At 32.0% G+C, this 72,089-nt stretch overlaps 3 protein-coding genes, 1 long non-coding RNA gene and 1 other non-coding gene across 7 annotated transcripts; 4 read left to right on the top strand and 1 right to left on the bottom strand.

Annotated features, from left to right (window-relative positions):
- Positions 1-7,838: 7,838 nt before the first annotated feature.
- LOC128281780 (uncharacterized) lies at positions 7,839-9,399 on the bottom strand. Its single transcript, XR_008272049.1, has 2 exons — positions 9,345-9,399; positions 7,839-7,998 (listed from the first exon to the last, which is right to left on the bottom strand). It is a non-coding gene; the product is annotated as an uncharacterized LOC128281780 (long non-coding RNA).
- Positions 9,400-41,524: 32,125 nt separating this feature from the next.
- LOC108488627 (E3 ubiquitin-protein ligase RKP) lies at positions 41,525-52,519 on the top strand. The gene is made up of 11 exons (XM_017792916.2): positions 41,525-41,820; positions 42,153-43,771; positions 44,248-45,072; positions 46,302-46,462; positions 47,348-47,486; positions 48,360-48,443; positions 49,069-49,350; positions 49,452-49,583; positions 50,698-50,897; positions 51,491-51,695; positions 51,853-52,519. The coding sequence occupies exons 2-11, from the start codon at positions 42,281-42,283 to the stop codon at positions 52,156-52,158; spliced, it is 3,825 nt and encodes a 1,274-aa protein (XP_017648405.1). The 5' UTR covers positions 41,525-41,820; positions 42,153-42,280; the 3' UTR covers positions 52,159-52,519.
- Positions 52,520-53,093: 574 nt separating this feature from the next.
- LOC108488628 (pentatricopeptide repeat-containing protein At4g39620, chloroplastic) lies at positions 53,094-56,201 on the top strand. 3 transcript variants are annotated; one of them, XM_053020056.1, is made up of 3 exons: positions 53,094-53,686; positions 54,081-55,357; positions 55,881-56,201. In XM_053020056.1, the coding sequence occupies exons 1-2, from the start codon at positions 53,339-53,341 to the stop codon at positions 55,206-55,208; spliced, it is 1,476 nt and encodes a 491-aa protein (XP_052876016.1). In that variant the 5' UTR covers positions 53,094-53,338; the 3' UTR covers positions 55,209-55,357; positions 55,881-56,201. The 3 variants fall into 3 exon arrangements, with proteins under 3 accessions (XP_052876016.1, XP_052876015.1, XP_017648407.1); XM_053020055.1 differs by having other exon boundaries at positions 55,823-56,201; XM_017792918.2 differs by having other exon boundaries at positions 55,781-56,201.
- Positions 53,112-53,183, top strand: TRNAW-CCA (transfer RNA tryptophan (anticodon CCA)). Its single transcript has one exon. It is a non-coding gene; the product is annotated as a tRNA-Trp (tRNA).
- A 1,445-nt stretch (positions 56,202-57,646) lies between the features above and the next one.
- On the top strand, positions 57,647-68,492 carry LOC108488629 (alanine--glyoxylate aminotransferase 2 homolog 1, mitochondrial). Its single transcript, XM_017792920.2, has 9 exons — positions 57,647-58,076; positions 58,188-58,418; positions 58,922-59,092; positions 66,035-66,178; positions 66,282-66,461; positions 66,599-66,824; positions 67,126-67,239; positions 67,492-67,578; positions 68,089-68,492. The coding sequence occupies exons 1-9, from the start codon at positions 57,807-57,809 to the stop codon at positions 68,130-68,132; spliced, it is 1,467 nt and encodes a 488-aa protein (XP_017648409.1). The 5' UTR covers positions 57,647-57,806; the 3' UTR covers positions 68,133-68,492.
- The last annotated feature ends 3,597 nt before the right edge of the window (positions 68,493-72,089 follow it).

The raw sequence follows: 72,089 nt of genomic DNA, 5'->3' as shown, positions 1-72,089 counted from the left end.
AACTTAAAGTTCTCACTAGTTAATTCAGGGATAACTGCTTTATTATCAAACATAATCACAAGTTGTAAAACTATAAAATAAATGAACATACATGCTTAACAGAAATTTGAGGCAAACATAAATCATAATCTACCAATGCAAATTATATAAATAATGAATCTAGTGACATAAAAATTGCTTGTGAGCTAAATTTTTACTTCAATTAGATTCATTTTATGACGTAATTATTTACTATATTTTTATAAAATTATTAAATTCATTTTCATAATTCACGTGGATAATTATGAAAATCATTTAATAACTTTAACTTAATAAATTATGTAATGAGATTTAATACCTATGCTTTCCATATGTGATTTTAACTTTAATAATTTTATTTAACTAAAGATGTTGTGACTAGTCTTTAACTAAATAAAATTATGAAAATCACTTAGCTAGATATTAATCCTTAAACTTTATTGAAGATTGCTGTTAAGCCATTATGTAACATGTAATGTCTATAAACCTTATGAGATCTTTACTATAATAAATAATTTCATTTAATGAAAGTTGTTGTGGCTAATTCTCTAGTTAAATAAAATTATTTGGATTCCTATACATTTATTTTATAGTTTTATTGCTAAATACCTTATGCAATAAGTCTAAAAATTTTATACACCTAAAAATGTATGTAACTAACAACCAGATAATTCACACACAACCATTTACTTCAGGCACATAAAAATATTCAAATAAAATTTTCTAAAAATTTTCTACATTATTTATAACAAAATTACTTTTAGAAATTTCACTTTAATAAAATCCCACGATTTTGCATATAGTTTGCAAGAAAAATTCTCAAAAAAAGTTTGAAAATAACTCAAGAAATGTGAAATCGTTATTTTAAAAATTTGATAAACTTTTAGAACCGAACAAGGCAGAGATTAACCTGGCTCGAATACCAAATGTAAGCAAAAATCACAGTTTAAATGAAATGTAAGCAGTGGAAAAACCGAACATAAATACCTCCGGCCATTGTTCGAATCACATGTCAAAATCCAAATGTTGCAACTACTTGTTGAGTGTGTCAAACAACTGATGAAATCATTGTATTTAGCTATACAAAAACACGAAAAATGAAAAAACAACAACAACAACAACAACAAAATCTTCTAAGCACTAGAAAACTTCGCTAGATGGAATTGTTTTTAAACAATGTTTTTGGTGCTTAGGGACCTTATGCTTGGGAGGCATTTATAGTGGTGGTTCCCCATAAAAAACCACCCATCACATACCCCACAATCACAGAAAGTGAAAATAGTGGGCAAAATGTCAAAATGAAAACGTGGGGTTATTCCCACGAACCAAACCCGTCTAACAATATATACATTCTATTTACTTTAGTCAATTTTCTATTTTTAATTATAAAATAATAAAATTTTAATTATCATTGTTAGCCTAAATGAAAGTGTGGTTACCTATAGAATACAAGTTTAGATTAATGTATAGGTTCTCATCTATATTTATTCTAGTTTATATCTCATTGTATATGGATGTTTATATATTTATTTTGGTATAGGTATACATTATTTTGATTATCAATCTAATCGTGCTTTATAATTATTAATTTTGATTATAATTATTTGAATATATTTTTGGAATTGCAATTAAGATTTATACATTTAACTTCCAAAAAATTTTATTAATTGAAAAATACATTATGTTTAGTGTGAATATAATAAAATTTATAATTTAATTTATTACTCTATACATAAAAAGAATGTCCAAAGGCCAAGTGATGTAGGTTTTGTGAAAAAGAATCAATTAAGTTTTATAGTTTCACGTTCCATTTCCGATAACATCATTATTGCTCAAGAGGTTCTTCACACGATGAAAATGACAAAAAACAATGAGGAATGGATGGCTATTAAGGTTGATCTGGAGAAAGCCTATGGCAGGGTTCGATAGGATTTCCTACAAGATATATTATATGATACAGGTCTGCTGAAAATTATAGTTCGTGCACTAATGTACTGTGTAACGTCGTCATTATGCAACTTTATTGTGGAACGATGCTTTGTCAAATAAATTCATTCTGTAACAGCCTGTTTTTCAATAGTGTCAGAAACAGTGGCTTCAAAGCCACCAAATACGACGAGTAAGTTCGTAAACATTATTATTTAATATTTACAAGTCAAACATAGTTTTAAAAGGTTTTTGATATATTGATTTTTGTTATATAAACGATTTATTAAGTTCAAGTGGTAAGACACTAAGTTCAAGTGGTAAGACACTGAGGTCAAGTAGTTTTAAAAAATAAGGTATTGGGACCTCGTTTCTATAAACTGAGCCGTAAATATTTTTGTACATATTTACAGAGTGTCATTAAGGTGGCATTAAAGTTTCGTTACAAAATTTTAACGTTTCGATAGTTAATTAAGTGGACTAAATCATAAAAGTTAAAAAAGTCAATCGTTATTAGTTTAAAAGTGTTGATTGATTAAAGAATTAAGATAATGGGACGGTTGGATGTTTAAATTTCATTTTATTATAATGTTTTATATGATCTTATTATATGATAAAATAAAATAAAGAAGAAAAAAAGGTTAATAAAATTAAAACATAAGCCATCATCTTCTCTAACACCGAATGGCCATGGAAAGAAAGAAATGAAGAAGCTTCAAGTTTCGGCCTAGCTTTGGACGATGCATGTAAGTCTGTTTTACCCCTGTTTTCAATAATTTTTATGTTTTTGAGATCGTTGTAACTAGGTTCAGCTAGCCCGTACCTTCAATTTTGAAACTGTTAAAGATTTTAAATACTTCCATTGATGAATCTTGTGTTTTATGTTGTTAAATGATGAATTTGGAATGTTGATTGATAATTAAAAGTATTGTGTTAAGTGATTTTTTATGAATTTATCGATTAGGGACTAAATTGTTAAATTAATATGCAAGGATTTAATGTGAAATTTTTGCATAAATGGGCTATTATGGATACCATGAACATTCAGCTATGCTCAATTTTAGGTAAAAATGGTTAATTTGCATGTTTTGGGCTTAGGGACTAAATTGAATAAAAGTAAAACTTTGGGGGTAATTTTTTTAAATGTCAAAAATACCAAATTTCATGAAATGAAATTTTTTTATTGTTTAAATTAATATATTTAATGAAATTATTAATTTAGATCAAGATCGAGTGAAAAATCAAAAAAATAAAAAATTACCAAAATGCCCCTAAACTTTGATATTTCTACAATTTGACCAGGTAAGTTCGTATGAACTATATTCTGTATTTTTTTTTATTAAATTGAATGTTAATATGTGATTATATTGTGATTAAATCAATATATATGTTAGTATGCAATTTACCGTGTTATGAAACAACATAAACCCAATGACGTACGAAGATTATCGAGCCCCGTTTGAACCTTAGAAATTCATAGGATACAAATGACATGTCATTAGAGTTACATGATTTGGGTGCTGGTCCTGAACATCGTACCGATGGCTAAAGTCTGACATGTGTTGCGGATACTCCACAGCTCATACGAGCAACATCGTGTAGCTACGTTCTGACCCACAGCTCGTGTGAGCATACTGATTCACAACTCATGTGAGCATACATGTACAATATTTGATGGATTATAGTTATATGAGCTAGCACACTATGTTTGAGCTATCCCGAATATCCAACGGAATTCTAAATGGTTCAACGGGCATTATTCAGAAATGAAGTGGTAAGAGTTCGATATGAACTAAGATATAGATACATGTGAATTTCATTGAAATGGTATTACATGGTATATTGAAAGTGGAAATGGATGGTATATGTATATGATACTTGAATAAATGTTGTACTCATCCATGTTTATAATGCGTATGTTATATGTTTATTTGGATAACATGTTTGGTGTACATGCTTAGGCTTTGGCCAAGTTGTGGTTGGATTATGCCACGTTAAACTTATAAGTTATGAATTGAAATGGTAAATGCTTAAATGGAAATATGCTTGTGATCATGAAAGGGTGGTAAGGTTTAAGTTATGTAATTTCTATTGAAATAGTTTATCATGTGGTTAGTTCCAAAAAGAATTATGTTTAAATGCACTAGCTTGTGGCTATGGTTGAATGATTTGTTTATGTCTCGTGTGATATGCATATGAAACAGGTGCGGAAAGGTAATGAAATAGTAAGTTCATACCTGAAGTGTAGAATGATGAAAATGGGAACGATGAATTGAATTGATGTTGTTATTTGAGCTAATGAGAGTAAATGCAATGGAAAGTAATGAAATGCAAATGAAAATAAGAAAATTTGAAAGGGTTTAAAGTTTTATAAAATCCTACTATGTTAGGGATGATATGTATTTGTGATACTGTGAATTTATTCACTTTGCGAATTGTTTAATATAGTTTCATTAATCTTGTGGTATCGATATAGAATTACTCTTGATATGTATAAATTTGAAATGGATTGATATGATTAAATTTTATATGAGCTTACTAAGGATTCATTGCTTACGTAGCGGTTTTCCTTAAATTTTCAGATTATCGGAAGCTCGATTAGGTTGGAAGCTAGTCGGAGATCCATCACACTATCTATCGGCTCTACCAGTACTTTCGAATGTTTTTATTTTGGTTATAATGGCATGGATAGGCATTATTGGCTAATGTTTGGCCTATTTGTTTTGGTTATTGAAATAGCCATATGGTTTGGTTTGTGTTATGGTATCTTGGTTGTGATTATGGTATTTTGAATGTTGACAAAGGTTTGGTTTTTTGTATGTATATAAGTGGCCTTAAATTGGTTGATAACATGGCTTATTATGCTAAAAATGTTTAAATTATAATGATTGATTAAGCATGCATATTAGAAATGTCTTGTGGTTGGTATGAATGTGGTAATTTGGTATATTTACTATAAATGAAATATGTGATCTTTTATGCAAATTGTTGAATGGTATATTTGGTATGTTTTATTAGGTAAAGTAAATGGTCTGTTGTTAATGCAAGCTTAATCAAAAGTTAGTTGAACAATACGGCTAATTTGAATATGTAATGGTACATGTTTAGATGATGAGTTTGAGGTGCCATTAGGCATATTGGTTGTATGATGTTATACCTTATTTGAATGGTTTGATTATGCATGGTTTTGGTGCATTTTTTAAGGCTAGTAATATGTGCAAAAGTGCTAGTCGATACATGTTAGGTTGGGTAAGAAAAATGGCTTGAAAATGGCCTATCTTTCATCCACACGGGAAAAGACACGGACGTATGTCTCAACCGTGTGTGACACACGGCCAGGCGACACAGCCGTGTGTCCCTTGTAGCTTTCAAAGGGTTGCAAGTCAGGCTGTTACCTAGTCTAGCACGGCCTGGCACACGGGCGTGTGAGGCTATTTCGAAGGGTACATGGGTAAGTGGTTTGGCCGTGTGACCCAAGTCAGTGAGTTACACAGGCACGAACACAAGCTGGGACACAGTCGTGTGTCCCTATTTCGAATGTCCACATGGCCTAAGACACGGGTGTGTCTCTCAGCCGTGTAAGCCACACGGCCTAGCCACACGTCCGTGTAAGTCACGTGACCCTGCATTTTGAAAACTTTCATCTATTCCCTGAAATTTTTATATATTTCTAATTTTGTCCCAATTTGTCTCTAATGTGTTTTTAAAGGCTTGAGGGCTCATATAGGGAAAAATATGTATGTTACTGAGGAATTTTCTATGATAAATGTTGTGAAGTAAATGATTTATATTTTTGAAAAGTTCTGAAATGTACACTCCGGTAATGCTCCATAACCCTATTCCGACAATGGATACGGGTTAGGGGTGTTACACTTTCCATCTAAAGGAGTCAAATACGGGGATCATTTCTCTCCTTATTTGTTTGTTTTAGTGATGGAAAGGCTTGGGCATATAATTGAAGCGGCTATGGAAAGGGAGTCTTAAGAACCTTTATAACTTTCTTGTAGAGGTCTTGCCTTATCCCACCTTTTCTTTGTAGATGACCTTATGCTTTTCTACAGAGCTGATGATAAAGGTGTTGATTGTCTCAACCATGTCCTGGATAGATTCTGTCATTACTCAGTTCATTGTGTTAATAGGTTGAAGACTCAAGTATTTTCCTTAAGGAATGTTTCAGAAGAGGTTACTTCAACCAAACTTGGTTTTTCTAAAGTCGACGATATGGGAAAGTATCTTTGTGTACCCTTCTTTCATAATAGCATGGGGATTGGTATGTTTCAATTTCTAGTTGATAAAGTTCGGGCTAGACTTAATGGTTGGGATGCTCAGAAAAGTATCATTGGCTGGCTGTCTTACCCTGGTAAAAAGTGTATTAATTACAATCCTCAGTTATTTCATGGCTACTGCCAGAATTCCAACATTAGTCTACTATGAAATTGAAATTTTGGCTTGTAATTCTTTGTGGGGATCATCAGCTTTGGAAAGAAATGTGTCTTTGGTCAGCTTGGATGTTTACTGTACATCAAGTTTAAATAAAGGGCTCAGGATTAAGAGAGATTAGGATCAGAACAAACTATTCCTGTTAAAATTGGGTTTCAACTTGGTAACTAATACTAAGATGCTCTAAGTTCAGGTATTGAGGAATAAATATAATTTCATAGGATATTATCAAATGACATTCAGTGTGGTAATTGCTCCTACATCTGGTGATTCATAGTTAATGTTTGAGAGGATGTAAAGAAGGGTTTCATCTGGGCCATTTGAGATGGTTGACTAGTTAATTTCTGGCTTGAGCTTTGGTTTAAGGAGTCGGGGCCTTTAGCACAATATTACACTGGTAATAGACTTATTCAAGCTTCCCTAAATGTTTTCGATATAAATACGAATGGTTCATGAAATGTGGTTTGGTTACAATCAGTTCTTCCTTGTGATTTTGTGAAGTAGATACTGGGTTGCACTCTACTAGTGGAAACTGCTGGGCAATATTACTTAACATGGAGATGGATGTCGGGAGGTGTTTTCTTTATTGTAGGAACATACAAGAATTTGCTTGCCTCCAATGTCCAAAGGAAACTCGAAAGCTACTCCCTCACTTGGAAAGTTATGGCACTACAAAGAATTCGTATTTTTTATTTGGTTACATGCCTATGGTAAACTCTTGACTAATGAGAAACGTACAAGGTGAGGTATGTCCAATTATCCCTTTTGTGAATGTTGTGGCTTGTGTATAGAATTTGTAATTCATATGGTTCAAGATTGTGGGTTTGCTCAAGTAATTTGGAAATCAGTTGTCTTAAGGTTTAATTGGAATATTTTCTTCAACCTTCCACTTGCCAAGTGGAATATTTGGAACATTAGGAATCCGGAAAAGTTCAATTTCAAAGTGGTGAATAAGGTTCTTTCTATTTTATTGTATGTTGGTTCCTTTAGAAAAATCAGAATGATTTTAATTTTTATCATGCTAGCAGCAACAACCATGATTTTATTTCCTCAGCAGCCGCTTGGATAGGGTTTCTGAACACCAAGTGTTTGTCTCCTGTTTTGATAGGCAATTCTAGTTTAAGGGGGTGGTGGCAACTTCTGAACATTAGATAGGCCAAAGTTAATGTGGATGGCTCAATTTCAAAGGTTAATTCGAGGGCGGCCTTAGGTAAAGCGATAAGTGTAACCTCCCCTAACCCTATACCGTCACCGGAATAGGGTTACGAGACATTACCAGTCAATACAGTCCAATTTCGGTCATTAATTAAAATAATATTCACACACATCCTAGTTTTAAGATGTCGTCCCTTTAATGGGCCCTCGCGGTCCAATATGAACAGTAAATTCAATTCGAGACTAATTTAGAATCACTACGAATTTTTAGTAAATTTCAAAATTCATACTACATACCATTGCCAACCATAATTTACTCATTTCATCAATACTTTTACAACCTAAATGACTCTCATTAAACATCCTAAGTACATGCCATTATCAATACTCAACATACTTTACCTTAATGAATTCGGGATCGTCTTGGGATACTGATTCAACGTACTATCTTTACTTAACCTGCACACAGAAACAAACCGTACGCTGAGTATGGTATACTCAGTGGTATTTCTATAATCCGAACAATTAATAATATAACAAATACTTAAGATCATAATAACAATTACAATTATTCAATTATTTATTCATAGATAAATTTCAACTACTTACCATATAAATTTTATACAAATCATATAATAAACACAATAACATAATTGTTCAATTCTTAACTAAATCCATTATTATTTACTCCATTCTTTCACTTACTACTCGGTATAGCTTTCCTTAATTTACTCACAATTCAATATCATTAAACTATATTCAACTATACACTTATCAATCATATTCCATTTTAATTCATTTCAATAACAGTCAATTTCATTTATATCGTATCAACTTACATCCCTGATATCTTTCAGTATATACATACGATTCATATATCTCAAATCACATTTCAATTCATCAAGTGGCATCATATATAATCAATTCGAACTCCAATCATTTCATGAACCTTTGGTTCATATTTTCAATTTCATATCTAAATTTTCAATTCTCAATTCAATTTCTCGTTTCATTTCAATAGCTTGATCAATAAAATTTATTCGATTTATCTTTCACTTATTTACCCCTATTAACAAACCCGGACTTTGACGGATACACGGATTCCAACCCAAACACACCAGTACGGCACATTGTGCCTAAAACGGTACATAGTACCTGATCAGTATACGACACATAAAGTGCCTAAAACGACACACGAGGTGCCTCATACGACACACGAGGTGCCTGAAATACGACACATAAAGTGCCTGATCGATAAAGCAGGCAAATCCCGTACACTTTCAGATCCTATGGCATGCCAATTATATCCGACTCAGCCCGACTAGTTAATAGGGTATTTCATTCACTTTCTCAACTTAATAATTCTTTCATCAATATCTCATTCTGATAATTACACATATTTACCCATTTTCACAATTCATACAATTTCATTCAATTCAACAAATATATTTCAATTATGCACATTAATTCATAATTCAATACAATTCAATTCACTTTTCAATACCAAATATTCAAATATCACAATCTCATATATTCATATCAATTTCCTCATATTTCCAATCAATATATTTTTCAATATAACATTCATTCAATATTCAAATTTCTACATAAATCATATATATTATATAATTCAATCAATATAATTTCAATCAAAATAATTTTAATCAATATAAATTCAATAAATTCATCGCATACTAAAACCAATCTATTTCAATTGTAAAACATCATAATTCAATCACTAACAATTGCCATATGTATATAAATATAATAAATAATGACTAAGTTCGGATTATAGAAATACAAACCATAATTTTTGAGCTAACTCTCGTTGACTTTGTCTTGTCCTTTCTTAGCCGAGATTTCCGGTACCACATTGACTACGAAATTAATACAATTCATAATCATTAATACATTACTAATTCATATCTTGAGTTACAGAATTCTAAATTAAGATCCGCTAATTTTTCCTGAAACTAGACTCACAAATCTTCTTACAATAAAATTTTTAGAATTTTTGGTTTAGCCATTAAGTACAGTTTATTCTTTAAATTCACCCCTATTCTGCTATCTGACAGTTTCGTCCCTTCTTCACTAAAAATTAATTATCTCACAGTACAGAACTCGGATAATATTCTCGTTGATTTCAACTGAAAATAGACTCATTAGGGATTCTAAACATATAACTTTAAGCCTCTAATTATTTTTCTTCAATTTTTGGTGATTTTCCATAGTCAGAACAGGGGAACCCGAATTCATTCTGACCTTGTCTCACAAAATTCATTATATCTCATAATTTAAAACTCAATTGCTTATATCGTTTCTTCTATAAGAAACTAGACTCAATAATATTTAATTCCATATTTTATTCATCCTCTAATTTAATTTCTACAATTTTTGGTGATTTTTCAAACTTAGACTACTATTGCTGTCCAAAATAGTCTTAGTACAAAATGTTGATTTACTTTAATTTCAATTTAATTCTAACTAAATTCACTTACTTTTCCATCTTAATTCATACTTTATTTCTACTCAATTTTAACCAAACTTAGACATAATTATCTATTTTTCATCATAAAACCATAATTTCGAAATTCTTTCAATTTAGTCCTTAAAGCATAAAACTTATGAATCACTTTACAATTCAATCCTTATATCATTTCTAACTTGAATTTCTATCAATTTAGCCCTTAATTCATCATTTTATTTAACATGGACAATATCTAGAAATCTAATAACTTTTAAAATATCAACTTAATTTCATCAAAACTTTGTTCTAAAACTTCTAAAACATCAAAATTAAGTAAAAAGGGCTTGATTGACTTACCTATTAAAGCTTAAAGCTTCAAACCTTAAATTTTCTCTTTTCTCCCTTTCTTTCTTTCTTTTTCTCCCCTGCTCTCTGTTTCGTTTCATTCTGTTTCTATTTCCTTTCATTTGCTTCTTTAGTTTATATAATATAATATAATATAATATAATATAATTCAAACATAAAATATCTTTATTATATAATAATATAATAATATAATAATATACTAAACATAAAAAAAAATCTTAGATTTTCTTCACGATAAACCGCCTTAATTTATACTTTTTGTATAATTGCCCTTTTAGTCCTTTTTATTTTCTTTTAATCTATAATTCAACTTTTACCCCTTATTCAATTTAGTCCTTTTTCTTAATTACTCTTAATTAAATTAAATTCACTTAATTAAACTCTAATTAACCACTCATTTTACTTCGTAAATATTTTAATAAATATTTAAGAAACCGTTTTCGAAACGGAGACCCAAAATACACTTTTTGAGAATGATGAAAATTTCGTCGTTACATTTCTCCCCCCTTTTATAAATTTCGTCCTCGAAATTTACCTGAGAGAGGTGGGGGTATAAGTACAAAGATCTCGATGTTCCTCTCGGTTCCCATATTGCTTCCTCAATATTATGACATTACCGCTCGGGCTAGTATCTCAACCGACTCTTTTTCATACTATAGATTACATCAAATCTCAATATCCTTTGTCGATATAACATGCAAGAGATTTGATCTCTATAATCTTCTGAGCTTTAAATCATGAAAAATTATCATAAACTTTCTGTAACTTCAGAAGCAAAACCAAACAATATTTTACCGGTCCGAATTTTCTACAACTTCACATAGCCCAACAGAACAAGAACTTAATTTCTCTTTCAACCCGATCTTCAAAATGTTCTTCCAAGGTGAATCTCTAAGAAATACCATATCACTAACAAAATACTCAATATCCCAACGTTTCAAGTATATATATAATTTCTATTTGTCAAAAGCGCTTTCGATCTATCTCGAATTACTTCCACTTTTCTTCAATTTCACGAATCAAACGACTCGCATATTCTTTTTCAAAATAGAGATAATTCCAACTTAGATTCCATAAAATTTTATCCCATTTCCATTCGATGTCACCACTTGGTTGTATGATTACGAATATATCTGTACCTAATATAAACATTTATATGCAAATTCAAAGTATTGCTTTTCTTTTTCCAGTCTTCAATACATCTGTCTCAAATTACTGTACATCTTATTCTTCCAAAATACATAGACATAGTACTACTATAATTTCATACAAATTCTCCTGTATAAGTTCTGAATCTCTCTGTTCAGCTTTTATTTCTAAATAGAAAACAACCATCATATCCAATCCGAAATGTTTAATCAGAAATCATCTGTATACTATATCCATTTAACTGATAACTCATTACTACATTTCTGAGCTTCGCAGATCTGCTGTAAAGAAGTCGGTTTAATTTTTTTTTATCTTTACCAAAATTGATCCATCTTCAAATGATAACAGTCAGATGTTCATAGCTCATAACACAAAAAAAAAGCTTTCAATTTGAATATACATACATTCATTTGTCTTTTTCGGATGATAATTAATTATCATATCTTGATCTTTTAATGCAAGAACAATAACAACCACTTCCGAATCAGGAATCAAATAATTCTTCCCATGTGATTCTAACATTTCGTAACATAAACCATTACTTCACTTTTTTTTTTTGCATCAAAACACTGCTATCCTGTAAATCACAAGTTTCTTTATCGGATTTCAAACTGAACCAGAACTAGTGCTTCAGTTAACTGAGCTTTCAACTAATCGGAACCTTGCTAACGTCTATCAGATCATTCCAATTCCATATCTTTCTGTAATAACCGACTAGTTTTAGAAAACCTCTGATTTCAAATATATTTTTCACTATCATTTCAGTTACAAAATCTATAGCACATTCAACTTCTTCAATCAACAGTTGTTCGGGCAACTTTTCTGAAAACACATTAGAATTCTCTTACACTATTGCCATTGATTTAAACCTTAACTTAAATATTTTAATATTCAATACATAAACAAGGTAAATACCATGACCCCTTTCCGGCATATATCTGTGTTGGCATGTTCAATATCACAATAGACAATTAGCTCAATCTTCTCTGATTCAACAAAACATTTAATCATCTTGATCTTGCAACATATTATACTTCTGCTTATAATTTACCACCATATCATGCAGAATTAACCATTCCATTATTGAGATTATATCAAACAGTAAGAACATCAAATCGATCAGAAAACAGTAGTATCATTATCAAACAGTTCCTGCAGATTTTATCAGCCCATAAATACTAATCTGAAAAATTTAATGCTTTAATCCAAAAATTTCAGCAAACTCAACAGACAAATCTTTAATAGATACTGAACTTATGTAATCATAGGAATAGTCAAACCAAGATCAATTTAAAATAATCATATTAGTGTCGATAAAGAAGAAAGTACATGTAATGACATCCGGTAGAGCTAAATCTTCTTATATACAATTAACATATACCCTGGCTGATGTTCATTCTCCAGATTTTACAGTGAAGTCATTTGTCACACTTGGCTTTCACTCGTATTTACGAGATTACAAGGTAACCTACCTCTGTTAACTACATTACTCGGTCTTGAACTCGAATAATGTTTTTTCAATTTTTTCAAGCAATCACTAAGATAATAATCGGAGAATCATGTCTAACACATATTCCATTCCTTATTCTATATTCTTCACTTACATCTTCATTTAAACCATCTTCAAACCATTTGTATCATACAGTTTCTATCGGAATATACCCTCTAATATATTTATTTAATCAAACAAATTCCCTTCATACACAGTTGCAGTTATATGATCCTGTTTAAGCTTCAAGAATTCTGTATGTTTCTGATCAAGAAATCTCTGGCTGACATATATATATTTCTTTCAGAGCTCATCTTAGAAAATTTCCAAATAACCCTTTCTTAATCACAACATAATCAATTTTTCTACCACTGATAACCTAAATCTTTTAACAGAAATATCATACCCTTCTAACATTTAATCGGTGAACAGAACAATTCATTTACAATCCCGATAATATTCTCTAACCAGATTTCAGTTCTTTCAAGATCATTCTCAACTGTAATTCTCAATTCATCCACACTATATATATAAATGTACAGATCATTAACAGCAGATAACTTACCCGTTCAGACAAGCTCTATACCTTGAAGCACTTCGAGAACCGAGTAAGAAACAGGAGGCATAGATACTGTAGCAGATACAATTTCTTCTACTCACTGAAGAACATCAGTTATAATTCTAAATAATTATTTATCATTTCTTTTTCTATTATTTCATCAGTCATTATTCAGTAATTAATTACCATTGAGTTTATACCCAGTGTTGTTGATTCAGTTTTCCTCTAATTCACGAGACTATTCGTCTCCAGTACACATTTCATAATCAATACCATCGATATTTTCCTCTAACATTTTCACTATAAAACAGTACCAAACAAATATATCAGCATCCGATCCCGACTCAATTTCGACTCAATTATGGCATGTACCTCTAGACTCAATTCCGAGCTCGATTTAGTCCGAGAATCGGCTAAACCTGAATAGCTCTGATACCACAAAATTTGTAACGTCCCCTAACCCTATACCGTCACCGGAACAGGGTTACGAGACATTACCAGTCAATACAGTCCAATTTCGGTCATTAATTAAAATAAATATTCACACACATCCTAGTTTTAAGATGTCGTCTCTTTAATGGGCCCTCGCGGTCCAATATGAACAGTAAATTCAATTCGAGACTAATTTAGAATCACTACGAATTTTTAGTAAATTTCAAAATTCATACTACATACTATTGTCAACCATAATTTACTCATTTCATCAATACTTTTACAACCTAAATGACTCTCATTAAACATCTTCGGTACATGCCATTATCAATACTCAACATACTTTACCTTAATGAATTCGAGATCGTCTTGGGATGCTGATTCAACGTACTATCTTTACTTAACCTGCGCACGGAAACAAACCGTACGCTGAGTATGGTATACTCAGTGGTATTTCTATAATCCGAACAATTAATAATATAACAAATACTTAAGATCATAATAACAATTACAATTATTCAATTATTTATTCATAGATAAATTTCAACTACTTACCATATAAATTTTATACAAATCATATAATAAACACAATAACATAATTGTTCAATTCTTAACTAAATTCATTATTATTTACTCCATTCTTTCACTTACTACTCGGTATAGCTTTCCTTAATTTACTCACAATTCAATATCATTAAACTATATTCAACTATACACTTATCAATCATATTCATTTTAATTCATTTCAATAACACTCAATTTCATTTATATCGTATCAACTTACATCCACGATAGCTTTCAAGATATACATACGATTCATATATCTCAAATCACATTTCAATTCATCAAGTGGCATCATATATAATCAATTCGAACTCAATCATTTCATGAACCTTTGGTTCATATTTTCAATTCATATCTAAATTTTCAATTCTCAATTCAATTTCTCGTTTCATTTCAATAGCTTGATCAATCAAATTTATTCAATTTATCTTTCACTTATTTACCCCTATTAACAAACCCGGACTTTGACGGATACACGGATTCCAACCCAAACACACCAGTACGGCACATTGTGCCTAAATCGGTACATAGTACCTGATCAGTATACGACACATAAAGTGCCTAAAACGACACACGAGGTGCCTCATACGACACACGAGGTGCCTGAAATACGACACATAAAGTGCCTGATCGATAAAGCCGGCAAATCCCGTACACTTTCAGATCCTATGGCATGCCAATTATATCCGACTCAACCCGACTAGTTAATAGGGTATTTCATTCACTTTCTCAATTTAGTAATTCTTTCATCAATATCTCATTCTGATAATTACACATATTTACCCATTTTCACAATTCATACAATTTCATTCAATTCAACAAATATATTTCAATTATGCACATTAATTCATAATTCAATTCACTTTTCAATACCAAATATTCAAATATCATAATCTCATATATTCATATCAATTTCCTCATATTTCCAATCAATATATTTTCAATATAACATTCATTCAATATTCAAATTTCTACATAAATCATATATATTATATAATTCAATCAATATAATTTCAATCAAAATAATTTTAATCAATATAAATTCAATAAATTCATCGCATACTAAAATCAATCTATTTCAATTGTAAAACATCATAATTCAATCACTAACAATTGCCATATGTATATAAATATAATAAATAATGACTAAGTTCGGATTATAGAAATACAAACCGTAATTCTTGAGCTAACTCCCTTTGACTTTGTCTTTTCCTTTCTTAGCCGAGATTTCCGGTACCACATTGACTACAAAATTAATACAATTCATAATCATTAATACATTACTAATTCATATCTTGAGTTACAGAATTCTAAATTAAGATCCGCTAATTTTTCCTGAAACTAGACTCACAAATATTCTTACAATAAAATTTTCAAAATTTTTGGTTTAGCCATTAAGTACAGTTTATTCTTTAAATTCACCCCTATTCTGCTGTCTGACAGTTTCGTCCCTTCTTCACTAAAAATTAATTATCTCACAGTACAGAACTCAGATAATATTCCCATTGATTTCTCCTGAAAATAGACTCATTAAGAATTCTAAACATATAACTTTAAGCCTCTAATTATTTTTCTTCAATTTTTGGTGATTTTCCATATTCAGAACAGGGGAACCTGAATTCATTCTGACCTTGTCTCACAAAATTCATTATATCTCATAATTTAAAATTCAATTGCTTATACCATTTCTTCTATAAGAAAATAGACTCAATAGTATTTAATTCCATATTTTATTCATCCTCTAATTCAATTTCTACAATTTTTGGTGATTTTTCAAACTTAGACTACTACTGCTGTCCAAAATAGTCTTAGTACAAAATGTTGATTTACTTTAATTTCAATTTAATTCTAACTAAATTCACTTACTTTTCTATCTTAATTCATACTTTATTTCTACTCAAATTTTAACCAAACTTAGACATAATTATCTATTTTTCATCATAAAACCATAATTTCGAAATTCTTTCAACTTAGTCCTTAAAGCATAAAACTTATGAATCACTTTACAATTCAATCCTTATATCATTTCTAACTTGAATTTCTATCAATTTAGCCCTTAATTCATCATTTTATTTAACTGGGACAATATCTAGAAATCTAATAACTTTTAAAATATCAACTTAATTTCATCAAAACTTTGTTCTAAAATTTCTAAAACATCAAAATTAAGTAAAAAGGGCTTGATTGACTTACCTATTAAAGCTTAAAGCTTCAAACCTTAAATTTTCTCTTTTCTCCCTTTCTTTCTTTCTTTTTCTCCCCTGCTCTCTGTTTCGTTTCATTCTATTTCTGTTTCCTTTCATTTGCTTCTTTAGTCTATATAATATAATATAATATAATATAATATAATTAAAACATAAAATATTTTTATTATATAATAATATAATAATATAATAATATACTAAACATAAAAAAAATCTTAGATTTTCTTCACGATAAACCGCCTTAATTTATACTTTTTGTATAATTGCCCTTTTAGTCCTTTTTATCTTCTTTTAATCTATAATTCAACTTTTACCCCTTATTCAATTTAGTCCTTTTTCTTAATTACTCTTAATTAAATTAAATTCACTTAATTAAACTCTACTTAACCACTCATTTTACTTCGTAAATATTTTTAATAAATATTTAAGAATCCGTTTTTCAGAAACGGAGACCCGAAAATGTACTTTTTCAGTAACGGTAAAATTCGGGTCGTTACAATAAGATGACCTAATAGAGGTTGGCTTGTGGGATTTGGAATAGCAATACTTGAAGGTCTAAAGTTAGCTTAGGCACTTGGTTTCCATTAGGTGGAAGTGGAGAGTGATAATGCTATTTTAGTTGAAATCCTACAAAATGGATGAGTTGAAGATAATAGTGTTGCTAAAGTGAGGATGGTTCATATTTGGGTTTCAAAAAATTGGCAAGTGAAAATTAAACTCATCTCTAAAAATTGTAATAGAATTGCTGACTAAATGGCGAATGACGTTAAAGGTAGTTTAGATCAATTGACTATTTTTAATGCCCCATCTATCGTTGTGCGATGGATTTTGGAAACAAACATGTATTACACGTTGTCTGCAAAAGTTGTTATTAATTAGGCTAGTTAGTCATTTAGCCTAAGTTACTTTTTCTTACAAAAAAAAAAGAATGTCCAGGTATTCCACTTATGACACACGTCCAAATAAAACTTTTTCTTTAATTTTATAAGGATGACCCAATTTCTAAATTTCCAAATTTAATTTTTATACTTTTATTAAAAATTATAATTTAATTTAATAATAATTAAAATAATTTTATAATTGATTAATTTTTCTTATTTTCAATGAACCATTGAATATAAAGATTGGACATAACTAAAATAGAATAATAATTAACTAGTAAAAGATAAAGTTGTCCTTTTATTTGGCTTTTTATAAAAATAACTCAAAAAATTAATTAATTACATAACTAACCTATTTTTAATTAAACACATAAATGACCTAAAATTTACGGTGAAAGTTGGTGGAGCCAAAGAGTTTGGCACCACCAACATGCCACGTCAACAATCTACACTAAAAAATTAATTTTTTGGTGGAGCCATATAAAATGGCGCCACTTATATAAATACTAAGAAAATACTATGATTTTTGAAAGTATAAGAGGGCTTTAGCAATTTTACTTTTTTCTGGTGGAGCCAAATAAATTGGCGCCACCAGATTTCGAAATCCTCACACCTTATTAAGGCAATTTTTTATTTTATTTTTTTTCTTTCCTTTCACTTCAGATTTGTCCTATTACTTTGTTCTTTCTTTTTTTTTTACTTTTTTAAGTTTTTATTTTTCTTTATTTATTTTATTTATTATTCATTTTAAAAACTTGAAATGTATATTTGAAATGTTTTATAATATATATTTTTAAAATTTTAAATATATATTTTTGAAATTATTTTTAAAATTTTAAATATTATTTTTAAATATTAAATATATTTTTAATAATATAAAACATTTAAATATTTTAAAGATATGACCTTTTAAATTTATTATTAGTTTTATAATATTTTAAATGTATATTTTAAATTTTAAATATTTTTAATTTGTTTTATAATTTTTAAATGTTTTTTAATTTTTTAAAATATATTATTTTTAAAATTATGACCTTTCAAATTTATTATTTGTTTTATAATATTTTAAATGTATATTTTAAATATTTTTAAAATTTTAAATATAATTTTATAAATGATTAATTTTAAAATTAATTTTAAAGATATTCAAATGTATTTTTAAATTAAATTTTAAATTTTAAAATTAATATTTTATTTAGTGGAGCCATTTGGAATGACTCCATCACTTTATAGTGTACTTTTTTATATTTTTTAATATAAAAATTTAATATTTAATATTTTATTTTGGTGGAGCCATTCTTTATGGCTCCACCTTTTGATTCTCTAGCATATATAGAATGGTGAAATTGTTCTGTTCAGTAGAAGAGTTTAAAAAATCTGTTCAAGATGAATAATGAGGTGCTTTTGGTATATGTTCTTTTTTATGGTGAAATTGTAGAAGGTGATATTGGTTGTGTATTTCAAGGTCGACAAAGAGTAGGTTTGCGATTCAAAAATAATGTGAAGCTAGCAGAAATGAAAAGGAAGATCAGTGCGGAAATAATTATCCGTTACGGAAGGGCGATGTCCAAATTATTTTACAAGTTTCCAATCTCTACAGATCCATTCAAATTTTGTGAGATGCAGCTGTTAGATGATGATGACTTGGGCACTATGATGGAAATATGGTGGTTGACTACGAGTGAGAACCCCCAACCAGTTGAATTATTTGCCGAGTTAGCAAACTTAGAGCCTGTTGAGAATGTTAGTCCAATAAGTCAATATCACGAATTTGACTTTGATCTTAATATTGGACAGATAGACCAATTAGAATGTGAAAGGACATCGCTGATACCCAAAAATCTTAATTATGGTGGGAGTTCGTATAACAACCCTATCCCCGGTCCCCGTCTAAAAATACATCCGGAGGTGATAATAAGCACAGAAGAAAATGTCAGAGAAATTACCAATAATGGTGAAGATTATGATCAAGAAGTTGAAGATTTTAGTGACCCCGATGTTGATGAAGTTCCGGATGATATCGATGATGAAGGCCCGGAAAAGGTTAAAGATGTTCATGGCCCTTCATTCAGTAACCCGAATCGTGGGATTACTTTATGAAATGAACTTGGGGAGGACATGTTGAACGTAGATCCAGATGCAGCGCATGCATCCAAGTTTATTGGGTCTGCCGATATAGTACCTGCTCATAGATTGGTGTCAAATTCACAGTTCGAGGAGTTGTTCGTTAGGCAGCAATTCAAGAACAATGTGGACTGTGTGTTTGCCATCAAATAATACAGCATGAAGTTGTCGATTGATTATAAGGTTGCCAAATCTACACCGACATTATATATTGGGGAATGTTGGAGAGCCGGCGATGGGTGTGGTTGGTGAGTTCGAGTTACATTTATACAAAGGACTCAACAGTGGCAAATACGAATATTAGAAGGGTGTCATACATGTACTGTCGCACATATGTCTCAAGACCACCAAAAATTGGATGGCAAAAGTATTTGCAACTGCATCATGCCACTAGTGAAAGATAGCCCAATCATTCTTGTGTCGATGTTGATTGCAGACATGCAAGCTCAATTTCAATACAGAGTGTCGTATAGGAAAGCATGGTGGGTGAAACAAATGGCTATGCAACAATTGTATATTGATTGGGATGAGCCATACAATAAACTTCAAGGTTGGATTTTAGCGATGGTAGAGTACATCCCAAGAACTGTCGTGGACTTGCAAATGTTGCCTTATAGAGGCCCTATTGTACAACAAATATTACATAACACTTAAGATTTACATAACTCAAAATTGGAAAGAACCAGGAGTGGTATCGTTGTTTAGGGTATAACGATTTATAGGACTTCGTTGACAGGGTGGACGTTGGGGTGTACTGTACACATCAGGAGGATCGGCAACTGGTTCGAACGTGCCCTGAGGCGGGGTGGAGTACATGTTATTACCAAACATATCAATTGATGTCGGTGGCTGCTCTGGGTGAAAAGAATTCGAACCGCCTATGTTCCAGTAATATGAACTCGAACCGGCCATGTCTGAATGATATGAACTTGAACCGCTAATGTCTGAGTGATATGAATTGCTTTGCGACTCATCACAAAAAGCGTCAACCCATTGGTTCGATGTCTTCAAATGTTGGTCCTCTGAGTTGGGCTCCGCCATATGTTGATCCTCTAGCTACCCCATAGGTTGATTTCCACGTTTGTAGCCTTGACTCGGTACTATCATAAGTTGTCCACCATATAAATAAACACGCCATCGAGTCATGTACCACTGCATGTATTCAGTCGAGGACTGAAATCAAACATGCAAGTGTGCATCTCAGGCCGCCTGTCGTACAGGGCATTCTATAGTGCTACATAACATTGATGACCGACCTCCAATCTGTTGTATGTTTCCCCCTCATGGTCTTACCATGGGCATTAGCAAATTGTTGTGGCTCGACCGGCACAAAATGTCTACACCCAAATTTTCACATAACTCGATCACCGTTATACCGCTCAACGGTTGAGAAGTTAAGCACCGGCGTGTCAATGCACCACATATGTGCTTTAATGTGAACCCACTGAGGAACAAGGGTTGCAATGTTCAGTGCAGAATATGACATCCACAAGAACTGCACAATATAACATAATGAGTCAAGTTACATCACATACTTCAAGTAGATAAGTTAAATCAATGTTACTTAAACCAAATTAATAGATATTACTGTCTCTCTGGCGTAAACCTCTATCATTTGGCGGTAAATGATTAATGTTTGGCTCGCACAAATTCCCGGAGATGTGGACCATCTAAAACCGAAACAAACATATTAACAGTTAAACTTTGAAAAATATTATCCACACTTATGAGTAATTAAATGTTAAGTATAATTTTGTTTTTGCCTATTTATAAGTGGCCACGAATATGGTTGGTACCTAACAGCCACTAAAAACGGCATCCTGTATAAAGCTCAAGACTGTAGCAGACCCAGACAACCAGCATGTTACTGACCCCGTGTTTTGTTGTTCAGCAAAGCTCATAGTACAATACGACCAGCACTGCCGATCCCCAACTATAACTACCGGCACAAGAAAAATCCTCCAATAGAGGCAAGTACTTTAAGTGGACCCTATTAGACGTGTTGTTTGACATAAGTACCCCCCGATCAGCTACATAATATAGGCTCGAGCAGTACACATCACCTCGTGCTCAGTGGCAGTGCTCAATAACTCCTTAAAATTTGCTCTCAATCATGCCAATGTCAAGCATGTGAAATTCTATTTCCTATCACTAGGGAACCGTCCAAGCAATCTGTGGCATAGTACTGAAAGTTCCAACACTTTGCTTCGACCCGTGACCACGGCATCGTCAACTTGTAACCCAAGTTGTATAGCGACGTCTTCCAATGTGACAGTGCACTCCCCGCACGGCATAATGAATGTGTGGGCCTTCGTACACCACCGCTCAACCAAGGTGGATATTAAGTTCACCCTTAGGTCAAACCTCCGGATCAATGTGACATCCTTAAATCCCGCCAACTGTAAATATGACATGATCCGCTCGTCCGGATCTTACTTGGGAAAATGAAACCGCGACCTCAAAATTTGATACCCATCGTGTATGGTAAAATTTTTATAAAAATATGATAAATCAGTTATCTATATAATTTAAACATAAAATTATATATTGAAGACTAAAATTGAAAGGTTGAGAAAAAAAAACATCACACTTATACTATACCAACGTAGCCATTCTAAGTATTTTTTATTTAAGTTAAATTAAATAAGTAATAATATATTAAAAATAAAATGAAGATTTGTAAAAATATTAATAATAACACATAGAAATCAAATGTGATTATTATGTTCTAATCATAATTAAGCATTAAAACTAAAGGCAACTATATAACTACAAAAAGTACATAAAAATAATAATAATAATGTCGTAAAAAACTATATGTGGTATGGGTAAATATAAAATTAAAAAAAACATATTTTTTTGAATTGATATCTACAAAAAAACTAGGCATATTCAAACTCAAAATTTATCTTACATACGAGAACTTTTATCACTTTTTTAAAAACTAACCTAAAAAATTAAATTTATTACATAAATGATCCATTTTTTATTACATAAAAGATTTTAAATATATTAAAAAACCTTTTTTGTCTTTACCTATTAAAAAATATAAGAAAATTTTAAAATTGGTTTTACTTAATTTTTTTTAATATGTTCAAAATTTTAATATATTTTAATATATTAAGTTATTAAAAATTTAAAATTGGTTATACTCAACATTTTCTTTTAACATATTTAAACTTTTAATATATTTAAATTTTTTAATTTTTTAAATTTTAAATATATTAAAAAATTCTCTTTATCTATTAAAAATATATTAAAATTTTAAAATATATTTTTAAAATATATTGAATATATTAAAATTTTAAAATTGGTTATACTTAAATTTTTTAATATATTTAATTTTTAAAAATATATTAAATATATTAAAATTTTAAAATTGGTTGTTGTTAACATTTTTAATATATTTAATTTTTAAAGTTTTTAAAATTTTAAATATATTAAGATTTTTTTTGTCTTTACCTATTAAAATATATATTAAGTATATTAAAATTTTAAATATATTAAACTTTTAAAATTAATTATACTTAACATTTTTTAATATATTTAAAATTTTAGAAAACTTAAAAGAAATTCACATTGAAAACTGGTGGCGCCAATTTATTTGACTTCACCGAAAATGGAACATTTTATTAAAGTCTCTTATTTTTCAAAAATTATAGTATTTCTCTGATATTTATACAGGTGACGCCATTCTATATAACTCCACCAAAAAAATAATTTTTTTTTATCTTAGTTGCTGACATGACATATTGGTGGCGTCAAACTCTATGGCTTCACTAACTTTCTTTGTAAATTTTATGTCATTTACGTGTTTAATTAAAAAATAAATCATTTATGTAATTAATTAAATTTTTAGGGTTAATTTTATAAAAAACCAAAAGATTCACTCATTAAAGACAAATATAATTTTTTATACCTTACAAATGGAACCAAATATAGTAAACAGTAAAATTAAGTAGAAAGGTCTTCATATTAAAAATTAATATATAAATTTATGAATGTATACTAAAATTAAAAATTATAACTAACAAGTAAAGATTAATTTCATGCAAGAAGATAGTTAAAAGGAATAATAACAACTAAATCGAGATAAGTTTCATGTAATCAAAACACGTTGAGTAAAGTAGTGCTTAGCAAGAAAAAAGACAAACTAAAACTATTTTTTATTTAATTTATAATTAATTTTACTGTTTCGTTAATTCTCGATGAAGTGTGATCCGTATTTGCTCCGAAGACATTTTGATATCTGTATAATATAAAAAAAACATAAATACAATATAATTAATTATTATATTATAATAACTATAAAATATAAAAATACAAAATAAATATTTTAAATAACTTACTCTTTCTTTTTTTCCTCTTTTCTTCTTTTCTTCTGAAAGGACCAAATCCCCTTATTTATCATTCATCCTTTTTTAATTAATATTTAAGCTTATGATTAGTTACATTGTTGATATCAACGATACGATGTGACCAGTTATAATATATATTTTTAATTTTTTAATTTAAATTTTACTTTTTAATATATATTTTTAAATAAAGTCATATTTTTTAACAAATAAATCTTTTTTAACAAATACTTTTTCTAATTATTTCAAATTTCACTTTTTTAAATCAAATGTTATTTTTTAAATTTTATATAGAGTTAAAAAAGGTTAGAATATCTTTAAAATAATTTAAAAATCATAATTTAAAAATTATAAAACAAATTAAAAATATTTAAAATTTAAAATATACATTTAAAATATTATAAAATTAATAATAAATTTAAAAGGTCATATCTTTAAAATATTTAAATGTTTTATATTATTAAAAATATATTTAATATTTAAAAATAATTTCAAATATATATATTTAAAATTTAAAATATATGTTATAAAACATTTCAAATATACATTTCAATTTTTTTAAAATGAATAATAAATAAAATAAAATAAGTAAAGACAAATAAAAAACGTTAAAAAAGAAAAGAAAAAAGAAAAAAGAAAGAACAAAGCAATAGAACAAACCTGATGTGAAAGAGAAAGAAAAAAATAAAAAATTTGCCTCAAAGCCAATACGGTGTTAGGATTTCGAAATCTGGTGGCGCTAATTTATTTAGCTCTACCAAAAAATGGTAAAATTGTTAAAGCCCCCTTATACTTTCAAAAATCACAATATTTCTCTAATATTTATACAAGTGGCGTCATTCTATATAGTTCTACAAAAAAATTAATTTTTTAATGTAGATTGCTGACTTGGCATGTTGGTGGCGCCAAATTCTTTGGCTCTACCAACTTTCACTGTAAATTTTAGGTCATTTATGTGTTTAATTAAAAAAATGAGTCATTTATATAATTAATTAATTTTTTAGGTTATTTTTATAAAAAACCCATTTTTTTAAAATTCATTTAATAAAGGCTTAACATGTCTTTTGGACTCTATACTATAGTTAAATAATCAGTTTGATACTTATACTATTTTTATTAGTTTGGTCTCTAGACTTTCATTTTGTATAGCATGTTACCTATCTGATTTTTCATTAAAAAATTAAACCGAACAATGTCACGCAGCCACATGTAAAAAATAAATAAATAAAAATCTAAAAAATCGTATAATATCAAAAAATTAAAACTTAAAAATCATAAAAACCAAAAAATCATAATCTATTTTTGGAATTTATAAAAAATATTTTAAAAATCATAATCTATTTTTGGAAACTTAAAAATTATAAAACAAATCCTAAAATTTTAAAAATTCTTTTGTTTGAAATTTAAGATTTTTACAAAATTTTAGCATTTTATGAAAATTTTGAATAATTTTATGGTACTTTTTTTATAATTTTAGGATTATTTTCATTTTATGATTTTTTTTCATATTTTAAAGAATTTTGAGTTTTTAGTTTAAAATTTTCTTTAAATTGTTCATAACATTCTAATTTTTTCATAAAAGCCTAAAATTCTAAACAAACAATTATTTTTAATTTTTGAAATTCTGTATTTTTAATTTTTGTTTATAATATTATAAAATAGATAAAGTTTTTTTTATAAATTTCTTGGTTTTAATTTTTTGGGTTTTTTACTTTTAATGATTTTTTAATTTTATTATATTTTTAAAAAATTAAGTGATTTTTTACTTTTTCTTGACACAAGACAAGTGTTGGAGAAATTACTTTTATGTAAACTTTGAGGCATACTCTTAATAGGTAAAGGTAGAGAGTCGAATAATATAATTATGTTTTTATATTCTACTCCATGAGACATTTACAACGATATATCATATGCTCAAAATGGTTGAATGATAAATGAGAAATTGATGCTCAAAGCAAGCTACTTGGAAATATTGTTGAGGAAAAGAAAATGCATAGATCCCACATTGGTTAGATATCGAGTGTGAAATATGTTTATATATGTGAACTCTCTTAAAATATAATTAAATGACTAAGCTTATAACCTTGTCTCATGTGTAAATAGGTGCAAGTTCAACCCTAACGGGGTTGGGGCACACCTACATGACATGGGCAATGCGAAATGTTTGGATTAGTTGTTTAGCCCAACTTTGATTCAAGTCCAATAAATTTGACTAAAATATTAAATTAAATTGATTTAATGGCAGATATTGTGGATTTTTTTTTCCCAAAATTCCAACACTCTCTATGCCTAAAAGGTCATGATTTCTGAAGGGTTTTACACACTAATACTCTTTGATAATTTCTTTTGCCGAACTCTATTGCTATCAAAACTCTTCCTTTTCATCCTTCGTATTTTCAAACATTCCACTAATAGAAAAAGGCATTGTTCGTTCGTTGATCTTGTAGAGGTGCTGCTACTTTGATCACTGCTGTTGTTGTATCCTAGGAGACATATGACCAACGTTACTCCAAATACTGTAGGAGTGGCCGAATTTATCTTAAGAAAACTATGTTTCACAAGCTTCAACATTTCGTAAAATCTCGATTTTCCTTTATTTCAACTGTTTATTATAGTTTTATTTGATTTTCGTATTTGATAAATTAATTAAAAATCATTTTATTTATATTTTATTTCATATGCATTTATTTATAATTAATTTATTTTTTTCGCTAACGTGTTTTGTCTAACAATAATGTGTTTTTGGTTGGTTTATTTAATTTAACAAAAATTTGAGTTGGCGACGAAATTAAAGAATTAAAATACAAGAGCCAAGTTAATAACAAAAATAAAATGCAACGGCCAAACCAAAATTTTAACTATAATAAAGGGATCAAAGAAGTATTAAGCCTTTAATAAATAAACTTTCAAGAATTACTGGATTTTTCATCAACTTTTAGGAGGTAAATGAATATTTTTCAAAATGTAGGAGAGTAAGTAGGATTTTCATCAATACTTTAGAGTTGAATACTTTTCACAAAATATATAATAATAATAGAAGAAGTGATTTTTAATAAACATTTTATAATTTGTAGCCAAACATGATATGACAAAAGCAACCTAATAATGTCACATTTGATATTTTTATTTTTATAGAACATTTAATGTGTAGATTTGTTCAAGAGTTTGATTATTCATTTAATTTTAAAGGTTTTTTGAAATTTGTAAGGATTTGAGTAATAATATTGTATTCAAAAATAGATTTTGACAAAAAATTAAGTTCGTTTAAAATATGAGTTGAGTTTGGGTTCAAATATTCAAGGCTCAAACCTAGCTTGACTCTGCTTGTGTTATATTATATATATGCTATTTTTTATATTATGTCATTTATAATAACACATAAAATTTAAAATTATAGTAATACATATTACTATAATGTAAACATTAAAAATGTTAAGTTGTGTACATATAAAACTTTAACAAATGAAAAATATATAAAATCATTAAATATTAACTTAAAATAATATAAATATTTTTAAAAATATATGGGTAGGTCTAAAATGGGTGAGGGTTAGCTATTTACAAATATGAGCTTTGGGCAAAATTTTATGCCTATATTTTGAGCTTGACTAGGCTTGAGCAAATATGAAGTGTGTTAATGTTATGCTTAAGTCAGCCCACCCTGACCCATGAATCCTCTATCAATGTGGTACATGTAAGCTTTTTTACACCAATATTATAAAAATATATATTAAATTCAAAAATGGTTTAAATGTTTGATTATATACGAAAATGGTATAGGCGTGGTGGTGGAAGGTGGTGGATAGGCGGCACCACCACCCTAAAGCTGTCAATTTCAGTTTTTGTCATTTGAAAAAATATATATTTTAATAGATGGAGCAATGTTGATAGGCGACACCTAAAGTTCGGGTTTAGTATATACCTGTTGATATATACTGGTATAGTATTTGGGGGTGGTGCCATATCAATAGGCGACACTAGTGACCCTTACTTGATAGGCGACACCAATGACCCCTATCTTATAGGTGGCACTGGTGAAGTAAATTTGGGGACCTTATAACCATGGTCCCCCCTTTGTGGAGAAGAAGAGAAGTAGTTTAAAAATAAATAAATAAAGGTAGCAGAAAAGAAGAAGAGAGGGAGAAGAAAGAAAGGTGAAAAAAAAAGTTTTTAGTAGAGAAGAAGATTAGGAAAAAAAAGCTAAAAGAGAGAAAGAAGAAGAAAAAAAAGAAAGAAAGAAAGGATAGTAGAGAAGAGGAAGGTGAAGGTTTTTTTTTTTAATAGAAGGGATTAGAAATGTAATTTTATTGTAAATGTATTTTGTTACTTTTTATTAGTTTAATGTTTATTGTGATTTGTTATAAATGTAATTATTTATGTTGTTTTGTTAGTAATTATTATAAATTAATTGTTAGTTAGTGATGATAGTAGAGGCAAATAGATAAATATTGAAATTCAAAAAAAAAAAACTTATTTTCTGTCATAAATATTGGAAGAAATGACAATAAATCTGATATTCCCTGATGAGATAACAACTTCAACACAAAGGGAGAAAGTTGATAGGATGATGAGAGAAATGCAAGATTATATAATGAAATCAAAGGAAGACATCCTTCAACACCTTATTATTATAAATCAAAAGATGTAAGAAGTGTTATGGAATGGTCATAAACTGATTAGAAAGAATAAAGTGCAATATTTGACCCTTAGAGGGACATTAATAGAACGAAAGCATCAAATGATTTTAGACCAACTTTGAAAGACATTGGTACCACAAACCTATTGGAATATAGTTATATACTACGTAAAGTTTATAATCTCTTATGGAGCAAGAAAAATAGCTAGACAAATTGTAGGTTCGCGAAAGTTGACTAGAAAGCAAAATGCCTTTGACATGTCATGGTTGGATAAATTAATTGTTAGGAAATTACCAAGAGAATTTATAAATTCAATACCCATTATAAAGATAGAAGAGGAAGAAGATCCCGAGGAATTTCCAAATTGGATTGTAGAAGATGAATTTGAAGAGAATTCATAATTTAATATAGAGAATTTCTAGGAGGAAGATATAGAATCAGAGATGGAAGAAAACATAGAATTGAGTTTAAGTGGTTAAATGCGAAGATAAAGTAAAAGTTAGAGACTAAAGAATGTGAAAAAAAAATAAGTAAATATGGTTGTACATGTACAAAATGAGAATTTAATGTTGATATAATGCTAATCTTACAAATGAAAAGTTTTGCATATTAATATAATTTTGGTCTTTTTTTTACAGTTTATTTTTTATTGAAGTAGTTTTTTTGCTATTCGAAATTGTATTAAGAATTTTTATTTTATTTTAACAGATTTAGTATTGAAGATGGATGATCAATTTTTCGTATGCGTTTATTTCGATGGAGTAATTTTGACAACAATAGTTGGATGTATATTTGAATGTCGCAAACAACTAGCAATGAGATTTAATAGAAATATCTCGTTTGATGATATGAATGAGAGGATTAGTACAAAAATTGTTAGATGTTGTGGGAGAAAGATCTCGAAACTTTTCTCCAAGTTTCCAGTTTCAACATATCCCATCAAATTGACTAAAATGGAACTTCTAAACGATGAAGACGTAGAGATAATGGTCGTTCTTTACTGTGGAAATCGGAGTGACCAAATTGCACCAATTTAGTTATTTGTTGAGTTAGTTATATAGAAACAATAGAAGATCCCACTCCATTAGGTGAAGCACATGGAGTTTAAGAGCCGTGTATGGTGGTTTCGATATTGTATATTGATAGTCAATCGACTGTACGTAGGATCGACATCGATCTTAATGTTGCATCCAAGGCTGATACGGTTGGTGATAATGGATGCAGTAGTAGTGAACTTTCTGATCATGAGGTCGATAGTAATAATGATCCCTATGTGGACAAGGTTCCGGATGATATTGAGGATGAAGGCGTGAATGACGATAGAAATGCTAACGTATCTTCAGTCAGAACCAGATTCAATGTATTGTGATACACAATAATCTTGGGCACACATGTTACTCATAAACCCTAATATGGTGCTTGTATCCCAGTTTTCGAAGTACCCTAATATATTACCTATTCACCGACTGGCCGTAGATTTCGATTCTGAAGAGTTATTCGTGGGCTAGAAATTCAAAAACAAGAAAGAGTGCGTATTTTCCATTAAGTGGTATGCATGAATGTGTTAGTGGACTACAAAGTCATTGTGTCTAAACTGAAATTATATATTGGGAAGTGTTGGAGATCAATGGAAGATTACAATTAGCGAGTACAAGCCACATTTATCTAGAAGCCACAGATATGGGAGATAAAAATATTTGTTAGGCCTCACACATATAGTTCAACACGTATGACAGAAGATCACTGGAAACTTGATTCCAAAACTATCTGTATATGCATTATATCAATGGTGAAGGACATGTCGACCATTAAAGTTTCAGTACTGATTGTCGAAATGCAAGCATGATTCCAGTATAGAGTATCATACCGGAAAGCATGGATAGCTAAATAGATAGAAATGGAGCAATTGTAAGGAGATTTTGATGCGTCGTACAATAAGCTATGAGGGTGGATAGTCGCTATGTAGGAGTATGTGCCAAAGATTATCATTAATTTGGAGACACGACCTTATTATGACATAGATAACCAACTAGAACCGGGAAAAAGAATTTTCCAATGAATGTTCTGGACATTTGATTCATGCGTGGGAGTATTTCCCCACTACAAGTCGTTTGTGTAAGTAGATGAGACCTGACTATACGAAAAATATATGCAGATCCTGCTTACTATGGTTGTTCAAGACAGGAACAGGAGCGTGCTCTCAATAACATTTGTCATTATGGACAAGAAGAACATGGAATCATGAGAATTCTTCTTTACGAACCTGTAGAGATATGTTATTAGTAACGATAATATTTGCATCATCTTTGATAGAGGAAAATGAGTAATTGCCTCCATTAGGAGTTTCAGTGTACCATGGAGATCCGTTTACTGCATTTGGCACATCGTAGCTAAATTTCACCGAGAGTATAAAAATACAGACTAGCAGAGACAAGTTGTGAGAATAGGTAAATGATGACCTTATCTTTTCAATATATGTTTTAATGTTTTAATTTGAGACTGTAACTTATCCTTTCTTAATACATACACAGCGTACGAGTTAGAGCTACACATTTTTCGGTAAAGGATGACTCGACTTGAGAGTGACATGGAAGGTGAAATGAGCACACCTTTCCTACAATGGTTGGGTACCATGGAGCCATGACAATGGGCTCAAAGTTTCGACGAGAGCTTTCGCTATAGTCATATGACCACCAACTTGGCGGAGGCGGTTAACTCCGTGTTGAGAAAAACACGGCATCTTCCGATTTCATCTGTGTTTTCATCTACGTTCTACAGGCTGGCTACCTTGATGCCAAGAATGGGGCAGTAGCAAGTCAACCAGATGGAGGCAAGACACGTGTTTGTCAAAGATGTCAGGGATGCAATGGTTGTAAACCGTCGGAGGGCGAGGTCGATAAATGTAGAAATATATTCATAACATTTGGAAACGTTTCGAGTTATGGAGACCATCGGCCGTCAACCCGGTATACCACTTAGGTCCTACGGAGTTGATCTCCGAAATAGGCAGTGTGATTGCAGGAGGTTCTAGACACTTCATTATCTCTGTGTACATGTCATGGCAACTTGTGCTAAAGTCTTGCTCAATGTTAAGGTGTTGGAAAATGAAGTTTGGGATTCCGGTTTCGTAAAACAAGCTCATAAATATTTTTAATTAATATTTACGATGTTAGTTTAATAGTGAATTAGATTTTGATTAAGTGAATTTTGTGAAATTAAGAGTTATTGAATTATAGAAATAAATCGCATATAGGTTAAAAGTTGATTTATAGATTGAAATAGATTAAAAAGGACTAAAATGTTAAATATACATTTACCTTGTTTAGTGGACAGCATTAATGAAATATATATTTATTATATGTAAACTTATTATATTTATATATATTATAGTAATTAATAAGTTAAAAGTTAAATGTATGTATATATGTATTATATAATAAATAGTAAAGGAAATTATAATAAAAAGAAAATGTTGCATGCAAATTAAAAGAAAAGAAGAAAGAAAAGAAGAGAGAATGCATGGCCTAAGGGTTTTTAGCATTCAAACTTCAATCATTTAGTCAATTTAGTCCTTGTTTTTGTAATTTTTACGTTTTTTTTAATCCTGGTACTTAGAGCTAGCTGACCCGTATTGCAATTTTTAGTATTGCTTAGAAATTTAGATGTTACTAATGTTGAATAGTTTAAATACTAGGGATTAAATTGATATATTTTTAAGTTAGAAATAAAAAATGCCTAAATCGTAAAATTAATTGTTTTTTAACAAAAAAGACCAAAATTAATTGTTCATTTTGAAGAATAGGGACTAAAGTGTGAAAAATTCAAAATTTAAGGGTGGAGTTAAATTTAGTTTAAAGTGAAATGAGTATGAAAATATAGAGTTAAATGTGAAGATTAAAAATTAGTCTCGGTTTAAGGACTAAATTGAAATTTAAGCAAATATTGTGTAAAAATTTAAATATTCAAAGTGGAATTGAATTATGTAGTATTGATGTATTTTAATTGTTTTAATTTCGTAGCAAACGTTGTACCGGAATCCTCGACTAAAAAGGGAAGGATAAAATTGACGTCAAATAGCTCGGAATCCACGATTTGTGTTTCTATAATCCGAACCTAGTTGTTAATTATTGTATTTTGGATTGTTGCATATGATAAGCAGTTGAGGTGAGTACTTTAGTACTTTGAGATTGAATTGAAATTATAGTTGATTGAAATGGATTGATTTGGTATATATTATAAATGTATTGATTATATGAAATTAAAATGAATATATATATGTTTAAATGTGATAATTCAGATATGAGAATTGGATATTTGATTTATTTGTAAGTGAAATGGAACCCTATTAACTGTTTTGGGCTAAGTTGGATATAGATGGCATGCTATAGGATATGAAGAGTTCAGGGATTTCTTCGACTTTGAGCCAATGAGGCACTGGATGCCAATTTGCTTTGGTTTAACCGATGAGACACTAGGTGTCAATTTATATAGCGTTGGGCACAATTATTACTTCGGATTTATCTGATGAGATATTAAGTGCCAAACTGGTGTGTTGGTTGGATCCATGTATCCATCTGAGTCCGAGTCGGGTTAATAGGGGTAATTAAATAATAAATTTTTGTATCTGATATTGAAATGGCAAAGTTTGTGAATTGGAAATGAGAAAGTGGATTGAAAAATGAAATGTGAAATATGTTGTGAAAATAAATGGAAAATATGAGTGATGCAATAATAAAATGATTATGGATTGGTCTACACCATTGTATAAATATGAATTGTTGATCGCTATATGAAAAGCTATTTAGATAGCAAGTGATATGAATTGAGATATTTGTTATGAGCAATCAAGTATGAAAACATGTAAAAATTGAGTATAGTATGAAACGATGTGGTTATATCCATGAAATTGAAATGGTGATATCTTGTAATTGTAAGCTTAGACAGTAGTATGATAGTATAATTTAAATTGAGCATTCATGTACCATTATGTTTTTAAATGTTCAGATTATAGAAATATAACTGAGTTTTACTCAGTGTGCGGTTTTGTTTTCCGTGCGCAGGTTAGGTACTTCTTTTTGATTGCCGACTCAGCATCCAACAACTATCCCAATCTCAAGTGTGGTGATGTTTAATTCTATAATGGCATGTACCTAGGATGTCTTGGTTGTTAGTTATTTTTTTGAATGAGATGTAATTTGAGTTATGAGTATAATTTTGGTTTGGGTATTCAAGCATATGTTTGTGTTTGAACCCATAAGTTTGGTATATTGTTTTGATCCAAGGCTTGGTATGTGTGTGAAGTTTAAACTTGATGCCTTAGGTACATATATGTTAGGCTAAATTGAGTAATTTTAGCATGATTAAAATCTTGATTTGAATGATACATTATTGATATGTTTTGACAATAAAAAATGTGGTACCAATGAGGGTACATTGGTTAGGCACCTACGATGATTGTTTTGGCATGTTTTGAGTATGTTTGATCGTACTTTGAATTGGTTAAATGATTGGTTTTTGATTTGCTTAATGCCCAAGCAAGTAGGAAATGATAAACTTGTTGTTTAAGACACATTTTGGGTCTACATGGCTAGAGACATATGCGTGTGACTTAGCCGTGTAAGACACATGACTTGGCGACACGGCCGTGTGTCATCTATTGAATGCTTAGGGTGCAAGTCATTTAGCACACGACTTGGTGCATGGGCGTGTGAGACTTATTCGAAAGTTACACCGCCTAGCACACGGGCTTATATCTCAATCGTGTGAGGCACACGGCCTGGCCATACGGTCGTGTGACCCTTGTATCAAAATTTTTGTAATTATTTTCTAAACCTTCCAAATGATTTCAATTTAGTTCCAAGTTGTTTTTAAGGTGTTTCTTGGGCCTCGAAGGCTCAATATAGAGACGTTGTGTGATTGTATGATTGGATTAAGTTATGTTTATGATATTGTATGGAATTATTATAATGTTTTGATTGTACAATAATACTCGTAACCCTAATCCGACGATAGAAATGAGTTAGAGGTGTTACACTTATAATGTCTATAATGTACACTCGAGCGGCGCACATCACCTCCCGCTTAGTGGTATTAATCAATAAATGCTTAAAATTGACCTTCAGCCATGAAAACCTCAAACCCGTGAATTTCGACTCAACATCACTGGGCGAGACTCCTAGTAGGTTATAATAAAGGGCGGCCAGCTTAGAGATCATACTTACACCCGTTACCGCACTCCCATCGACTAAGAGCCTGAGTTTTAGTGTAACATCCTCCAGAGTGATAGTGCACTTACCACATGGCAAATGAAAAGTGTTAGTCTCCAGGTGCCGCCACTTGACCAAAGCGGATATTAAGTTGTACTGCAAATCAAACGTCCGAATCAATACCGTTGACACAAATCTGGTTAACTCCAAGTATGTCATTAGTCGTTCATCGGGGGGATATCTGAAACCATTCACACAACCCCTCAATGTGCGATACGGGCCCTGGCACTATTAAATTACAAAAATAGTTAATAAAACATATTTTAATTTCGTAAATGAAGTGAAACTTTTTATAAGGGAACCCCTGAGTAACAAATAACAATTTGTTATCATCTTATTAACTGTGTTTGATATGTGATCATCGTTTTTAATCAAAGAATCCATTTCGATATCTGTAATTTCAAAACAAAGAGTTCAATTAATTTGTTGCAAAAAACACATTTCAAGAATTAATTTGTATTTCGACATTTTTATCCCACTAATAGAAAATTATTATTAAATTATAGATATGTGACACTTTAACACGGAGTTGCGAATAACACATTTCGATAATTTATTTTTAAGGTGGTCCATTTTAAGTATTTATCAAAATACCTAAATGTGATACAATAAACTTTACAATAGATATAGTACAAAAATTTCATTACAAAAATACTAAACAATTTTGTCCACATCACATTTTTGCTATACTATTGCTGTATATAATTAAAAAATAAAATTTCTCATAAATTTTCAACTCAATGGTCCTATCTTTGACCTACCTACATATAAAACCAAAAATATGTTAAAATAATAGAAACTACCAAAGCAAAATAAACCTAATTGGTTGGAGTATACGTTGTTATGTGCATCTAATAATAAACCAAAAAAAAATACCTATAAAAAATTTAACAGAAACATCTCATCAAATTCTAACTAAATGGACCCATTTTTACCTACATAAAAAATTTATATTAAAACAACATAAACTTTCTCAACATAATAAACCTAACGGGACCAATGTTGTTATTTTTTAATCTAATAAAAACCATAGAAAAGAAAATATTAGACATTAAAATCAAACAGAAACATACCTACACACTTTCTAAAATAAATCAAACAACCTTCAATTTCTTATTGAAATAATACCTTACAAAAAAATTTCAAAAATAATATCAAAATATGAATTATAACATTTCTAAAAATAAATAAAATAGAAATAGAAAAATAACATTTATAACCTATAAAAATCCTAAACCCTACACAAATATTGTATAAATACTAAACAAAAATACCTTAATTCCTCTCTTTTTTAACCCTCTACAAATAATTTATAAATCCTAAACAAAGAATTTTGATAAACCCTAAACCTACAAAAAATACCTTGGTTTTTTTTCAAACCTTAAACAAACAAAATCAATAATTTTTTTTAAAACTCCATGCTAATACTAAACACTAAACTAACCCTAAATCCTTTTTTCTCCTTAACCCTAAATTGACCTCAAACTTCTTTACTTTTCTTCTCTTATATTCTCAGCTCCATTACAAACCATCTACTTTTTTTTTCCTTCTTCTCTTCTCTATTCTGCTACTCTTTCTTCCCTCATTCTCTTTTTCTTTTCCCCCTCCGTTCTCTTCTTCTTCTGGTCTATTTCTTCTTCTTCTTCTTTTTTTTTTTCACTTTGGGACCATTATAAGGTCCCAAAACAACATTTAACATCCCCTTTCACGAGACCCTTAAAGGTCGCGTCCCATCGACAGCCGCAGCAAAGCAAAGTCGTCCCATCCATGCTAGACCAGTACCACCTATCAGGTAGGCACAACCACTGTTGGTGCCGCTTGCTAGATAGGCTTCACCAAACACTCTTCGGATTGTCTAGTACGGGGTTAAAATGGGTTAAAAAATGGATCGTATGCGTGTCGTATAGGGTGTATTTTTGTTAGGGTGCCGCCTATCAACATGGCACCACCTATGAAATTATGTTTTTTTTTTCAAATGACAAAAATTGAAACTGGCAGCTTTAGGGTGGTGGTGCCGCCTATCCACCACCCCATCTATACCATTTTTGTATATAATCAAACATCTAACCCATTTTTGAATTTAATATATTTTTATAATATTGACGTAAAAAAGTCGTATATGTACTTTAAAAATATCCAATGTGAAACTTGAATTGTCAGTATGTGTATTATTATGGTATCTAGAGTTTAGATTATTAATGAATGTTAAACCAACCAATGTAATTCAACGTGTGGATTTTTTTCCAAATTATCATTTACACATGAATAATATAACATGTTGAAATTAATTAATTAATTAATTAAATTAATATATATATATATATATATATATATATATATATATATATAACACTAAAACTAAACCACAATTAATAAAAGAGAATTGAATATTAAACTTACGAACTATTAAAATAGAAACTAAATTCAACTTTTTCGAAGAGTTGTCATTTGAAATCAAAACTTTTTAGATAACTCTAATTTCATAAATTTGATCTTAATTTTTTTTTTCAAAAACTTCACATTAGATGAACTCAAAAAATTCTGAAGCAAAATTTGAAGGATTTCATAGTGATCGAAAATTAAATTATTTAACCTCTCATTCAAACTTAATGTGAGAGCTCTAATATGGGTTTGACATAAAGGTGTGGATGGCCGGGCCGGGCCATACTCAGCTTAAAATTTAGGTCCGTTTATTAGACTCGGGCCCTGCTAAAAAATAAGTTTAAAATTTTGTCCAAGCCCAACCCAAATAAAATATTAAAATTTGGGCCCGACTCGGCCTGCCCATATTAATTTTTATATTATTTTTATATAATTTTAATATATATATAAACTATAAAAATACTAAAAACATCAAAATAAATATTTCTCAACATATTGAAAATAAATTTTAAAAATATGTATACTTAAATAACACTAAAATAGATGCAATTTAACAAGCAAATGCTTCTAAAATAATAAAAAATTAACAAATGTGTTTAAAATAATAAAAAATTAACAATAAAATAAAATTTATACAATATCCAAACAATAACAATAAAATAGTAACAACATAATAGTAAAATAGTAGCAAAATAGGGAGAAAATAATAAGGAAATAATATTAAAAAAATAGATTTTTTGTCATGTAGTGAATTCGGGCCGGGCCGGTTCGGACTCAGACTAAAAATGTCTTATCTGAGGCCTAGCCTGTTTTTTAAACGGGCCTAATTTTTTTGCCCAAACTCATTTTTAGGGCCTATATTTTCGCCCCGACCCTGCCCATGCACACCTCTAGTTTGACATACAAAAATCCAAGAAATAAAATTTTATGATTGTTGAAAATTTCAAGAGATGTTTAATTTAAGAATTGTAATTTGTTTGATTATTCGGTAGAATTTATTAAAATTTATGTATTATTGAGGTATACTTATATATGTATAGTATTTATTGAAAATTATAAATTAAACTATAAGTATATAATTAAATATAAAAGTAAACTCAAAAATAAATATAGATACATAATAATTTCTATTTTCAAGTTTATTAAAGGGTCAACGCGTGCAATATGATTAAAACATATTATTAAATTATTCCAGAATATTAGTGAAATATATTTATGTATAAAGTATATTTATTAAAAGTTAATGCTCTAAGTAAAAGAGGTTTTAATTGGATTAGTAAAATGAAGATAATAAAAGTTATAGTGTTTTGGGTTTAAATCTTAGTTGTTGCTGTTTTAAAATTTTATATGATTTAAAACAAAAGAAAAATACCCCCATAACAATGTTTAAATTTAGTCCTCAATAATTATATTTTTTATAAATTTTGTCATTATTATTTTTAAAGTTAAATTTAGCTATTAATCTTTTTATAATGTGTTAAATTGCTTTTCCGAAATACTAACTAAAACATTAATGCTATATTCGGTAGGAATATTTTTGTTTACGCATGGTTTATTATATGGGTTGACAATAAACTAATTCAATGTGATATTTTACCACTCTCATGACTTTTATTTTAGGAAGGAGAATAATTTTTTTGCTTATTTTGAACATGTCTTATTTTTTATATGAATTTTATTCTTATTTCTAATTTCAAGTTTAATTTTATATTAATTATATTTTTATTTTATGTCTAACTATTGTATTATATACGTAATAAATAAATTTTCTTTGTGTTATTACACCAATGTGGCAACTTATGTAGCATGGCACATACACTTTTATGTCAACATGTCATGCAAAAATCAGATAAATGAAAATAAATTAAAAAAATTATAAAAATTCATAAAAATTTAAAAATATTAAAATAAAATACACGTGAATTGTTATACAAATTATTATGTTTAAAATGTAACATTTTATATAATAGTTCTATAAAAAAGTTAGTGGTCAAATTTAATTATTTTTAAAAATAGAAGAATAAATTTAATTAAAAATAAAAATCAAATTAATACAAGATATAAATATTAACCACTAAATTTGACATGACATTTTTTACTTTAAAAATAAAATTTTAAATAATTTTATATTAAATTAGTAACGATAATATCGACACAACAAAAATACTAAATAGATTAGAAAAGGAAAAAAAAATTAGCCTGTAAGGGGACAAACACTGGTGTAGCGGTGCAAGGCCCATGGTGTGGAGTTCGTCACTATGAATGGCGTCGAATAAAAGCGCCCTTTTTTCTGTCTTTTCTAAAGTGCGCATCTTTCCTACCTTTTTTCTCTTTCGCACTTCTACTGTAGCGTTTTCTCGGTGCAATGTTTTTTTTCACTATTAAATTACTTCTACTTGCTTGGTGTGTTCAAATTCGATTTTGCCTACTCTGGGGACTAATCATATGCTACCTGTTAAACGATTGATAAGGACTCCCTCAAAAAGTTATTTACAATCAGATCCTCTACTTTAACATATCATAATTATGCTAAATCTTTGAGTAATTACTATATTTTTAAATGAGTTACTATTTAGTATCATGATAGATGAGGATGAAAAAAAACTTAAATTCAATGGGTTTTGACTCGACTTGATTTGTTATGGTTTGATTTTTTTAAAATTTAGATTTGGGGTGAGTTAATTCATATAAAATTAGAAAAATAGTTTAGTCAAAGTAAGTTTGAGGTAAATACGTCTTGTTCGTCTCAGATATTTATAAAAATACTCCTAATATGTATACATATATTGAGTTTTTCTTTCAATAAATATATAAATAAAAATCGATATACTAAGTTTTAAGTCTATACTTAAAAAAAAATCAATCTTATTTGTTTCAAAAAAAATAAAAAACGCAATCCTATTTACTCTAAAATAACAAATAGAACAATTAAATTAAATTCACGTTGGGGTGAGGCGAAGTCGAGTCTTCTATTAAATTTTAAATTCAAGTTCAGAGTAATTTTTTCCTTTAAAAGTGGGGTCAAGTTGAGGTTGAGGTAGATTAATCAAGTTTTGGGTTAGGATTGAGTTAGGCCAAAATTTGTCCCGCCTTACCTTGTTGCCATCCCTACTAGCAATATACTTTTTTTTTTAATTCCACAAGTAGTGTTAAAAAAATTTTTAATGTCTTTTTTTTTAAAATGTTTATTTTTAATAATTTACTATACTCTTATACGACACTCAATCTTCTAATCCCGGAGTCTAGAAACGTCATGGCAATCTATCAAATATTATTAATTTTAAATTAGAACAATTTTAAACTAAAATCTAAATTAAATTATAATTATTTTAAAAATTAATTTAGTAATACGATGAAAAATAAATAGTATTCTTCGAAGTTTTTTCAATTTGTACTTATATATATTATGGGAAATAGATCCTTTTACGCAGTGTAAAAATTAAGGTAATTTTACACACTTCGTAATTGTTTATATGATTAATATTTTAATTATCTGATTGTTATATTTTATTGTTTATTCATGTAAAACATGCATATTGAATTTGATGTAACTTTAAAATTTCTAATTATTTATTTTATGTAAAAATCATCTGTTGACGATATATTAATATATAAAATATATTAGATTAATATAATAGAGATATTCAGATTGGTTAAAATTTATATATATATGACAAATATAATTATATTAATAAATCTAATGATTGAATCATTAAAATATTAATTATTATAAATAATTACCGAACGAGTAAAACCAGAACTATAGATATAGGTAATAATAAAATTTGATATCTTAAATATTCTAAATTATAAATGAAAACAAAAATTAACGAGAAGAAAAAATAGTGAATGTGGCAGTGTGTGTGAGTAACTGTAGGCAAGTTTATCTCCAATCCGGTGACCGAATTACATAAAACAGGAAGCAACTCAAAGAGGGGGGCGCAGGATAGCATATGCGGCCACGTCAGGAACCGCTAATAATAATGCAACGTGTCGGCCACGCGAACCATGGGCAGCCTCGACTCAGGCTTTCATGGATGCAGCCCCCTGGTTCGACCCGTTTCACTTTTCTCCGAACTCTTTGGGCAATAAATAATAATATAAATAAATAATTAATATTTATAAAACTAAAATTCTCATGGCCAAGGAAATGAAAAGTCCACACTTTCCGTTTCTTCTTCCTTCCCTTTCATTGGAAAATGCAAAATAAAAAAAAGAAAAGAAAAACATAAACGCTGTTTAATTTTCACTCTTTTATCTCTCTCTAAAAATTCAAATTATATTATATTTCTTCCTTTTTATTTTCTTTTTTTCTTTTACAATCTCTAAATGGCATGAAAAAACCCTAGCTTGTGACAGCCGCCTTTGCAATTTCTAGTGGTGATTGAAACTTAATACGCGCGCATGTAAGTTCCTATGCTTTTCAATTTTTTCGAATTTCAATTTGTGGGGATGCTATTTTGTTCAATTTCGAGAGAAAAGACAGAAGGGAAAAGAGAATTTTAGGAATTGGGAATGTCTGTTTTTTTTTTTAGGATTGTGTGAGCTTAATCTAGTTTCGGTTTCATTATTTTAGGAATTGGGAATATATGTTTTTTTTAGAATTGTGTGAGCTTAATCTAGTTTCGGTTTCATTTGTGTTCTTCTTGTTAATTTCGTCAATAGAAGATATCATTCTCTGATAGTTTTTTTGGGGTTATATATGCATTTGATTGAAATTGAGTTACAAATTTTGCAGTCTTGGGGTGGGAAATTGTGACAAGGCTCATGAAATTTATGCGTGTTTAAAGAATATAATCGAATATAGGCTGGGCAAGGGTTTCGGATGTTGAGCTAAATTTGACGTATAAGTTTCTGTTATTGGGAATGGCAGAAGATAGCCTCCGGATTGGTGGGCTTTCTTCTGGTTTGGCTGTTATATTGAATAGTGGGGATGGGAAGGAAAATCCATCGAAACCGCGCCTTGTATCATATTCTGATGAATTTGGTCAGCAGTCTGTGGAGCGAGCTCTTGAATATGTATTTGGTCTTCCCAATAAATCACTTGGTCCATTGAATGGTCCTGTTGACAGCAGTCTAGTTCGTTCAATCATAAAGAACTACTTGTATTCGGATTCTGATTCTCTGGTTAGTAACAGGGATGGGGTTTGTATTTCAGATAATGGCTCTGGACCTGGTGTCATTGGTCTTGAAAAATTCAGTATTTGTGGTGAAATTGGAATTGTTAAGCCACCGTTGCTTTTAGAGAGCTTAGCGGTGTTCAGTAGTGCCAGGGCTAATGCCTATGTTTGGAAAGGGAAATGGATGTATGAAGTAATTTTGGAGACTTCTGGTATACAACAACTCGGATGGGCTACTATTTCCTGTCCATTCACTGACCATAAAGGTGTAGGTGATGCTGATGATTCATATGCATTTGATGGCAGAAGAGTTCGAAAATGGAACAAGGAAGCAGAGCCATATGGTCAGCCATGGGTGGCAGGTGATGTCATTGGATGCTGTATAGACTTGGCTCATGATGAGATTTCATTCTATAGGAATGGTGTTTCTCTTGGTGTGGCATTCTCTGGCATTCGGAAAATGGGACCTGGATTTGGATACCATCCTGCAGTTTCTCTTTCTCAGGGTGAACGGTGTGAATTGAATTTTGGTGCCCGCCCCTTTAAATACCCTATTGATGGCTACCATCCTCTTCAAGCACCTCCCTCTTCTAGCTCTTTTGTGAAGCAATTGCTGGACTGCCTATCCAGGTTATTGGATATGCAATCTGTGGAGCGAGCTGAGCATTCTTCAGTTGAAAGATTAAGGAGACTGAAGAGGTTTGTATCACTTGAAGAACTATTTTATCCAGTTTCTCATGGGATATCTGAAGAATTTTTCTCTGTAGTTGAAGCAGATTGTCAAGGTGCCGAGTACATTGGGTGGGGCCCCCTCTTGTTGTTCTTTATGGGGTTATTTGGAGTACGGGCACCACATGATTGGTTGAGTTTGGATAGAGTACTCGATGTCTTTCTAGAATTCCAAGGGTCACATGTTATGTTCGAGCACATTATAAATGCTCTTTCATGTGCTTGCAAGACAGCGTCATTGGTTCTGACAGAATGCCCATATTCAGGATCATATTCTTATCTTGCATTGGTATGCCATTTATTAAGACGGGAGCAATTGATGGTGTTGTGGTGGAAGTCATCAGATTTTGGTTTCTTATTTGAAGGCTTTCTTTCACGGAAGAGTCCAAACAGGCAGGACCTTCAGTGTATGATTCCTTCTGTTTGGTGGCCTGGTTCTTGTGAGGATGTGTCCACTGAAAGTAGCATGTTATTGGCAACTACAGCTCTATCAGACGCAGTTAGTAAGGTTTGTCCCTGTCACTTAAAACTGAATGGTTTTCTCCTTTGTGCAATACTTATCTTACTAAGAAACAAGTGTCCTTGGTTATTCTCCTGTGTCCTTTGATATTAAGATGACTTTCATGCTTAAAAACTTATGGTATTCAATGTTGAGTTATGTTTATCATGTGACCTTATGTCTTAATGATCCCAAAGATGTATGTTTTCACACATTTGGTTGATCATGTTAATGATAACATTACATGTTTTGGGGGCTTTAACCAGATGAAAAATGCATTTGCTGACCTTCCATACAAAATTGTAAATGCATATCTGCTTGTGTAAAGACTTCATATCGGAGTTGAATTGCCTCTTAAGGGTAATACAGCAGTCCTCTGCTAGGCAACAGCTTCAATTGTATTTTTAACTGTTCAACTAACAGTTATAAATCCATAAATGCTTTCTCTTAATCTATAGTTTTCTTTTCTTTTCTCCTTTTTCCAGATCGAGGAAAAGCATAGGGACCTGTGTCTTTTAGTCATACAGTTCATACCTCCTTTATCGCCTCCCCAGTTTCCTGGTTCCGTGTTCAGGACATTTGTGCAGAACCTTTTATTGAAGTATAGAGGAGCTGATCGCAATATGCCACCTCCAGGGATTTTAAGTAACTCTGTTCTTGTTTCTTTATACACTGTTATTCTCCATTTTCTATCAGAAGGGTTCGGAATGGGGAATATTTGTGGGTGGTTAAAGAGCTGCGATTCCAGTGGTCATGACATTGGTTTTCTTCATAGAGGTGGCTGCCAAAGTTTCCCTATAGGTTTGTTTCTTAAGAATGATCCACATCGAGCTGAACTTTCTAGGCTTGGAGGATCATTCTCTCACCTATCAAAATCACATCCTATGCATGATCTGGAAGCTGAAGTTATTCGGTGGGAGGAAGGCTGTATGGATGATGAAGAAACAAGAGTAACTCATTTAACCAAACAAAAACCATGCTGTTGCTCATGCTATGACATGGAGTTTACAAAGTGCTCAAAATATCCGATAAGAACTACAACCAAAAGTTCCAGTCACCACTGCAGTGCTATTCCTGAAAGATCTGCTCAGGTTGCTGCAGAATGTAGTACAGGAAGTTTGAATGAGGAGATCTCAGATAAACCTAGCTCCAGTGATCAGTCAGAATCTGAGTTTGGTTATCGTCCGGTCCAGCATATGAGGACAGTACCGAGAGATAGTGATTTGGCTTCAACAACTCTAAGAGAGGAAGAACTTCTGGATGCTCTGCTATTACTTTATCACATAGGCCTTGCACCAAACTTTAAGCAGGTGAGAGTTCATTAGATCATATGTTCCTCAAAATAGTGCACCAGGCTTATTTATTTTTCATTATTTTATAGTTTGTTAATATTTCAACTTCAGATATTATAATGGTTTGGGCTATGATTTGATTTTGTTGGAGATGCATTAGCTTCCATGGCAATATTAAAATAATGCAGTGTCAAGCCTCAAGGTACAAATGGTATCAAACAGGAAAATTTCTAGCATTTATTAGGTACATGTAGGCTGCCTAAGGTTCTTGTACTCTTAAGAGAGTCAGCATTGTTTACTTCCACAATTGGTAATGGGAGGAAAATAATTCAACTAGAAAATTTGTTTGAACTTGTATATTATTAAAAAAAAGTAGTAATGCAGGATTTCCTTTTGTTAAAAAAAATAAAAATTATTACACTGTTCTTATATGGAAATAAACTGATAAACCGAAAACTGGAGGCTTTTTAACTCTGATCAAGCCCCTCAAGATCCCCCTAATTCATTGTTAGTGTTGTTTTCCCCATTAATAGATCTTGAACTTTACCTATGGTTGTTGCCAAGAAGTTGTAATAATATCTTGTTAAATTTTATATACTGATGTTCTGAGACTCTGAAGTTTCATTGATTATTAAATGTCCGAGTGTTGGCTATTACCAATAGGGTTTTTCTTTGGGCTGGTAATATTTGGCTGGAGATCATGCATCACAAAATTTTCAGTTAATACCTCCGGGCTTTGTCAGATACATGAAATTGTCTTAGGTGGATCTCAAGGCTCTGTTATGCAACTTTAGCGTTTGTTGTTCTAAATGTTTTTGTGTGCCTGAGACATGATAGCTCTGTCAGCTAACTGTTTTACATTATAGTTGTTTTAACTTTCTAAGGAAGTGCAATCAGGTAGTTACATCTTAACCTAAAAATCTATGTTCTGTGTGTCTTGTAGTATTGAAAAGTTTGAAATCTTAGCAGTATTCGCTTTTCAAGTGAATTTGAAGGTCCTGCATGACTGAATGCTTTGATCTTGGCATGCTGATTTGTTTGAAAGGATCTTTTGTTTTAGATGGTTTTCCTCTTAAGTTATTTTGACAGAAATAAAATTGATTTTATGCAATGAGGAATTGAGTATTTGTGTTTCCTTTAAATAGGGATTTTATGTTTGATGCTCTACCGTTCTACCTATGAAATTGTAGCACCTTTCTCCTTTTTTAACTGATGTAAAGAACTGAGACAATAATTTCCTTTTATAGGCGTCATATTACATGTCTCATCAGTCACAGTCAATATCCCTCCTGGAAGAAACTGATAAACAAATACGAGAACGAGCTTGCAAAGAGCAATTAAAGCGTTTGAAGGAGACTCGAAATAACTATCGTGAAGAAGTTATTGATTGTGTTAGACATTGTGCATGGTAAGATGACCATGAGTAGTTTGCTTTCCCATGAATCATTTCTGTGTTATTTTTCTTATTTCTTCTCGTTATTTAGTTAGTTCCGTTTTCTTTTTTTGATTTGTCCCTAGATGTTCAAGTGATATGTTGTATTTCATTTTGATGTTAAACATAGTATTCCTATTCTATCATACAGTGTTGAAATCTTAGATCTGGGGAGACTTTTCTATTTTTAGTTATTGCTGATATTAGATTTGTGATGATAGTGACTATGACGATGTGGTATTATAATTCTTGATTCTTATTACTGTTTTGATAACAAGCGGATGCTTCAATTGCTATGCTCTTTATGAACATACTTATTTAGGTTTCATTTCTTGCTACACATGGTACATATATTTTTACCAAATCTGGGTCATTCCTTGGATTTTGACTTTTTCCCTTAAAGCTTTGACTAAGAAATAAGATTTTTACTGGTGTACAAACCACAATTATTTTGCTGACATTGGAAAATGCCCTTTTTTGGTTCTAGGTTAAAGGGCTCTTTTTTATTTATTTATTTATCTCATTGTGTCTGTCAAATTTAGCCAGTTAAGATTAAATTTAATTAAAAAGGGGATGTTCCTAACTTTCAGGTTAACTTGCAAGTTTCGGCCAGAATTAATATCAACTGGACATGTTAGCTCCCTTCTTCCCCCCTCTCCCCTCACTTATAAAGTTTGTACACTTTTCAGTTTGTTCCTTTATCTGTCACTGTAATATCTATGAAGAAGATCTACATCGGAGCTAGAGGATACCTTGTTCTTGTTTTTGTTTGGATGAATGTTCAAATTCTAAATTCTAAGAGGTGAAATTAGTTTTTGAGTCCCTGTAATTCATAGTTGGCTCTTTTTTCTTGCTGTACAGGTACCGTGTCTCTTTGTTTTCACGATGGAAGCAGAGAGGAATGTATGCCACATGCATGTGGGTTGTGCAATTGCTATTGGTTCTTAGCAAACTGGATTCAGTTTTTATATACATCCCCGAATTTTACCTTGAAGCTCTGGTAAAACAAGTCTTCCTTTAACAATGTTATGTGCTTTGTTTCCAATCTATTCCAATTTAAATCAAGATAGGACAATCACTGCTATACTACTATCAAGTAATTTTAATTTTTAACTTGCAATTTAAATTGTGTTTGTTGCATATTGCTTGGAAAAGAAATTGTTCGTTCTTTGATTTTTAAAATTCATTGAATTATGCTGACAAGCTTAATTTTTACATCCTTCCAGAATATATATTACAAGTAATCACAGTTTATGAGTGAACCAGCACAATATATAATTTTAGTTTCATTTGTATTTGGCAAACTACTTCATGAAGCTACAAAATGGAACTAAACTGAAGAGTGAGTTTGTTTTGTTTTTAGAAAATCAAATGCCAGCAACGTGTATGCTGCCACGATACATTACCTAGTAAATTAAAGTTTTGTGGCAAAATATTGAAGAACAGTTTCAGTTTTTTCAATCAGTTCTCTTTATATCTAATACTGCATTATAGACATCTAATTGAGTTGGTATTGTAAGCTGTGGCACCAACTCGGTGAAAGTACAAAAAGGATCATAAATAAAAGAATTAAATAGGGGTAATTATGTCTTCAAATATTTGTTATAGTATTTTTTTTTTTTTTTTACAAAGAATTACTTTTTCTTCTAAAAGAACATACCAAATTTGATTTTCTTAAAATTCTTTTTTTTTTAAAAGTATTTTTTGACTCACATGGTGACTGTAGAGTTCGTGTTTTATAATCTGCCAATAGAGGACATTTGGCTTGGTTGAATTGGAATGTAGGACCTTAGAAATTATTATTTGGTGCGCTTTATGTATATTTCCATTTGCATTACTTGATTGATAGTAATTTTTGTTATTATTTTTTCAGGTGGACTGCTTTCATGTCTTGCGTAAGAGTGATCCGCCATTTGTACCACCTGCGATATTTATCAAGCAAGGCCTTACATCGTTTGTACGTTATGCCAATTGATCTGATATTGTTGTTTGTCATAAGTTGAGTTTTGAATTGTGTTCTTCATCTAGTTATGAACTATTTGCTCTCATCGGAGTTTGTTTTGAGCAGTCTTGTGCTGGATTTACCATTTTGGTATAAGTTGCATCATTCTTATACTCTTAAGAATATCACAATTTATAAAGAAAAAAAGTAGTAGTTTATTAGATAGAGATCAATAATAGTGCATAAGCTTTTAAGCCCATTAACGATTCGCTTTCTGCCAATGTGGATAGGGATATTTCTGTATGCCAGTTAGTATGTGCACTTGAGTAGAATTGTACCTTATGTCTCATAAATGTTTGAGCATTGTTGATTAAACATCTAGAACATGCAGATAATATGCATTTCTAACTTTAATAATCAATTTCTATTCTGTTCGTTGTTTGTGGTTGTTATGAAATTGACATGTTCTGTTTAGTAGCTTCCTAATTTTGGAGTCCCAAAAGCACTAAACCCTATTGTTTCTGAAATCTGTGGCATATTTTTAACATGTAGCATGAGCTTAACGACATGACTTTTGTAGTATTCTTCTTTGCTAAGTCCAAGTACGAGTTATGATCCAGTTTTTCCTATTGTTCATCAGGTAACATTTGTAATTACCCATTTCAACGATCCAAGGATATCAAGTGCAGATTTAAGGGATCTTCTTCTCCAGTCAATATCAGTCCTGGTTCAGTACAGAGAGTATTTGGCAGCTTTTGAGAACAATGAAGTGGCCAAACAGAGAATGCCAAAGGCATTATTGTCAGCATTCGATAACCGATCTTGGATTCCAGTTACAAATATTCTTTTACGTCTGTGCAAGGGTTCTGGGTTTGGTTCTTCAAAGCATGGAGAATCTTCATCATCATCAATTATTTTCCAGGTGAATATTGTGAACCATCACTATTTCTTATTCATCTTCTTTCCCGCAGAAATCGCTTTTCTTTCTAACTTTTTCCCTATGGGGGGCTCTAATTTTTATAGGGACTGTTGCGTGAAGCTTGCATCTCTGATGAAGAGTTGTTCTCAGCTTTTCTCAATCGTCTATTTAACACTCTCAGCTGGACAATGACTGAATTCTCAGTTTCCATTCGGGAAATGCAAGAAAAATACCAGGTATGATTATTCTTTCATTCAAACAATTATCTTCTTGTTTTGTTAATTACTCTTTTGGAGGTTCTGCTCTTATTCTTCTTGTATACATACTATTTACTCATTGCCAACTTGGATCCTAACTTAGTGGACTTGCATCTTTTGGACTTCTATGTCCATTATCGTCTGTTTTTGTACAACATTCATTAAGTAGACAAGGATACTTGAGAAAAGAAAATGGTTACAAAAATGTTCCTGAAAAATGCTGACACTGCATAGTTCTTAACCATGAAATGGAATAGCCGTTATAAATGGTACTACATTTTACAGATTGGAACCGGTTAAAAGGTAAATATATGGAACCAAAGATTGCGTATACTTGTTATCGGCTTTTGTTGTTGCCTGACTAGTATGTCAAGGTCTCAAATCCAAATAATTGATGAACTGTTGAACTTGTAAACAGGCCTGATTCTTCCTCTTTAACTTTTTAAAGCAAATCTAACATAGGGTTGGTGGTAGTTTAGTCCTACTTGAAAGCATGGCTTGGATGGGTTTTCTTTGTATTTCATGGATGGCTTGAGGTGTGTGTTTTACAGATGAATGTGTAGAGAATGTACGATGATATTGAGGAGCAATTTGGATAGGTTTAAAGTTCGAGACAACAATGATTGTGGTAGGCAAGGAACTTTATTTTAGATGAATCATCAGGGATACCTTTCAAATAGAGAAGGGATTCTTTTTTCTGAATTGCTGGAAAGTCTGATTATCATGATTCTGGTGGTTCAAAGATGGCCAAATAACATTAAGGTTAAAAACGTCATGTATGGTGGGGTTCTAATTTGTGGTTTTTTGTGTTATAGCTTGTTAATTCAAAACTTTTAATTTAAACATGGCCCCTTTTATTTGCTGCCCAACATCTGCAAGATTGTAAATGGCTTCCATTACTTTTTCGTGGAATCGAAGTTTTACTGCTTTTTATCATAGGAATATGACTGTCCATACATATCCCATTCAAGTCAATGGTGATAACATTTCAGTATGTAGTGTAAATGCCATACTTGAGGATAACCCCAGCTTTATCTTTCGATTTGATCCCATCTTCCTTGGGATATCTGATGTTGGAGACCTGCTTTTTCAGGTATTGGAGTTTCAACAGAGGAAATGCTGTGTCATATTCGATCTCTCGTGTAATCTTGCAAGGTTGTTGGAGTTTTGTACCCATGAGATTCCTCAAGCATTCCTCTCAGGGCCTGATACAAACCTTCGAAGACTGGCCGAGTTGATTGTCTTCATTCTGAACTATATAACTTCAGCATCAGATGTTGAGTTTTTTGACTTGTAAGTTGTCACCCGACTGAGTTAATTTATACGACTGTCTTTTTCTTTATAAATTATAATGTGTAATATTCTGATTATGTTCCACATTAATACTATAATATGTTGTGTAATGAGAGGCAAATGTTGAGTTTCTTTTATAAAGTTGCATGGAAGATATTTGATGAACTAGAATTTTTGATCTTGTTCCTAGTTCTTTTTTATACTAAATACTACTCAGACTTGGGAACTAGATTTCTGATATCTTCAATTTTTTCTTAGTTTTTTCCCCATGTATTTTGTCTTTCAAGGATTATTTTCTCATACCCATATTTAGAAAAAGTTAATATAGGTTTCAGATACATGTTCTTCAAGAAAAATAATTGGAGCAACATAGCTTTATGTTTAAGTCAGCATCTTATTTTTCTTTCATTGAAAATTTCAAATTCTGGTTGATATATCTTGTATATATCAGTGGACACATTCTACTTTTCCGATGAACGGACCAGTTGCATTGGCCTAGTTATTACTGGAACTAAATATAACTGTATGACTTGTTAATTAACATATGAAAAAATGGTAACATAAAATACTTGTTTTTGTCTTTTTATGAACAGGTCACTTAGACGGCATGGTCAATCTTTGGAGAAAGTAAACCGAGGCATGATATTAGCTCCTCTAGTAGGGATCATTGTGAATTTGTTGGATGCTAGCACAGATTCCAAGTTCAAGGAACACAATGATATCGTGGATGTTTTTGCAAACATGGATTGCCCTGAAACTATGCATTATGGCTTGCAGTACATGTTAGAGTATAATTGGGTTAGTACTGTTATCCCTTATATATCCAAGAATCCACCATGTTTCATTTTGCTCCATGGCATTTTGATCGGATGTTTGCGAGCCGGGGACATTTTTTCTTTTCATTTCAAGGTTATAATTCTTACAGTCTTAACTCTCATACACCTTTGATTTCCAGGCTACATCATTTAGGGGAGAAGCATATGTGCCTAAGCTTTGTCGGCTAGAGAATTTCTTGGCCCTCCTAATCAGCCATACAGATTCAAAGAAGATCGAGGGGCTTGAATGTGGAGAAAACGATGCCGACGATGGCATGTGCTGCATCTGTTACGCTTTGGAAGCCGATGCACAGTTCATACCGTGTTCTCACAGGTCTTGCTATGTTTGCATAACTAGACATCTTTTAAATTGTCAAAGATGTTTCTTTTGCAATGCCACTGTCTTGGAAGTAGTCAGAACCATAGAAAACACAGTTGAAAGATAACTCAGAATCTTAAATTGTTTGAGGAAAATGGGGAAGAAAGCCAGAGAAAGTTGAAAAAAAAGTAGGTTTTTTGGTTTGTTTGTTCATATTATTGCTTATGCTTTTGTTATTAAGGATTTATATTCTTATATATATACCCTTAAAGAAGTGGCATGTAGCTAGCAAGTCGGGGGGGGGGGGGTTGGAAAATGAGCGTCAGCAAGCCCTTTGTTTAATCCTCAGGCTGCAGTTTCAGTTGTACCTGGGAAAATAAAATTCTGGGTACAGTACGCATTTTGTAGTTTGAGGGGCAGTATTTGTAAATATGAGATGTAAATGGCAAGGAAAATAATATAAAAGAAACGAGTGTTTTTTTGGCTGATTATTATTCAACAATCCCAAATAGCATAAGACTACTAAAATAACAAATAGTATCCGACTTTTCATATTTATTTCTTCAAAAAAAAAAAAAAACCATTTATCTATATCTTTTATTTCCTTTGTTCGAAAGGTGGAATATTTTACCCTTGGAATCAACTCAAATAAGATTTGGCCCATTTGCTTCACTTATCATTTTCTTTATTACTTCTAATTGATTTTAGTTTAAATTTGATAATGATGTTCTACTGCTCAACTAAGAGTGAACAAATTCTAATTAAATAAGACAATTGAATCCTTTATGTGCACGCTTCAATAACATTATTATTAGTATTATCCCAAATCAAATATCTTAATTGAGCTTAAATCAAACTCCAAAATGGATTAAATTTGGATTTTGTACCGAATTTGATCGGAATACAGATATTTAGGGTGGTCGATAGGGTATCAATTCAATTACCAAAAGCTCATTGTTATCCAAACAACACATTGTCGTGGTTTTTAATGACTAATCATTTCAACTGGAGCCAGACGATGTGTATCAGGACCCATAACTATTCCAATAAATATAAATTTATATAAGAACCTATCAGCTGGGATCTGTGGCGCAATGGTAGCGCGTCTGACTCCAGATCAGAAGGTTGCGTGTTCGATTCACGTCGGGTTCAAAATCCCGATTCTTTCGGATCCATTTTTTACCCCTTAGTTTTTTGTTTGGGTAGTTTCGTCATTTAATTTCTTCCAGAAACTCCATATTTATCAAACAACCCCCCGAGAAGCCCCCCCCTATCAGCAGCTCCAAACAACGAAAGCTAAAAATAAAATGCCCCTAATTTTATCACCTTACTCTCTGCAACTCTCCACATTCCCTTCTCCTTTTAAACATAATTCTTCACCAACTAACCTATCCTCCCTCACCCAACCATGTAATCTTCCAACCCGACCCATCACACGAATATCCTGTGCTACCCGACCCAGGAGGAAAACGGGTTCTTCAAAACCTGAGGACGCCGAAGCCAAGGAACTAGTTCGGGTCTTAATGAGAAGTTTCGGCGACAAAGAGCCGTTGGTTAAGACATTGAGCAGATACGTGAGAGTTGTGAGATGCGAGCACTGTTTTCTCCTGTTTGAAGAACTCGGCAAAACTGATAAATGGCTTCAATGCCTTGAGGTTCCTTGCTCCCTTTCTCGATTTTTGTTTCCCCCTTTTTGTTTCATTTTTAAGGTTTAGGGTATTTGGAATTTTGCATTTTCAGGTTGTTCTTAATACGGGTGTTCTTCGAACATTGTTTTTGGAAAAGATATAAAAAAAAAAAAAGGAAACTAAACTTATCTCGTTATATTCATAGCTGTTATAATTACAGAATGGGTTCGGGCACAATGATCTGTTAGTACTAGTAAACAGGTAAAAGCAGCAATCAAGTGGAACTTATTGAACATATGAGTTGAGAGCAAATCTTTGTGTTAGAGAATTTAAGCTTCTTAAAGTGTCCTGAATTGCTGTTGGAAGCTGGAAACTTGGATGAAGTAAATCTGTTTGACTACTTACATACTGTACCTTTCAGGTTTTCAGATGGATGCAGAAACAAAGGTGGTATATTGCCGATAATGGGGTTTATTCGAAATTGATTACGGTTATGGGAAAGAAAGGCCGAACTAGAATGGCTATGTGGCTCTTCTCTGAGATGCGTAACAGTGGTTGTCGGCCTGATTCTTCGGTTTATAATGCTCTTATCACCGCCCATCTCCATTCCCGTGATAAAGCCAAAGCTTTGGACAAAGCTTTGGGTTACTTCAACAAGATGAAGGGAATTGAACGGTGTAAACCCAATGTTGTCACTTACAATATTCTTTTGAGGGCCTTTGCTCAAGCTCGAAATGTGGATCAAGTTAATGCTTTGTTTAAGGATCTTGCTGAGAGCAGTATTGCCCCTGATATATATACATTTAATGGTGTGATGGATGCGTATGGGAAAAACGGGATGATCAGAGAGATGGAGTCTGTTCTTTCTCGGATGAAAAGCAATCAGTGTAAGCCTGATATTATTACATTTAACGTGCTTATTGATTCTTATGGCAAGAAGCAAGAATTTGATAAGATGGAACAAGTGTTTAAGAGCTTGTTGCGCTCCAAGGAGAAACCTACCCTTCCTACATTTAATTCGATGATCATAAATTATGGCAAGGCGCGGCTTAAAGAGAGAGCTGAAAATATTTTCAAAAAGATGACTGATATGAAATACACACCAAGCTTTATCACCTACGAGAGTCTTATAATGATGTATGGATTTTGTGATTCTGTTTCTTGGGCGAGGGAAATATTTGATGAGATTGTTGACTCTGGGAAGGAAATGAAAGTTTCGACCTTAAATGTCATGCTTGAAGTTTACTGTAGAAATGGTCTACCTATGGAAGCCGATAGGCTATTTGATAAGGCAAATAACATTGGGGTGATTCCCGATTCATCGACATATAAACTTCTATATAAGGCCTACACGAAAGCTGACATGAAAGACCTTGTACAGAAGTTGGTGAAAGAAATGGAAAAAGATGGTATAGTCCCTAACAAGAGATTCTTCCTAGAGGCTCTTGAAGCCTTTGGATCTCTACCGGCTAGTCCAGATTCCATTCGAGCCACAAGGAGTGGCAGGCCTGAGACTAATGCAAAAACTGAGGTTAAAGTAATTAATTGACTGGTTCTTTGTTATTTGGGTCTCCTTCCAACTAAGCCTGCATCAGAGCAATGGATGGTTTTCAATTTCAGCTATATTGACTGTTTTCCCCCACAAAATGCGGCCGGTATATGTCTCAATTTGTTGTTTTCCCCCACAAAATGCGGCCGGTATATGTCTCAATTTGTTCTCTTATTTTCTGTTTGCATAGCAAAGCTTATACCTTATTAATGAGAATCACTTTGTGTGCTTGATTTTCCATTGATAAATATAATATTGTTTTCTAAATTGTTGACAAAGATCACAGATTTAACCATGTCATGTGTTCGATCTGCATCTTGTTGCATCATTGTTAGTGGACTAGATAGTAAGTATACTTCCAGTATAGGATCCAGTGACAACCTTCTGTGCTTGTAGTATTTGGTTCATCGTTCTTTTATGACATTGACATCTAGTTTCCTGCTGTTCAGTTTGCTATTCTCTAACTGTGTTTTTTGATAAATGCGATGTGTTGTGTTGAAATGAACTGAGAGAAGTAGTTTTTCAGACATCTTTAATTGAAATGAGCCAGATTAATTTGTTTCATATTTCAGGGCAACGAACCGATTCTTCCCTCTGGTTTAATCTGAATGCAGGCCGGTTTCAAAGGCAATGCAATAAGACAATTAATGCAGAACATTGCTCGTATTGCAGGCTTTATCCATACTCAGTTGTAGTTACAAAGAGTTCAGACAGTTGGGGTATCTTCCTCGAATCGTAAGCAGGTACTTACAGCAATTTTGTTTTGACTCTTCATTTTGCGTAAAGGATGGTTGCATCCGACATCAGTATCTAACATATATTTGGACTGTGGTTATGAGTGTATGATTGTTCAAATGTATGAAAGAAATCGAGTGTATCTGTGTTGAATATATTCCTTTTTCCTTAAGGAAGCATATATGTTGGATAATACTAAATGTTATTCAATGGTAAGAGGATGGCGATGTGTTTTTGTAATATCCAAATTCACATAAATGCTTCAAAATTTAATTTCTTTTATTATTTGCATGAAATGCTAATATTATTATTATGTGTTTGAATTTGTAATAAATAACACTATTATATAAGTATTCAATCAAGTCTATAGATGAGCAATAACAGATTTTGTTGAATATTAGCAAAAGAGACCAGATACTGATTTACTTATAATGGAGACAGATTATGAAGATGTTTAAATGAATCTAATTGCAATTAATCAATATGGTTTTTAATTTAATCTATTTTATTCCAAAACAATTACAAATTATCTATTTGCTTAAGTAAATTAAAATTAAAAATTAAAAATTAAAATTATATAATTCAAAGACTACAATTATATTAAACATCAATTTTTTATCTAGAAAAACAATTTAACTAAATTAAAAGTTATATTTTCATTATACCAAAATTTATATTTTTGTTATTCAAAGCAAAAAGTTCTGTTGTTTCAAGGATTAAAACAAATTGTATTCAAATAACTAATTTGTCATAATTTTTTAAACTGCAAAAGAAAATTTTAAAAAATCAACATATTCCGGGGATGGGGATATATAGGCAGCTTAACCACACCAAAAAGTTAGTTTTTACTTGTCATTGGTGTCATAAATTTTCCGGGCCGCCTGAGAGATTGACAATATCTATTAAAAATATGTTTTTTTTCCTTTTTGAATATTCGTATTTTTTACGGATATTTTATAAAATACATACTTATGTTACTTGTTCCTCTGACGACATTAAAAAAAAAAAATTTTAAAATATAATAATTGGGTCATCATACGGCACCGTATAAAACAGATTATTCTCGATTTTCATTTGAATTTTTTAAAAAATAATATATATATATATATATATATATATATATATGGTTATTATCGAAAAAAAGGCAGAATAGTGAGGCCATGGTAGGTGGGTTGGGGAACCCAACGAATATTCACTAAAAAGAAAGTGCTGACATTTGTAATTTGTCTTTGTTCACTTTTAATGAGTCCTTTGCCTGCTCAATTTTAATTATCTACTGCCTCGTCAGAGTCTACTCCATCCCACGTCATTTCTTCAATTTGGATTTTATTATAATTTTCGACTCTAAAACTTCAATTATCAAATTATGACCATTTTGTCTTTGAGATATATAAACATTTAATTTTATATTTTACTACAAATAATATCATAATAAAAAATATATAAATGAGATATTTGTAAATTTTGTACATACATCAAAGAATTAATGAAAATTTAAACAAAAATAAAATATTATTCATAATAAACAATTAATTTTATTATTATTATAATGGAAGCATAAATGAGTTTTAATACCCACTTTATAAATCTAATATAATATATAAAAAAATCTTGAAATTCGGATTGAAATTAATATCCAAGGATTCGCTAGATAAAGACGAATCTGAAAAGAAAATTTTCTTATAATAAGCATTTAAATATTTTAAAAATTTAGTGCCATCTCATCAAATCTTTTTTTTGGTAATAAAACAGTGGAAAATAAAAAGGAAAACAGTCGACTCACTCCATAAATTTCTTCTTTTTTCCCACTTTCTCGAACAAGAGAGAGGAATCTGTGAAATTTTTATAGCTCTTGGGTAAGATATGGCGATGATGTTGCAGAGAAAATTGTTGAGGAGAACCTTTGGAGAAGGCAAAGCAATACTCAACTTCAATTCTAACCCTATACCTTCTCCCTGCACTTCCTTCTCTACCGTTACTTCCGCTGCCGCTACACCATCCCACGATGCGCCACGTCAGCTTCCACCGTTCGATTACCAGCCGAAACCGTACAACGGACCGTCGGCCGATCAAATCCTTGAGAAGCGGAAGAAGTTCTTGGGCCCCTCTCTCTTCTACTACTACCAAAAGCCTGTAAATGGTTTTTTTCCCTTTTTTTCAGATTATATAGTCGCTCCTTTATTTTATTTTATTTTATATATTCATAATTAATTTATGCTTTTTTTTTTAAAAAAATGTATTCAGTTGAATATTGTTGAAGGAAAAATGCAATATTTGTATGATGAAAACGGGAGGAGATATTTGGATGCATTTGCTGGAATCGTAACGGTTTCGTGTGGTCATTGCCATCCGGAGGTTTTGAATGCAATAACAGAGCAAAATAAGCTACTCCAGCACGCCACCACTATTTATCTCCATCATGCAATTTCTGATTTTGCTGAAGCTTTAGCTTCCAAAATGCCTGGAAATCTCAAGGTTGATTTCTTCTTCTTTCGCTGAGCTTTAGTTTTTCATTTTTTAAAATGATTTTATTATTATTTTCTCCATTCTGGTGAAGCATCAGTAGATTCTTAATATTTATGTTTTCCTTTTTAATGAGAATTTTGGATTAAAGGAAAATGGAATTGGCAGTTATAACAAATTCATAATTGAGTAATATGAAATTATTATGTTGAAGTCATTTGATCATTTTAGTTAAAATTTTTGTTTATCCTTTTATTTGTTTTATTTATTATTAATAATAAAATTTATGAAAGCAAAAATGCTAATAGTTAAAAAATGGTTGCAATTTTTTTTCCTTCTTAATTTCAAGTAAAGCAATATATGAATTCATCCAGTGTTATCAACAAAACTGTTTATTGATAAGAACAGATTGTTTGGCTATTGGTATTCATGGGGGAAATGGCTGGAAAAGAAAGGCTTGGTCAATTGATCCCTAAATGATGTCTGGAATGAATTGTTTTATGAAATTCTTTCAGGTTGTATATTTCGTGAATTCGGGGAGTGAGGCAAATGAGTTAGCAATGCTGATGGCCAGACTGTACTCTGGTAATCTTGGTATGATTTCCTTGAGAAATGCTTATCATGGTGGAAGTTCTAGTACTATTGGACTCACTGCACTGAACACATGGAAGTACCCAATACCAGAGGTTTGTTTACTTATCATGTCTTAGTAATTCCTACAAAAAATTTCATGTTTTTATATCACCAAGTCATGTTGAAAACTAGATGTTCTGTTTTAGCAGCCATTGGCTTTAAACTTTCTTTGACTTTTGCTTAATGGTGTGCTTTTGTTCAAATAATTAGATAAATTTGATGTTCCCTTTTTCCAATTGCTTGTTAGCTAAATATGATGTTGAACAATGGATTTGATATGCTGGAAGTTCTAGAGGATAGTATAAGATAAGAAAGTGAATGGGAATAGATGATTTAATCTTATCTCACTTTTGGTGCATGCTAAACTTATAGATATTATATTTGTTACCAATTTTTAGGGCGCTTCTTTGACCAAGTCAAACTTTTGAACCAATCAAAATTTTTTTTCCCCTTCCTTTTTCCCTAACCCTAACTTTTTCTCTTCTCACCCTCTGCTCCTTGTACCTCTTTGCTCCCTGCTCTCAAACTATGAAGATCGAGTTTGCTCCTAAATTTTCTAAACATGAATCAGGCTACTCTGTAATGAAGTATTCCGGTGAAGTATTATTGGTATTGTTTGAACAAAGTGAATAGGGAGGATCAGCAAGAGCAAGATCATTCAGACCCCAAAAAATAACAAAGCAAAAGCAAATGAAGGGTTTGTCTGAAATTGGAGGAATGTTCCATATCTTGTCTTAATTTCCAGTTTCTTCTAAATTGCAAGATTGGCTCTACTACAGCTTTGAGACCCTACAAGCAAACCTTATATATTACTATGAGTTAGAAATACTAACAGGGAGTTGCTTCTGTGCAATTGAACCAAGTATTTAGGCTCCATTTGGGAGCATGGTGGGGGAGCATTAATATGAAAAGAGTGAAGCTTACAGGTGGGTCATACTCTCTAGCCTTTCAAAAGCGGGTGGAATGGTTCCATTCAACTTGTTGGCATGCACATTACTATCAACAAATCAATCAATAGGTTACTACCTTAAGGTTCTTCACGTTTAGAACAGAAATTAGATCGGTATATCAGTGCTTACAGGCTGTTGAGATTTGTACATGAGTCAAGATTATCGGGAAGAGGTCCGTCAAGGTTGTTATTAGCAACATTCCTGCAAAAAACTGTATTAGTTCTTTGTATATACTAAGAACAACATATACAGAACAATCAGGAAAACTAACATACAGATCAAGTTTGAGAGCAAGGAGCAAAGGGACGGAAGGAGTAGAGGCGTGGAAGAAAAAAAGTTGGGTTAGGGAAGAAGAAGAAGAGGAGGAAGAAGAAGAAGAAGAAGAAGGGGAAAGAAAATTTTGATTCGTTCAGAAGTTTGACTTGGTCAAAGAAGTGTCTTGTAGTGGGATTTGACCAATAAGGGGTGTGCCAAGTCAGACCCCATTATAGGATAACGGTTGGTTGGGTGAGTTTGGGTGACCAAAATAAAAACGCCTTAAAAGTTGGATGACCAACTTGGTAGTTTACCCTATTTATTAATGGGTATTTGATATAGATGTTTTCATTGGAAAACAATATCAACGGAGGAATAGGAATTAGAGTTTTACATTTATTTAATTTCTTTAGGAGTTTTAGTTTTACTAGGTTTTCTATTTCCTTATAAACTTTAAATTAGGAATTCTATTAGGACTTTAAATTAGGAATTAGATTAGGATTTTCCTTTGTAATTAACAGCCTATAAAAAGGATGCCAATATGAAATAAAGGGACGAGTTTATTTTTTATCACAAATGTTAGTTTGGGAAGGGGGTTCAGTCAAAGACGAATCTGCCTTTGAGTAACCATAGGTCGAAGCAAGGATACTTTCTCGTCTAGACCTGAGACTAGATCTTACGTCAAGGCGCATAACTACTTGGTATCGAGTCACCGTCATGGGTGACTTAAAAACTTTGATGACCAAGTCGAGGCATTCATGGAACAAATGGCTACAAGGCAACAAGCATTAGAGGAGCAGATGGCGATCTTATCTCTTTCAGTCCAAAAGACGACGAAAGGGAATTCAAAAAAAAATAATGAAGAACAAGGCAGCAGTGGAGGCAAGAAAAAAATTCAGATTCGCAACACGGTGGGGGCATGGTGCCAAGATACTCCAAGATGGAATTTCCCACTTATGATGGTGTTGGAGATCCTTTAGGATGGTTAAAAAGATGTGAAATTTTTTTTGGCAATCAGCTGACTAACGAAGAAGACAAAGTCGGCTTAGCTTCATTCCATCTCTTAGGAGAAGCACAATTGTGGTTTGATCAAATCGAGGAAGAGGAGGCAAATCTGGATTGGGAGCGCTTTAGAGAGTGTTGTCATGTCAGGTTTGGGCCACCTATGAGTAATAACCCCTTGGGGGAACTTGCAAACTTAAGACAAACTGGGACGGTAGAAGAATATCAACGCCAATTTCAATCACTATTGGCTAGGACTACTGATCTTAAACCTCGACAACAAGTAAACCTTTTTACTGCTGGATTGGTAGAGGAACTTAGAATTGATATCGAGATGCAACAATCGGGAAACCTTGGAGTTGCAATGAATATGGCTCGAGCTTTGGAACGTAAACAAAAAGTCTCTTTCAAGATGTTATCTCAAACCAATCTAAACTGGTCAGCTTTCCAAAACACTGGCAGCACTTCAATTATTCCAACAACTAAGAGCTTTGCAAAGGAAGGAGGACAAACAACGAAACCAATGGGGAATAACAGCAAAATAGGTTCTTCCGCACCATTTATCAAAAGATTGACACGAGCAGAGATGGCGGAAAGAAGGGTCAAGGGATTGTGTTATAATTGTGACGAGTCTTATTCCATGGGGCACAGATGTAAAAGGCTATTTTGGATAGAAGTACTAGATATTGAAGATGAGCAAGATGATGAGGTAGATGATCTTGAAATTTCCTTACATGCCATTAGAGGAACTTGCAATTCATCTACTATGCAACTACCAGCAAAGGTGTTAGGGAAAACAGTATTAGTTCTCGTTGATTTAGGCAGTACACATAACTTTCTACATGAAGGTCTAGTGCCAAGATTGGGATTGAAAATACAAAAGAAATCGGGGTTGCAAGTATGTGTGGCAAACGGAGAACGGGTTCCTAGCATTGGCATTTGTAAATCAGTACAGTTCGTTGTGGCCAATAACAACTTTCAAGCTGATTTTTATACAATACCATTAGAAGGGTTTGATATGATTTTGGGGGTTAAATGGTTGTGTACCCTTGGTCCAATTTTATGGGATTTCAGCTCCTTAACTATGCAATTTGCAGTAAACAAGAAGAAGATACTCTGGCAAGGGCAGCATCCAGAGGAAGTTCCACGACTTAGTTTGATACAGGGACATGATTTAACTAATATAGTATTAGATAAACTACTGGTAGAATTTGCTCATTTATTCCAAGACCGTCTGGGTTACCTCCTAACCGCAAATGTAACCATCGTATAACTCTCAAACCAGGAATGGGACCAATTGTAGTCAGGCCTTATCGATATCCACATTTTCAAAAGGATGAGATTGAGAAGCAGTGTGATCAAATGTTACAACAAGGAATCATTCGACCCAGTAGATCACCATTCTCTTCTCCAGTACTATTAGTAAAGAAGCATGACGGGTCATGGCCTTTTTGCATCGATTATCGAGAGCTTAATGCTTGCACTGTTAAAGACAAATATCTGATTCCTGTCGTGGATAAATTGTTGGACGAACTTCATGGGGCAAAATATTTTACAAAATTGGATTTACGGTCGGGATATTTTCAAATTAGAATGGCAACTCACCGATGTGGAAAAGATGACCTTCGAACCCACCATGGACACTTTGAGTTTCTTGTCATGCCATTCGGCTTACCAATGCCCTTTCCACATTTCGAGTTTGATGAATGACGCCGCCTTTACTTATGTAAGTTTGTTTTAGTCTTCTTTGATGACACATTAATTTATAGCAAAACATGGATGAACATATGCATCATGTAAGATTAGTTTTTGAACTCTTGGGATAATATGTTGTTCTTAAAGAAATCCAAGTGTTTCTTTGGAGAGTCTCGTAACCTACCTTGGTCATGTCATCCATGGTGAAGGGTCGAGGTTGATCACACTAAAATTAAAGATGTCACCGATTGGCCAACTCCTAAAACTACCAAGGCTCTACGAGGCTTTCTTGGGTTGGCAGGATATTACAGAAAAGTCATCAAGAATTATGGACAAGTGGTTGCACCCTTAACATCTCTTCTAAAGAAAAATGCCTTCAACTGGACTAAGGAAGCTGATGTTGCTTTCACTCAATTAAAAACTTCTCTTTCAGCAGCCCCAGTTTTGCAATTACCCAACTTTGCGGAGGAATTTGTGGTTGAATGTGATGCTTTGGACAGTGGGTTTGGAGTCGTACTGCAACAAAAGGGATACCCCATTGCCTTTTTCAGTTGCAAGATTGCAGATCGACACCTTAAGTTGGCTGCCTACGAACTTGAATTAATTGGTTTGGCAAAGGCAGTGACTCATTGGCGACCCTATCTTTGCGGAAGGCACTTCCTCATCCGTACTGATCACTTCAGTCTTAAGTATTTGTTAGACCAACGACTTACGACATCCCCACAACAACATTGGATCAGCAAGCTAATGGGGTTTGATTTTCGAGTGGAATATAAAGCAGGAAAGTTGAACAGGGCTGCAGATGCTTTATCTAGAAAAGACGAAGACTTACCACACCTCATGACTGTTTCATTCCCTCAAGTTGAAATTCTTAAAGCCATCAGATGAGAAATAGAAGCTTTCCCAAAATTATCACAACTCCAGCAAAGAATTCTACAAGGAGAGTTGGGGTCCGATTGGACTGCACAAGATGGGTTGATTTTCTTCAAAGGGAGGTTGTACCTTTTACCTACCTCACCAATTATTCCCACTCTTATCTCCTCTATACATGCTATGGCACATGAAGGGGAATTGAAAACATTGCATCATCTTTGCCAAGAATTTTTTTGGAAAGGAATGAAGCTTGCTACCTCAGAATTTGTGCAACATTGTTTAGTATGCCAATGCCACAAATGGAAAAATTTACAGCCTGCAAGTTTACTTCAACCTCTTCCAATACCACAACATGTTTGGGCTGATATCTCTATGGATTTCGTGGAGGGTCTACCCAAAGTAAAAGGGAAATCGGTACTTATGGTGGTTGTGGACAAACTGTCGAAGTACGCTCATTTTTTTACCTTTGTCCCATCCATTTACTGCTATATCTGTTGCTACCGTCTTCTTTGCAGAGGTATTCCGACTTCATGGCTTGCTGGAATCTATAGTTTCGGACAGTGATAAAGTTTTCCTCACTGTTTTGGAAGGAATTATTTCGTCAAAGTGGTTCTAAGCTCGCTTTTCCTCAAAGATACCATCCCCAACTGATGGTCGATTGCAGGTAGTTAACCGAACAATAGAAATGTACCTACGATGCCTCTCTAGTGATCGCTCACGACATTGGGTCGATTGGGTTCCATAATGAGTATTGCTACAACACCTCATATCACACTGCCCTAAAGGCCACTCCTTTCCAATTAGTATACGGTAGGGATCCACCTCGACTTCTCTCTTATTCAGCTGGTTCTACAAGGATTGAAGCTGTGGATAAGGCTCTACAAGATAGGGATGCACTTTTACACAATGCTCGGGATAGACTCTTGCAAGCTCAGCAACGAATGAAAGCCACTTATGATTTGGGGCACAGAGAGTTGAATTTTAAAGTTGGGGATTGGGTTTGGTTACGGCTTCAACAGTATCGACAATTGACGATAACTAAACAGAAGCATCACAAGTTATTGCCAAAATATTTTGGTCTTTTAAAGTCTTGAACAAAATAGGATCAAGTGGCCTATCGCCTTGAATTACCTACAAAGTGCGTATACATGATTATTCCATGTTTCTTTCCTCAAAGAATACAAGGGACCTCAACCAGATGTGGTAGGAGACTTGCCCTTAGTATATGATGGCAAGGCCTTGCCTACTCCACAAGCTATTATTAATACCAGGCTTAATCGAGGTCGACTGGAACTATTAGTGCAATGGGCAGGATGTCCTCAAGAAGATGCCACTTGGGAACCAATTGATAATTTTCGAGCAGCTTATCTTGAATTTGAGCTTAAGGACAAGCTCAACTCCGAGAGAGGGAGTAATGATATAGATGTTTTCATTGGAAAACAATATCAACGGAGGAATAAGAATTAGAGTTTTACATTTATTTAATTTCTTTAGGAGTTTTAGTTTTACTAGGTTTTCTATTTCCTTATAAACTTTAAATTAGGAATTCTATTAGGACTTTAAATTAGGAATTAGATTAGGATTTTCCTTTGTAATTAACAGCCTATAAAAAGGCTGCCAATATGAAATAAAGGGACGAGTTTATTTTTTATCACAAATGTTAGTTTGGGAAGGGGGTTCAGTCAAAGACGAATCTGCCTTTGAGTAACCATAGGTCGAAGCAAGGATACTTTCTCGTCTAGACCTGTGACTAGATCTTACGCCAAGGCACGTAACAGTATCCAGCTCACAATCTTATCCCATGGGATTGGACTAATTGTTTTTTATTATTGGGTAGTTACATGCACAAAAATATTGCACCAAAATGATCCTCTCACATTTATCTATTTCTTTATTCTAAGGAAAGTGAAAAGTATTAAATTTGTTTTGGGTCTATAATGGAAATGTTGAAATGTATGTATTAAATGAGCTGTGTGAACTATGTATTAGATGAGCGTATATGGTGTTTACCTTTTATTTATCCTCTGCTTTTCATCGACAAGTTAGTTGCCTTATTTTTCAAGCCTTGAACTTGTATCTTGGACTTCATTTTAAAAATTTTAGCTATGTAACCATTATATATTCCCTTTACATCTATATACTAGCTCTTTGACAGAGATATTATCATTCAAAGTTCAAACTCGAATGCTGATTTCTGAATGTTATATTGGCATGTGACAGGGTGAAATCCATCATGTTATTAATCCAGATCCTTTTCGTGGAGTGTTTGGCTCTGATGCTACTCGTTATGCCAAAGATGTACAAGATCACATTGAGTATGGTACTTCAGGAAAAGTTGCTGGGTTTATAGCAGAAACCATTCAGGTTAAATTGGCAACAATTGTCTCCTTTAGGTGTTTTTCATTTTTTTTTTCCTCTTGCTCTTTAAAACTGGATACTGAAAATTTCAAATTTTAATTATTATTAGGGAGTTGGAGGAGTAGTTGAACTAGCCCCAGGATATCTGAAACAGGTTTATGACATTGTACGCAAGGCTGGCGGTGTCTGCATTGCCGATGAAGTACAAACGGGATTTGGTCGCACAGGAAGCCATTATTGGGGTTTTGAGACTCAAGGTGTCATTCCTGACATAGTTACCATGGCAAAGGTCTTTAATCATCAAACTTTGTTACTTTGTACTAAATTCTGTGAACATTGGTACATAATTTAATTTAGTTTAGCTATCTTTTGTCATTGCTATAAGAAATGGTAGTGTCCTGTTACATAACATGTCGTGTTTGTCAGGGTATCGGCAATGGATTACCATTAGGTGCAGTGGTCACTACACCAGAAATTGCACATGTGATGGCTCAAAAAATTCAGTTTAACACTTTTGGAGGAAATCCTGTATGTTCTGCAGGTGGACTTGCAGTGCTCAGAGTTATAGACAAGGAGAAGCGTCAAGCACATTGTGCTGATGTTGGTTCTCACTTGATCGGACGCTTGAGATCTTTACAGGACAAACATGATAGTAATTATTCTACAATTTGGCACTTCCCATTTGCTTTGCACCAGTTTCTAAAACTAGTGTTTAATTTGCTCATGCATATTTTCGCCAACCATTGTTTTGTAATTTTGAATTGCACTGAACAGAAAATTATTCAATTCTTGAACACAAGGAATTGCTTTAAATGGACCTTTGTAATTTAACAAAATTGCTTTTAGGACTACTAAATTCTCACTTAAGTTTAAATTTATTTGTGTTCTTTTACAATGTCAAGTTAGTGCTATCAAGTGAACCGAATTTCTCAGTATTATTTCCCTTTTTTCAGTCATTGGAGATGTCAGAGGTAGAGGCTTAATGGTGGGTGTGGAACTTGTTACCGACAGGAAGGAGAAGACACCGGCCAAGGCAGAAACTGCCATCCTGTTCGAGAAAATGAGAGGTATTAAGGCATGACTAGTCAAATCAAAGATCAGAAAACAAAGGCTTTTTATATCACTGTATCTTCTAATCGAGAAGCAAAAGAATCCATATCCCTCTCTTTTGCTTTTGTGTCCCCACATCCCTACACGGGAGGGACATGGGGACGTATAAGGGGATCCAATCAAATTGTTCCAACTTTGGATAATAAGCTTATGGGCTTTGTCTTCATTGTTGACAAATTTATGCTAACTGTTCTCTTTTCTGACTGAAGAACTCGGAGTTTTACTTGGGAAAGGTGGGCTGCATGGAAATGTTTTCAGAATAAAGCCGCCAATGTGTTTCACCAAAGATGATGCCGGTACTTCTCTTAATGTTTTGATTTGATTGCGAAACTTAATTGTGGCAGACACTAAACAAATGGTTTTCTTATGGAGGTGTAATTGAGTTAAGCCGAGTTCAAGCTTGAGTTGAAATTCGTGAATTGAAGCTAAATCAAGCTTCACTTTTGAAACTTGAACTCGGTTTGAAATAAAATTAGACTATTTGAACGTGTTCGGTTAAGATTAATTAAGCTCATTACCTAGTAAAAAGGGAGTTCGTTTTTCATACTCTATTGTGTATGCATAAGTTCAGGTTAGAATAAAGATTTTCCAATACTAATTAAAAAACTTAAAAGTATACATATGTTAGAAAAAATGTATTAGATTGGTGAATTACTTAGTGTAGTATTAAGATATTTAAACTTTGGCCGACTGAAATTCTGTTTTTATTAAATTGAAATAGAGTATCGCTTATTTTTGTAATTTTCCTTTTATGTCCTTTGGCATCGTGGCACAATACAGTTACATGCAATTTTGTACTTGTGCAGATTATCTTGTTGATGCTTTGGATTATGCAATGTCAAAGTTGTGAGCAAAAGGGGTTATCTAACTTGTGGATCCTTTGGCATCAAAGTTCAGCAAAATCTTGTGTTTAATAGTAATAATAAAAGTACATTTTATTTGCATTTGTATTTGTCAAAAAGGATCATCAAAATCCCTTTTATAATGTGAAATATGTTCCACTGTGTTTGCATTTGTTGATTGGATTCATCGAAAATAAGCATAGTTAGAGGTGGGAAACGGAAAGGTTGTGGGTATGGGTTGGAGCATTGTGAGTTCAGGTTCATGAAGTATATAATCATTTTAACAAGTTATTCTAGATTTTATGAACGGGCTTTTTGAATTTGTTAAGTTCAGGGGTCTTGAGTTGGAGTTTGGGTTCATTATATAATTCTTTGTCTTCTCAGTATATATTCTCAGTATTTTCTTTAATTTTTACGCAGCAAACTATTTTATGCCCTTCTCCCCTCTTTATGCAGATAGCAGAATGATAAAAAAGATCAAAATCGAAAGACAAATGGTAAAAACTAGATCGCATTCACGGGTGGTTTCAAATTAATTAAAATTGTGAAAGTATTTAGTTTATATTATTATAGGTTTTTAAAAAGTTCTGTTTATTAATTTGATACAAAAATAGAATGAATAATCTGTAATAATTTAGCAAAGTTTTAAGAGTATTTTTTTTCTTGACAGAAAAATGGCTCCAATACAATTAAGAGGATTATTTTCATAGAAAAATAAGATGTTTTTTATATCATTAATAATTGTGGAAATTCCGTATATTTATTAAATTAATTAATTATTACACTCTAGAGAAATATTAAAATTATGAACAATATTATTCATTTATAAATGGGAAAATAAATTGCATGTATCAATATTTTAGGAAAATATTCATTGCATTTAATTCTTTAAAAGAAAGTTAAAATTAAAATTAATTGAATTTACAATAATATTTTTATTTTTTAAATAAGTATATTTGAAGCATTAAGATTTCATAAATTTTTTAATATTAATGTTTAATATACTTTTTAAATAAATTTAATTTTCTTAATTTGCTTTTACATATGCTTTGTTGACACTAGATATCAATAGAGAAGAGGGGAGTGTCGGTTCACCTAGTGAGGTAAAAAGTCGATGAAATAAGGAGAGGGGAGGAGATGTTCTGAGGAAGGGGAAGGAGAGTTGACAGGGGAGAGTGTTGAGGGAGAGGAAAAAGATCCTGGACCCTCGTGTACCTAGGCTTATATAGTGGGTCACCATTTTTCCTAAAGTGCCACGTATTCAACATTACGATGGATGCCATTACAAGTTAGTTGTTGCCATGATGTGTATTTTGTTGTCTTGCCAACATATGGGGTTCTACAAGATGATTAAGCCTAGGTGATCCCAACGAGGGGTGTGATGCTGACCGTTCTTGTGTTAGCTCTTTAAGGGGTTATTGAAAGGCTCGTGAGGGGTAGGATGATGACCATTCGATAGTTTGCCACGTGTACTATTTGTTAGGGGTATAACTAGGTGTATAACACACTAATTTAAATATTATAACATTTTGTATTAGTTTTTGTAAAAACTGAACGTCGATAATGGCGATATAGAACGAACGCAAAGAAAAAAGAAAGAAAAATAAGATTTTACATGGAAACCCTTTCGAGAAAAAACCACGGGCAGAGGAGAAGAAAATTCATTAACGTTGAAATTCGAATGATACAAGAAGAGTTTCGACTACTTCTATTTATAAGGTTGAAAAACCTTATTCTAATCAATGTCAAATAGAAGGATAGAAGTACTATACGGATTCTACTTATACAATCAATATCAAATAGAAGAAGAGTAGTTCTATACATATTTTACTTGTATTTTATTTTATTTTATTTTTTTAACATGAATTTGGGTCACATAACTCTAACAATCTCCACATTGACACGAATTCTCAACAAATAAGTTCTTCAGCACGAACTCTCAACGATCAAGTTCTCCACCTCTTCCACAAAACCCCTTAAGGGGTAATATTCAACAATGAACACCAACCAAGTCCAATCAATGTTCAAACCTTGTTTTAGGAAGCGACTTAGTCATCATATCTGTAGGATTATCGTGAGTACTAACTTTGCTCACAACAATATCAACACGAGCAATAATATCATACACAAAATGATATCGAACATCAATGTGCTTTATTCACTCATGAAACATTTGATCCTTCGTAAGGAAGATGGCACTCTGTCTGTCACAAAATAATGTACTGATCTGAAGGTCTTTAATTAGTTCACCAAAGAGTCCTTTGAACCAAATAGCTTCTTTCCAAGCCTCAGTAATTGCCATGTACTCAGCTTTAGTAGTAGGCAAAGTAACTGTAGTTTGCAAAATGGCTTTCCAACTGATTGCGCAACCCCTAATTGTAAAGACATGCCCTGTAAAAGATCTTTTTTTATCAAGGTCTCCAGCAAAATCATAATCAACATGCCCAATGACTCCATTTCTAGTTCTTCCAAACTGTAAGCAAACATTAGTAGTACCTCGTAAGTATCTAAAAATCCATTGAACTACTTTCCAGTGTTCTTTACTGGGATTTGCCATGTATCTACTAATTGCATATGAAAAATTTGGACATGAGCAAGCCATAGCATATATGAGAGATCTCACTACACTAGAATATAGAACACGTGACATATAGTTAATCTCATCATTTGATTGCAGAGACAAAGCCAATGAAAGTCTAAAGTGGGCTACTAATGGAGTATTAACAGGATTGGCATTCTGCATATTAGACCTATAAAGAACATTCTCAATGTACCCTTTCTGACTTAGGTACTATTTACATGCTTTTCTATCTTTGAGAATCTCCATCCCAAGTATCTTCTTTACTACTCCCAATTCCTTTATCTCAAATTCTTTACTAAGCTGGGCTTTGACTTTTCTTATCTTTCCTTTATCTTTGGCTGCTATCAACATGTCATCAACATAGAGGAGTAGATACACAAAAGATCCATAACTATTTTTTTTAGAATAAACACAACTGTCAAAGCTGCTTCTTTTAAAATCATGAGTAGTCATAAAAGAATCAAACCTCTTGTACCATTGCATTGGTGACTGTTTCAAGCCATAAAGGGACTTTTTCAACAAGTAAACATAGTCCTCCTTTTCTAAGACTGTAAAACCCTTTGGTTGTTGCATGTAAATATCTTCCTCAAGTTCTCCATGCAAGAACGCTATTTTTACATCTAACTGCTCAAGTTCTAAATCATACATGTCCACAATACCAAGCAAGGCTCGAATTGAACTATGCTTCGCAATAGGAGAAAACACATATGTGAAGTCTACACCTGGAATTTGACTGTAACCTTTTGCAAACAGCCTTGTTTTATATATGGGTTATTCACCTCCTAGAGTCCCTTCTTTTTTTTAAACGCCCATTTACAATGAACAACATTTTTACCTTTAGGAAGCTTCATTAGATCCATTGTTCTATTTTTATGGAGTGATTCCATCTCTTCTTGCATGACAATTATCTACTTTCTTGAATCTTCGCAGCTAACTGCCTCGTATTAAGTAGATGACTCTTGATTTGCATTTATATCTTTAGCCACATTTAAAGTATAAGCAACTAGAACAACCTCGACGTACCTCTTTGGAGGTTTAGTTTCTCTTCTAGGTTTGTTCTTAACAATAGAATATTGTGGTGAAAAAACAACTCTACTCTGAGTTTCTGTACTAACTTGAGGAGTAGACTCTATTGTAGATCCTAGATCAATCTGAAGCTCCACCTGCTTTTACTGGTCTTTGTTGGAAGAGTCTTTAAGAGATAAGTTAGGTAGCATAGCAATTTCATAAAAAATAACATCTCTGCTAATCACAACTTTTCTATTTTCAGAACAACATAACTTATACCCTTTAACACTAGCCTTATAACTAAGAAAAATACATTTAATGGATCTAGGTTCCAATTTCCTATTATCAACATGAGCATATGCAGGACGCCCAAAAG

Source organism: Gossypium arboreum, chromosome 10, assembly GCF_025698485.1.
Source record: "Gossypium arboreum isolate Shixiya-1 chromosome 10, ASM2569848v2, whole genome shotgun sequence".
Classification (NCBI taxonomy): Eukaryota; Viridiplantae; Streptophyta; class Magnoliopsida; order Malvales; family Malvaceae; genus Gossypium; species Gossypium arboreum.
Note: the sequence above shows the minus strand (reverse complement) of the source record. Positions and strands in the feature narration are given on the sequence as shown.

Excerpts from the sequence above, each read along its gene's own strand:
- LOC108488629 (XM_017792920.2), top strand. The coding sequence starts at position 57,807 with ATGGCGATGATGTTGCAGAGAAAATTGTTGAGGAGAACCTTTGGAGAA. Across the intron at positions 58,077-58,187 it reads TCTACTACTACCAAAAGCCT|TTGAATATTGTTGAAGGAAA; the intron begins GTAAATGGTTTT and ends AAATGTATTCAG. Across the intron at positions 66,825-67,125 it reads TTTACAGGACAAACATGATA|TCATTGGAGATGTCAGAGGT; the intron begins GTAATTATTCTA and ends CCCTTTTTTCAG.
- LOC108488628 (XM_053020056.1), top strand. The coding sequence starts at position 53,339 with ATGCCCCTAATTTTATCACCTTACTCTCTGCAACTCTCCACATTCCCT. Across the intron at positions 53,687-54,080 it reads AATGGCTTCAATGCCTTGAG|GTTTTCAGATGGATGCAGAA; the intron begins GTTCCTTGCTCC and ends TGTACCTTTCAG.
- LOC108488627 (XM_017792916.2), top strand. The coding sequence starts at position 42,281 with ATGGCAGAAGATAGCCTCCGGATTGGTGGGCTTTCTTCTGGTTTGGCT. Across the intron at positions 47,487-48,359 it reads AATTTTACCTTGAAGCTCTG|GTGGACTGCTTTCATGTCTT; the intron begins GTAAAACAAGTC and ends TTATTTTTTCAG. Across the intron at positions 49,351-49,451 it reads CATCATCAATTATTTTCCAG|GGACTGTTGCGTGAAGCTTG; the intron begins GTGAATATTGTG and ends TAATTTTTATAG.